The sequence below is a fragment of the Miscanthus floridulus genome, chromosome 11 (genome assembly GCF_019320115.1).
Source record: "Miscanthus floridulus cultivar M001 chromosome 11, ASM1932011v1, whole genome shotgun sequence".
In the NCBI taxonomy this organism is placed as follows: Eukaryota; Viridiplantae; Streptophyta; class Magnoliopsida; order Poales; family Poaceae; genus Miscanthus; species Miscanthus floridulus.
The window spans coordinates 76,615,812-76,687,401 of NC_089590.1; the positions used below are offsets into that span (position 1 = coordinate 76,615,812).

General features: G+C 46.0%; 4 protein-coding genes and 2 pseudogenes across 4 annotated transcripts; all 6 read left to right on the forward strand.

The window, feature by feature from the left end:
- The first annotated feature begins 11,122 nt into the window (after positions 1-11,122).
- LOC136492241 (uncharacterized) lies at positions 11,123-12,111 on the forward strand (annotated as a pseudogene).
- Positions 12,112-14,098: 1,987 nt separating this feature from the next.
- LOC136493464 (T-complex protein 1 subunit alpha-like) lies at positions 14,099-24,056 on the forward strand (annotated as a pseudogene).
- Positions 24,057-27,511: 3,455 nt separating this feature from the next.
- Positions 27,512-28,689, forward strand: LOC136493465 (expansin-B5-like). Its single transcript, XM_066489551.1, has 4 exons — positions 27,512-27,728; positions 27,847-27,959; positions 28,072-28,265; positions 28,359-28,689. Exons 1-4 carry the CDS (start codon positions 27,512-27,514, stop codon positions 28,687-28,689), a joined length of 855 nt encoding a protein of 284 aa, XP_066345648.1.
- Positions 28,690-45,693: 17,004 nt separating this feature from the next.
- LOC136493466 (expansin-B15-like) lies at positions 45,694-47,170 on the forward strand. Its single transcript, XM_066489552.1, has 4 exons — positions 45,694-45,901; positions 46,029-46,141; positions 46,239-46,432; positions 46,580-47,170. The coding sequence occupies exons 1-4, from the start codon at positions 45,745-45,747 to the stop codon at positions 46,902-46,904; spliced, it is 789 nt and encodes a 262-aa protein (XP_066345649.1). The 5' UTR covers positions 45,694-45,744; the 3' UTR covers positions 46,905-47,170.
- A 1,344-nt stretch (positions 47,171-48,514) lies between these two features.
- LOC136493468 (expansin-B5-like) lies at positions 48,515-49,764 on the forward strand. The gene is made up of 4 exons (XM_066489553.1): positions 48,515-48,756; positions 48,868-48,980; positions 49,115-49,308; positions 49,413-49,764. Exons 1-4 carry the CDS (start codon positions 48,522-48,524, stop codon positions 49,744-49,746), a joined length of 876 nt encoding a protein of 291 aa, XP_066345650.1. The 5' UTR covers positions 48,515-48,521; the 3' UTR covers positions 49,747-49,764.
- A 4,898-nt stretch (positions 49,765-54,662) lies between these two features.
- On the forward strand, positions 54,663-55,997 carry LOC136493915 (cyclin-P2-1-like). The gene has a single exon (XM_066490039.1). It carries the CDS (start codon positions 54,965-54,967, stop codon positions 55,667-55,669), a length of 705 nt encoding a protein of 234 aa, XP_066346136.1. The 5' UTR covers positions 54,663-54,964; the 3' UTR covers positions 55,670-55,997.
- The last annotated feature ends 15,593 nt before the right edge of the window (positions 55,998-71,590 follow it).

A 71,590-nucleotide genomic window follows, 5' to 3' on the forward strand; every position in this document is an offset into this window, starting at 1 on the left:
TGATCAATTTTGGCACATCATGCCACATACCGTCATTGGCTCAAAAAATAGCACCATCAATGCAAAGGATCCATAGAGATATAGATCCTTATGTCTATAATCAGAGACTTCAAGCAGCAAGCCAGCAAATGACCCAGCTGATGGAGATTCCACAAGGGTATCACTATGGATCAGACTATAACACCCTTCACATGATTCTGAATCTAGGGTACCAAGGCACATGTGATTTCAATCCACAGATGGGTCAGCAAGTACAGAGAAATTCAAATTCAAATGTTGATGAGTTACTGCTGAGGGTGACCGAGATGATGAAAAATATGTTCGGTCTAAAGACAAAAGTGTTGACCTTCTCATACAAACGCTCATATCCAGAATGATATGATTTGGTCGCTCTTCCCACAAATTACAAGCTCCTAGAGTTCGCTAAGTTCACTGGCCAAGACAGTACAAGCACGATAGAACATATCAGTCGGTATCTTACGCAATTAGGCAAAGCATCAGTTGAGGATGCCCATCGAGTTCATTTTTTCTCTTTATCCCTATCAGGGACAACCTTCACTTGGTTTTTATCACTACCAGTCAATTCCATTACCAATTGGGCTGACCTAAAGAAGAAGTTTCATATAGATTTTTACACTGGGACTAGAGAAAAGAAGATTACCGATCTAACAACTATAAGACAGAAGACTAATTTATCAGGCACTAAATTTCTTTAGAGGTTCCAAGAAACCAGGAACTTGTGTTTCTCCTTAAACTTAGCTAATGATCAACTAGCTGCTCTAGCTATTCAAGGAATGCTGCCAATGTGGAAAGAAAAGCTGCTAGGACAAGAATTCGATAGCTTAGGTCAATTGGCTCAACGAGTGGCAGCGCTCAATAGCTAATTCTAGAGTATGCACAGAGATACCCGATTTTAGAAGAGTACCACAGTGACTGAAGCTTACAATCCATACTCAACCGATGATGGCTATGAAGATGACTAAGAAGAGGTTGTTGCGGCTGAATGGAATTGGGGCAAGAAAACAGTAATGGCGCCAAATCCTTGGGGAAGAGGAGTCGAGGAGAGCTATGATTTTGATGTCACCAAATCAGACAAACTCTTTGATTTCTTGCTTGAGAAGGGATAGATCAAGCTGCCCGATGGTCATGTTATGTTGCCCCCCTGATCAGTTAAAGAATAAGAAGTTCTACAAGGTCTATAATGCTACTTCTCATTCCACTAATGAATGTAGAATTTTTCGGCAGCATATATAGAGGGCTATTCAGTAAGGGAGGCTTAAATTTCATATGCCTCGGAAAATGAAAGTTGATGATAATCCTTTCCTAGGAGATCAAAACATGGTTGATGCTAGGCTAATCAAAGGAAAGACTAAGGTCCTAACATCAACCAAATCAAAAGAAACTGAAACAGTCGATCCCAAGATGCAAATATCGGCCGACGAATACAAGGAAATTAAGAGAAGTCACGATGAGCAAAAGAGCCGATATGAGCAGAGAGGAACATCAAAAGTAGGGATGACAAAGCCACGAGTTACATCTCGGATTCTGTTGAATAAGTGGCAGCGACAGAAGGAAAAGAATTATCAGCGTTGGTTAAAGGATCAAGAATACCAACGTCATCTGGAAAGAGAGAGGTATGAAAGGAAACAAGCCGAATCACAATAGAATTGTCCATTCTTCAGACATTGCTGGAATGAAGGTTTGAAGTTGCCTACCAGACATGACTGTCCAGAATGCAGCAATCAATATTGGTAGTTTAGGCAATCTCAAACCAACCGCCGGTCTATCCATATTTGAGATGCATATCATCATAATAACATAGATCGACGCTTAAAAAATGGAAGTGTTCATAATCGGCTAGGAAAAAGAGTTGTTGACTAGGACTGGGCTAATTATAAAGAAAAAGGCAACGAAAGAAAATATGTTTGGCAGGAAGGCCAATGGTGTCCAGGAGGTTTAACAAGAAACCAGAAGAGAAGGGTACAACGCTTAAGGAATAAAGAGTTGGAACAGGCTCAGGCATCCGGTAAACCTCAAGTATGGCGTACTAAGCAAACAGCCAATAGAAAGCAACCATCAGCTAATATCCAAATGGCTTTTCTGTTGCCATTAGAATTCAGAGCTCCGACATATCAAGAAGTTTATTCGGATTTTGATGAATCAGAGTATGAGGAGATAGTTGCCAAGTTGACAGTTGTACAACAAGCAATATTTGATAAAACCAGTCAAGCATCGGTACTTAAATGCTTTATATATGAAAGGTTTTGTTGATGGGAAGCCGATGAACAAGATGTTGGTGGACGAAGGTGCTTCTGTCAATCTTATGCCTTACACCACTTTTCGTAAACTTGGCAAAGGACCAGGAGATCTGATGGAGGCTAACATGATGCTTAAGGATTTTGGAGGTAATGCATCTAAGACCCGGGGGGCAATAAATGTCGAACTAACAATCGGGAGTAAGACTCTGCTCACCACATTCTTCGTCATCGATGGAAAAGGGTTGTATAGTTTGCTCCTTGGCTGTGATTGGATTCATGCGAACTATTGTGTACCATCGACCATGCATCAGTGTTTTATTCAATGGCATGGGGATGATGTCGAGGTGGTTCGCGCTGATGAATCTATGAGCATCTCAACAGTCGATCTAGTCTTTTGGCAACTAGGAGACTTCGAATGTTTTTCTAGCAAGTTATGGGAAGGAGGCTTCATTAAGATCAGCAATGAAAGCCAACAGCCGATGCAAGCAATTGGCTCTGAGAATTTGTTTTAGTAGAAAAGTCATGGCTTCACATCGGCCATTGGATTAAAGGAAAAATAAACATTGAGTCCTAGAGATGGGTTTAGGTCGACGTATGTGGATGCTGAGTCAAATTGTAAGTGCGGTTCAGAGTTAATGGATTTCTTAAAGAAGTTTTGTTTCGCTTAATAGGATGCTTGACCTAGGTTGACTAATCGTTTGACCTTTGATACGAAAAGTTCTGCGGGATGTTATCCTAACATCTAGTCAACATTTGATAGTCGATTTGTTCTCGGCTCTAATAGCCGATACTAGGAGGGTATCGCCTCTAGTTCAAAAAATGAAAAATCTTCAAAGACAATAAAAGCCGATATGATATGTATCGCCTATAAAGCAAAAACAAAAAGCAAAAACAGTCATACACAAGGGCATTGCACTAAGACAATCATGGAAAAGTAGAAGATTTCATTCATCAGTTCGCCCTAAATACAACCTAATCGAAGACCTTGTTCACCACATCCTAAGCGGATGTGATATCCACTATGGCCTCCGCTGCCATGATGAATTCTTCGAGCAGGTCTTCATGTTTCTCAGGGCCATCACCCATTGGGAAGCCAGTCTCCATGGCATGGAGCTCGTACCCAGTCTGGACCTACATCGCGGTCAGTGCCACTGCCGCACCATGATGAACGCCGTGAAGGGCGATCTCCTGAACGCGGGTCGGAACATCATGGAGGCGAGCGTCAATGAGGGGACCCCGAGCATTGACGGTGTCTGTGGCCGCATTCGCCGCCAGTTGGAGAGACTCCAACTACACTGTCAGGGCTGATGATCATAGAAGATGGAAGGAATGTCAACATGAAAAACAATGGAAGTCGAAGTAAAAGCATTCATGGAGTTTATCTTACCCGCCACCATGGTGTTGGATTCAGCCAGTCATGCCCGAACGGCACTGGCCTCCTCTTCGGCGGCATGAAGCGCCGCTTGAGAGACCCCGAGATGGATCTCAAGCTGGCCATTTTCCTGAGTTGATTTGGAATAGCGGTTCTAGGCCGCACTCCACTCTCAGAGAAAGCGCCGGGCATCGTCGCCGTTGTATGAATCAGAGGAGTCCGATGATGAGGCCGGCGCAGAAGATGCAGCATCACAGGGCACGCTAGCCCTGGGAAGAGGACAGAGACTGTCATTCACAACAAACCTGTAGGTGAGTCAGAACAATTCATCATCATAAACAAGAAATGTTAATCTCACCTCATGCGCCGGAGACGCTAGTTCATTGACATGTTGTCCTCCAGGATTTCCTCCGCCGTGCGCTTGCCTCGGTTGTCTTCGCTGGCCATAAAGGATGATTAGATCTACAAAAGGGAGAAAGAAAACCGCTATAGGGTTTTAGTAGGCGAAGAAGAGCAAAGGAACAGTTGCGAGTGGAGATGTGTTTGAGGCCGAAGCCATTGGCTGGTATTTGAAGACATGAAGCGAAGAGGCAGACGCCTCGGGGCACGCAAAAGGCAACCGCAATTAATAGAAGGTGAAGCGCCACTTCACTAATGCCAATGAGAATACGGCACTAGGCGACTGAGGGTAGAAAAATCGAAGGACTCTCTTGATAAAGTCGGGTTTTTAGACTTAATTGGATTGCGATTGGAAATATGAAGTTGGCTATTTTTAAATCGTCCCTTTAGCCGAAACGAGAAATACAACGAGGCAACAAAAATATGGTTATCATTGATCCTACATGAGACACATGTTAACATACAGATTACAGGTTTAGGACATCTTGGATGACTTTTAGTACTTCTAGCCGGATAGCATCAGCTTCTGCAATCTTTTGCTCGTATTCTTCGGCTGTTCCAGGAGTGCTCTCAAGGCTGCTTTGGATGGCTCTGCCTTCTTTCACCTTGGTCAATAGTGCATGTTTCTTCTGTTTGATGGCATTAGGTATTTGGGCTAGAGTGGCCAGAGTGGACTTGCGATGATCAATGGCAGCCTTCACATTTTCCAGCTCCTTCTCAAGTTCTGCACGCTTGATTTCCAATTAGGACAACTCTGGATCAGTCTTGAGGGAGGAGTTCTTCAAGTCATCAATCAATTGCGCCAGCTCTTTAGCCTCTTGCCTATTGGAGTTCCCCTGGCTAGCAGGGCTTCGTGATTGGACAAATTTCTCTGAGTCTTTTTCACCTTCAAAGCCTGATCTTCAAAGATAGACAAAGATGATAAGACTCTAGAGAGAGCTGGGGATGGATCACCCTTAATAGCCAAGAAGACTCTCTGTGTTGAATCAGTATCTTAGACCAAATCGGTTATATTCCTCTCAAATATTGGCAATATATTTCTTAGCCGATTTCTGGTCTCCTCCGACAGGGCTTCACTAGAAGAAGTGGTTGACGATCTGATATCATCTTCATCAAAATATTCCTCAAGATTGAAAGAGTAGCTCCGGGCTAGAGGATCGAGTGCCTATGTGTAAGGAAAAACTTGATTAGAGGGATCGGATCAGTTTATAATAGAATGAACAAGTAAAATGAGATACAGTACCTTTTTTGTGGTAGCTTCTATCTGAAGGGAAGGAACAGCTGATGATACACCAGTAGTGTCTGGTTGAATCAGCTCGAAAATCTCGACGTCAGCATCTGCAAACATCGGAAGATTTTTAGTTCATGTTTACTGCAGAGAGATAAGTTGAGCAAATAACTCCCTCACCATCAGTTGTCTGTCGGACTGGGGAATCAGCAGACTGAGTGTTGACGACAACAAGACCACCTTCAATGTCGATAGGATTGTTGAGCTGACTATCAGGCTCCCGATCTTGCACAGGTGTTTCGTTAGGAAGTATCTGATGCAGCAAGAAGTCAGATGAAGGACTGAATGAAAGAAGTTAAAGAAAACTACCCTGGTAAGCATCGAAGATAAAACTCACATTTTCTGATGTTGTGGAAGTATCGGTTATTTCAACCGAGATCAGCTCCTTTCGTGGAACAGCCGATGGGAGTTCAGTTGGTGCTGAGTCGAATGCCTGGGGTAGCAGTTCTGCACCCAGAGCAGGTTGGGATGCAATGCTCGATAGCTGTGAAGAGACAAAGTCAGCAAGTGAATATCATTTTGAGAAGGGGATGAATTGTTTACCTGAGCAGTTGATGGTCTCGTTCTACAGAGTCTTTTTCTAGTAGTGGTTTTCTGGGTTGCCCCTTGGACCACCTTGCGCTTTGAAGATTGATATGTCACAATTATGGGGGCAACGGGAATTTTCATCAATCTCTTTAGGGAAGGCGTAGCCGATCCCATTCTCAAATCCAGGCACAGTGGCTAGTAATCTATAAGATGCCCCTTCCTATCCAAGCTCGGAGGATCAAATTCATTATCCTAAAAAGGTCGATTAGGACGGTGGACAGAGGAATTCGTCAAGCAATTTTCTTGAAGAGAAATAGCAAATTATCTCTCTGTCCGAAGCAAATTCTCCATCCAGGGCTATACACAAAGGGTGGACCGATCCACAAAAAAGATAGGAACGCCATTCTTGCCACTAGGAGTCAAAGAGAGTAGAAGAGAGGCTGACCCTAATCCAATCGTGCAAGCAAAGGGAAGGGAGATCTGATCCTAGCTGAAAAACTCTTTCGGCTTCTAGTACTTCACTAATAGCTTCTCGTGGCTTCAGTATGTTCTTGAAGAATAGCTAAGGAGGCAATTGGTCAAAACCAAACTGACGAGCTACAAAAGATGGGTTGTAAAATTCATACATTGGGAGGTTGCCTGGGCTGAAAGAACCTATAGCCATTTTGCCATAGCCATAACGAAACTTGGCCGGAAGAACACAGGGCTTGACGAAAGAATTGAAGATTACAGCCGCCACATCGTCCGAACAACCTGACTCAAAGCAAAACTTGAATGGGAAGGCTAGCTCATCATTCTCATCATCATATGGTAGCCAAGTCAGGAAGTCTACACCAAATCCTCTTTAAAACTTTTTGAAGAGATGATAAATATCGAAATCAATTATTATGATCGATGCAGCCTCACCATAGCTCATGCACTGTCGAGTTCTTCCTTCTTCACTTCTATATTCCTCATCAAAATTGGAAGAAGGGAAACTCAGACTTTTGAGATCAGGCCTCACAAACTTATGCATATATAGGTTAAGCCACAGTTGTATTAGCCACCAGGTGCCACTAACAGTATGCACTGGTTCATTCTTTAATAATTGGGCAGCCACCTGGTACATTAGATGATAAGCAGCTCCTAGCATATATTTTCTAAGAGGGATATCCTTGCCTAATGCTAGGTGCTCCGCCATGAGTTTGTGATTATAGGTTGGACCACAAGATGACCCGTAGAAAATGAATCTTTCCAACCACATGTTCAGAAAGGCCATGTATTCCCTTTCGCTGACAGCAGATCCATCTTCAACGTGGTTCAGAATGTAACCGGCCCATCCTGTGCAGTCTGCTATTTTGGCTAATTTCTTGGAGCCAGCACTCAAGTACTCATAAGGCTGCATTGATCTAGTTATTCTGAGGCCAGTCAACATGTAAACATCGGCCAAGGTGATGGTCATTGGGCCGTGACCAAAGATGAAAGCATTCAGGGCATTGGACAAGAAATAAGAAGCAACAATCAGAAGTGAGTCGTTCCTCTCCATCCCGGACAATGAAAGAGTCAAGCATTGATTCAGATCATAAAGTTCTCAATCTCCACCCTTTTTTCTTGGACACCCTACGGAACCAATTTCTCCATCCCTTAGGCATCTTTGGCCAATTTCTGAAGAGAGTTTTGGTATTCCAAGAGATCAAATCCACTATAGATTGTTTGAAGGGGATTTGGTTGGTTTCTTGGCGAATGAAATCGGATGGATCGGGATCACCCATAGGCCCAAGAAAATAGATATTGGGGGAAACGACTGATGGAATCAAGATTTTGTTCCTCATTTTCTAAAGAAATCGGACGAAATAAGTTTGAGAAGAAAAGAAATACAAGGTAGCGGCTAATAATTAGAGAATGGAAACTTGGAGACATACCTCAGGGACATGGTCGATGGTCGCCATCATGGTCAAAAATTGGTTTGAATCTAGCAAGGATCGCCTGGATGATGGCTTGTCAGAACATATGGTTTGCTAGGGTTTGGGGCCTTGGCGATGACGGCGTCGGCTGTTAAAGTTGGCTTGAGGAAGGAGAAAGCGAACAACTCAGTGGGTTGCAAAAGATACTATTGGGATGATATATAAAACTCGGGCCGAGAAGTTAGGAGTCATGCGTATATCTCGGGATAGTACAGTTGTGGCATGGTAAACCAATGAACTAGAATTTTGGGATAAAATCAATTTATCCTAAAATTGGGGGGGCATGTGTTTGCACCAAAATTTGAAAGAAGAGCACGGGAACTCGTAAGCTTCCAAGATTGTGCCAATCAAGGAGTCGATTGAGTAAAAATTGATATCTGCTAAGTCGAATGCGACACTGCGATCGGTTCTATGCGAATGACGTCAGCAGATAACGATGGCGAGATATGATTGTCATCGAGAAGATACATATCGGACTCTACAAAAGGGAAAAGATTAGAGTCCAAGTTATCTTAAAATAGGAATATTTTCTTCGTACCAAAGATTGTACTGAGTCGTACTCGAGTAGGATTCGTTTTTAGGTCTCGGGTATAAATATCAAACCCTAGCTATTGTAAAGGACACACAATCAATCAAATACCAATTATTTACTTTTTTGGCTTCGGCCACCCCTTAGGAGTAGGAGTAGAGTAGATCTCGGTGGGTTCTTCAGCAAGTACGGCTGCATCGATCCGGTCGACCTCCACTGCTTGTCTGTAAGTACCGTTATATCTTATACCTCTGTTCGTACTGCTGCATCGATCCCATCGACCTCCACTGCGACTCTGGTATAAGGTAGTTATTGACTCTTGTCTAGTTCAAGTATGGCTGCATCGATCCGGTTGACCTCCACTGCTCGAACTAGATTAAGGTCAAGTTATCGGCTCTATCTAAGGGTGGCGTTCCTTTGGATAGATTCATTAAGTTACCGATATTGCCTATTGCTTCCATTATCTATTTAATTATAGCAATATCACTTTACCCGATTGGAATTGATCTAGATCGGCCTTATATCCTTTTTAACCCACCGTTTGTTAATCTAAACTGATCTAATCTGTACTTTAAACGATGAGTTATGTTTTATCGGCTGTTTTATAATAATCTTGATCGTGCATAGCGTGCGGTTAAGGCGCGTCGGATTTTGTGTAGATCTATTGGCTAGCAAAAACCGTTTCATGGCCCGTTATTACGGTATGTGTGATTCTGCCTCACACCCCACTGTTAGCACCGTGGAGTGGGGATCGTTATTTGGTAGATCTGTTCCTAAGAGGGCATGACCTTAACTGTGCGCTATACCTGAATCGGCTGTTTTAGCCGATATCGAGCGCTTTAACGAACAGTTCGCATCACGAGATCGTTGAAGTAGCGATAGGGTGAATGATGTGTTAGCCCCATGATCTTATTATTGTATTATGACCTGTATGATTCTGCCTCATGCCCCACTGATATTAGTAATAAGTTAGGGTCATCGAGTCTATTGTCGTTTCTACGACCTGCATGATTTTGCCTCATGCCCCATTGGTTATAGCGATAGATGAGATCTAATATGTTCATTAGATTTATCTCTATTAAATGATTGAATGATGATGAACTATTTCTTTTATAAAGGAGTTCGGTTACTTACAGTCATTGGCTTAGCATGATCTAATTATTGTTAATATCTTATTGACATTGACCAACATTTGTTTAAAGAATGATATTTATCCTGAACGATAACCGATTCTTCTTACACAACCCCATGAGCTTTAATCGATTTATTCTTATGAATATACCGGAATCGACTATTTAGTCGATCTCCTTTCATATCGGTTCTCAGAGCCGCACATTCGGGACTGTCTGGCAACACCGGCACGTTCCGCCCTTAATTACTGATAAAATTTCTCTCCTTGTCAATTGCAGGGTCAAATTGACTGGCACGTCTCGGGAGGAGTGCACATGATCGACCATCCCTGCGCTAAAGTTAGGCGGATCCTCAGCTCCATCGAGCGGACCCTTCCGGCTTGCTTGTGTGTCCTCGGCATGGGATGAAATTCTGTGTTGACACATATGAACTATTACTCTTTCAGCTCGTGTGCTGTTTCAGATTTGCAACGCACGGTTTCTAACTATTAATTATTCTTTCATCAGCTAATTAGTTTTCTTCCATTCCTGATTGAACTTCCTTTTTTTCTCACAAATTTATCTCTTTTTCTTGCATGCCAGCTTCTTAATCTATCCCTCCTTTTACATAAATGTCCGTAAATATATCTAGTTTGTTCATACTCTTGATTAAATTTCTTGCATGGCTAAGGGTCTGTTTGGAACCTATGGTTTAAAGTTTAGCACTAAACTTTAGCTCTTCAGGCTCCAAATAGAAAGTCTAAAGTGTTGTCTAATGTTTGTCCAACCTCATAAAAATTTTAGACCATAAAAGTGAGCTAAAATGGTCTAAAGTTTTACTCTTAACTTTAAGAGAGAATTCTGTATTTGGCACCAAAACAAATCACTCTTTCGTATTTAGCACTAGAAATTTTGAACTTTCTTATCTAGCATCAACTTGAAAATTCCTTCCGTATATGGCACTTCCGTCCATTTGATGGAGTAACGGTGTCAAGTGCCACCTAAAATGACATATATACCCTTACCAGCAACGTGTTGGTAATGACCAACACTCGTCCGTCCGCCACGGCAGCCTCCGGCCGTCGGCCAGCTCGATGACGAACGGCGTCGTCCGCTGCCTCGGCCACGGGGCCCCATCCGGGCACCACAGCCCACCGCGCCCACGCCTTGTCTACCTCCACAATGCCAAGGTCCACGTCCGTCTTGGTCCGCCTGGGCGCCGACTCCATGGCCGCGACGTCGTCCGTCTCCCTGAGCACCGGCAGCATGAAGACGGTGGTCGCCTCGGCGACCTCGCCGTACTGGAGCCGCACCACCATGACGCCGGGCCATGAGGCGGCAGGGTCCTCCTCCTCCCCCTCCACCTCCCCGGCCACCTTCTTCCTGGCGCGCTCCAGCTCGAGCTCCACGCGCGCCCTGCCGGACTCGGTCTCCACCACCTGCATCGCGGCGTACTGGAGCTGCACCACCGTGACGTCGGGCCGCGAGGCGGCAGGGTCCTCCTCCTCCCCCTCCACCTCCCCGGCTGCCGAGGAGCAGGACGGTGAGAGGCGGCGGCGACGCGACAGTGAGCCCGGTGAGGCCGTCGTTGCACCACTAGAGGCGGAACAGCCTCGGCGTGCTCACCGAGTTCGGCGAGTGCTAGAGTTGGCAGGCACGGGCTGGAGTTGCTCTCTCTCGTTCGCGTGGTGTGGTGATGATGGTGACCCACCATGACACGCTGTGGGCGAAGCTGCACGAGCTGGAGCTGTAGCTCGCGGCGTACAAGCTTCTGCGTGCCGCGCGCGGGGACGGGAATGACGCGGGTTTCGCTTTCGCGGACAGGGCCGAGACGCTGGGGGCGGCAGCACCTGTCGCGGCAGGCAGTACGACGCCTACATGCGCCGGCGCGACGCCAGGCGCGTGGCCGCGTCGGCCGAGCAGCAGCAGCAACCGGCGAATAATAAGGCTCAACAACCTCGGGGCGTGCACGCCGCGGGGGCGGGACGCACCACGCCGATGAGCCCGCGTAGTGCGCTCCGGTGCGCGGCTCGCGACACGCAGGAGGCGGGCGCCACGCCGCGGCTGGTCATCACCCCGGCGAAGAGGACATCGGCCGTGTCGTCCATCCCGAGCACCCCGAGAAAGGAAGTCGCCGGCGCGGCGCTGCCAAGGAGCACGACGGTGAGAGGCGGCGGCGGCGCGATAGGGAGCCCGGCGAGGCCGTCGTCGCACCACCAGAGGCGGAACAGCCTCGGCGTGCTCGCCGAGTGCGCCACGCCGAGGCCGTTCCTAAAACGTGGCACGGGCACCGGCGGCGCGGCCGCGCCGGCCAGGCTGCGGACGACGCGGGTGCACAACCTGCCGACCCTTGACGTGGCCATCACCCCGAGGCCGCTGCCCCAGCAGCAGCAGGAGGAGGAGCTCGGCCACGCCCACACGCACACCCAGGCGCCACGCCACGTCCGGTCCGTGTCGGAGCTGCCGTTCGAGACGGCGGCGCTGGCCTCGCCGCAGGCGCGGGCGAGGAAGCGGTGGGGCAGCCCGAAGAGGCCAACGGCGATGTTCTCCGACTCGCACAGGGACCTGTCCAAGGGGCTCAAGAAGCTGCTGAGCTTTGTGAGGAAAGGCGGCAGGAGCAGTGGCAACGGCGCGGGGCGTGCGCTGCGCGGTGATGGACGCGAGGGGGTGGGGGTGGGAGAGTGACAGCATTTTGGTACTTATCAACAAAAACTGACATGGTCGATGAAGTCAACAAACGGATGGATGGCTAAAATGGACGGAAGTGCCATATACGAAAGAAATTTTCAAGTTGATGCTAGATAAGAAAGTTCAAAATTTCTAGTGCTAAATACGGAAGAGTGATTTGTTTCAGTGCCAAATACAGAATTCTCTCTAACTTTAATCGACTAAACTTTAGACTATAAAATCCAAACATTGTCTAATAAACTTCATTTGCTATCAATCATTTTTAAAGGGTGCAACAAGATGCACACAATCCACACACTTCACACAAAGACCACATGCATACACGACTGTGCGTTCGTGTATACACAAAGAAAAAAATTAGGAGGCTCTAGCCTTCGATGTGCTGTGAATTAGCATGCAAATAAGAATCCCTATAATAAGCTCTATTATCGCTTTTTTAGCAACACCACCATCTTTATTCAACTAGGAGGATTGTACATGTTATAAACACCATCAGATGGACTCAAGAACCACACATGTCGCCTAACCTCGGCATGAATCGAACTACAAGCTATCCTATGATCATCGGTGTTATACTCTCTATGCTCATGTACAAATTCAAACTTCTAAAAGTTTCCGTCCTTGCATTGATCTTCCAGATAATTTGCCCATAGATTCTAAAATTGCCTTATTTTTTTAATAACAAGAGAGACTGCCTTTTGAATGCTCTTCACCGCGTTTAGAATGTCGCTAGAACTAGAAGCTATCAACTCGCAAGTCTTCGAGCGAGAGCCATCCCTTCTCTATGAGCGATGGACTCCTCTCTCCGCGAACTGGGCTTTGCTTTAGCTTTCAACCTTTCGGGCCTGTTTGATAGGGCTCTGGCTCCTTCAGAAACAGCTCCGGCTCTAGCTTCTCTGAAAAAGTGGCTTCTCTGAAGAAGCCGAAATACTTTTAGAAAACATTTGACAAAACAGCTCCTCCTGTTCTTTTAAAATGGATGAGATATATCAAATGACCAAAATACCCCTACCTATTATTTGATTTGGTTGTACACATGAGAAATTAAAATGTAGCTAATTTGGAAAGAACAACAGCAGCCATCTTGATGTACTCAGCCTGGAACATTTGGAAAGAGCGTAACCGGAGAACCTTCGAGGACAACGCGGACGCCGGCTCATGATAAAAAAAAGAGCTGGGCCTCTTCAGTACACCGGGGAAAATACAGTTACCACCATGAATCCTTTCTTTTATGCTACCTGTCTTTTGAGCTTGAGTGGTTTAGCTATGTAATAACCTGCTCCTGCTGATTATTCAAAAAAAATGTAGCTAATTGACAATATTACATCAATTACTCATAATATTGATCATGGTCAAAGTACCGTATTTGAATTATTTTTAAGACAAAAATAAGGCTAACCAGTACCGTTTTGGGCCAAGGCCCATACGGCCTGCAGCTGCAAACCTCCTTCTGCTGCCTTCCCTGAACACCGCACGCCGCCGCAGCGCCGCTCGTAAGAATGTCGCCCTGGCCGCCGCTGCATGCACCTGGATGCTTGCACCATCGCTCGCCCTCGGCCACGCCGCCGCGTGCTCGCACAGCGCAGGCGCCCGCGCCGGTGCTCGCACGCTTCGCCCGACGGTGAAGCACCACGCCGGCGTCGGTTTCGTCTTGTACCCGGGCAAAGCGCATGCAGAGAAGGGCAACAGCGTCCATACGTCTCCGACCATCAAGCGGAGCCGCGAGAAGCCTGAAATCGTGGCTCCTCCTTCCTAGTGCAAAAGGGCTCCGGCTTTCCCAGATGCTCCCCCGGTGATGGTAGACAGTGGTGTTTGGTATGGCTCCTTCAGGAGCCGGAGCCCCTCCGGGAGCCATACCAAACAGGCACTTCATCTATTGGGCTGGGCTACTCATGTGGGTGGAGGACTGCCGTTGGATGAAGATTGGGTGGCAGATCGGTGTCAGAGAATCCGTGAGCCGGCCGCGCGCCCTCCAGACGACGCCGGCCGCCACCCCTGCCCCCCCAACCCTTCCTCTCCCATCGACGGCCGCCCCGGCTCACCCCTTCATCTCCCCACGCCGGCCATACTCTAGGCCGACCTCCCTCCTCGCCGCCGCTAGCCACGGCGATCACAACGCCAACTCCCGACATCCTCGGCGAGCGCCAGTCCGGCCAGGACGTCCGCACGCAGAACGGTAACCGCTCCCACCCCTCTCTTGCCACCAGATTCCACGGCGGCGTGCGGGGGTTTGTGAGATCTAGTGGCCCGAGTAGCCATTTGACTGCGCACTGGTTTAGTTACTGTTTTTGCTTGTTTGATCGCAGTGATGGCGTGCGGGGCGGTAGCCAACATCGTCAAACCATCGCTCGGCCCCGTCGGTCTCGACAAGGTATGTGTACCTTCCACTCTGATCTATATTTAGGTTATGTTTGGCAGTACCGTATTCGTTTTCAGGTGTAAACCATCTCTGCCTGTAATTTGCTTTGCTGCGCACACTGCACAAAGATACTGTCGCTATCTTTTACACTTGGAAAATGTTGTTTGGGTAAAATGCTTCCGCTTGCTGCTTGCATGGTTGCATCTGTGCTGTGCTTGCATCTCAAAAGCACAAAATCATTTTCTAAGCAGGTTGCATTGCAGTTGCGACACGTCTCACCATCAAATTTAGATTAAACATAGATTAAAATACAAAATTCTGTAAGCACAAAACACACATCAGATATAGGAACTTATCATCAGTAACTAGGCATGTCACTGCTCAAGTTCAGAAACAAGTGCCATCACCCATCCGAGAAAGTACAGGGTTGCTTTAGACCAAATGACACCTCAGAATCTCAGATCAGTTTGCAACTGCTGCAAGTCTGAACCACCAAGTTCAAATATAAAAATATAGCCAACAATAAGCACAACTCTTACACAAGGAAACAACATAAGTTAGATGCCGACCAGAGAATAATACTTGAATAGAACTTCTCCAAAGATCACACAAGGTCATAATCTTGCAAGATCGTCACATGTTTTGCAGCCACTAACCTGCAACGCAGAGCTATAAATTTGAGTGTGAAAATTGCAAATAAACAATAAATTTCATAGAGATTGCAGTCCATCCAAATAAGAATAGATGGATGGACAATAGACAAAGTTTTGCTAGGCGCTAGGCGAAATCTAGGCGATGACCCTTAGCCTAGCGACTAGTCCAGCCTAGGCCAGCCTAGGCGATGCTAGGCGTTTTTCTAGGCGTTTTGCCAATTTATATTTATATATCAATATATAATATATACAATTATAGGCTTATAGCACAAATCATGAATAATTTAGATAAAAAATAGGGAAGGACCAGTAGACATACCTTAGGTCCTTTGTCCTTAGTTGCAGTTGATACATAGCTCTTTTAGTTGCAGTTGATACATACCTGTTATAGGCTTATAGCTTCAAAATAGTAGTTGCTGATCACTGAATTCCCTGCAGCACTGCTGCAATAGAAGTGGACAACACTTTTAGATGCAATTGGGCATCAATACAAGTGATACAAAAAATAGGAAATAGCAAGTTAGGTACTTATCTGAGGTCTGAGCCTTCTCCCATCCATTATCAGCATTTCAGCAGCATAGGATAGCCTTTTGAAATCACAAACATGAAGGGACAGCAGGCAGCAACATAGAATATAAAATGGATAGTAGACTAGCAGTACATTACATCACATGATTGATGATTCTCAGTTCTCACAACACAAAACACAAGCACACATCAGGAGTTCTAAGTTCATAAGTTAAAGATACATGGATGCATAATAAAAGCTAAAACATGACATGAAGGCATGAAGCTGTCTCACACTTCTTCAGTAGGGTTCATCCATCACATAGTCATCCTCATCTTCATCAAACTCTTCTTCTTCGGACTCAAACTCTTCTTCATAGAGCTCTCTCACCCTTGCACTTCTACGTAGCTCTAGTTGTTCTTCTGCTCCCACTGCTTCTCCAAGCACAGACCAAGGTATCCCTGTACCTTCCATGAGTTCTTCCTCATCTTCCTCATCTCTAAAGACAACTAATGCACAATCATCTCCATTCTCTTGGAGGAAACCTTGAGCTTCAGTTGTATCACTAGACAAGAGAACATCAGTAATTTTCTTTGACTTGATCTTTGCTCTCTTATTAATCAGCCTGTTGTTGAATTGAATGTAGACCAACTTGTTGAGGCGGTATGTAGTAAATCAGCTAAAAAAATCAGTCACACATCCTACAAATGATTCAGTCAAACAAAGATACATACAATCAGTCACACATCAGCTAAAAAAAAGTGCTAGCTTGAACCAACAGAAAATTCATGGTAAGTTGGTAACTGCTTGGTCAATTTGTTTATCAAATAAGAATCATCACTTCAGAGCACTCCTACCAAGTTCAGACTGCGGCATGTTGTCATTGCAGCATTCACTTGCTTAGTAGTGCGGATCTGATCAATACTCCTACCAAGCAGTTAGGGAACAGAGGAGAGGAGCAGGGAACAGAGGAGAGGAGCAGGGAACAGAGGAGAGGAGCAAGAGAGGACCTTGGGCCTTGGGGCTTCAGCTTAGGGAGGCGACCGACGGGACCACGAGCTCGGCGCGGAAGAGCGCGGCCTGCGGGACCACGAGCTCGGCGGGGAGGAGCGCGACCGACGGTACCACGAGCTTGGCGGGGAGGAGCGCGGCCTGCGGGACCACCTACCCAGCGAGGAGGAGCGCAGCCGGCGGGAGCAGCTTCCCGGCGGGGTCGCAGGGAGGTGAGCGGCCGTCGGAGAGCTTCCCGGAAGCAAGCAGGCGCGTCCTTTTCCCCCTTCTCCCTCTTATCCTTCCCGCGCCCGAGCCTTCTCTTTCCCGCGCCCGAAGCCAGCTGCGTGCGCGCGGTCGCCCGCGGCGTCAATTTTTCGCGCGCTCGGTCGCCGCGACCGCCTCCGCGCCGCCTAGACCGCTTCAGCGCCGCCGAATCGACGCCGAGGCGCCGCCTTGCGCCGCCTAGGCGCTCCGCCCGCCTAGGGGTCCGCCTACCCCCGTAGGCCAGGCGGAACCCCTCGCCTTGCGATTAGTCGCGCCTAGGCGGGGATGAGGCGTCGCCTTTTCGAACATTGACAATAGAATAACCTATTCATTCCTTTGGTCAGCTACAAACCACAAAGTCTTGTTTCATAGCCTAGAAATGTTTTAAAAACCTAGGATGTGAAATGCTGAGCTCCTAAATTGATTGGTACAACTCGCAAAAGATGTGCAATGCAGTAATAAATTAATTAAAATGACCGTACTGCAATTTTCATTGATGCATCATGCATTATCTCATCCCAAATTGCATCTATCCCAACTTTCCAAGCCCAAGCATTACAATTCATAGACCTAATGGAATGGTATGGTCGGCTGAATACGTTTCTGTCTCTGCTAAGAATGTGCAGGAGGCCTTTCACCTGTTATGGGGTAGGAAACGGAACAAAGTGGAAGGTTGCTGCAAGCTAATATTTCAACTGATCAGAAGCTGGTTTTGTCGAAACCTTCAGCTGTGGAGAAAGCTGCAGATGGAAAGAGCTGAAATGATGGAGAAGGTCAAAGATGCACCTGATGTAACGAATCAATAGGACAAAAGGTGTGATCAGCATGTGAAAAAGAAAAAGAAAGAGAGACGGAAACAAGAGAACAAAAGATATTGAAAATGAGTGAAAGGATGTAGCTGCACAACTCTCTTCTGTGAAGCGAGAAGCCATAAATATTGAAAAGGCTGAAAGGCTCCATAAGGATGAGAAGATCAATGGCAAAACAACTGGCTCAGCGATCTTCAGTCAGTCCCATGACTGCTATGAGAATGACACACCTTCTAGGAAGTCACCTCACTCTGACTGCAAGTATCTTAGCCAGATATACAGCATTCCTGAATCACCTCAATTGATGTAATGGCGTAGGCAACAATCAGCACATGCAGTACAGGTTGCTGAAGAAAGGGGCGGAGTTAAAAGTGCAAGCACTCCTATAGACAATGAATGAGTTGGCAATGATCGGTTGCTCCTGCGAGCTCCATAGTGTGCTGTGTGTGCTTCTCTCATCCTATGTGGCCAAATCAAAAGTGTTGCTACATGTAATGGAACCAAGGTACAGATGGATAGGAATCAGATGATCCCCAGTTAGGCTGCAATGAATTTTTCTCTGCGTCAGATCTCTATAAATATGATACATGTAGCAAACAAATCATCTATTTTGTTCTCATCCCATCTATCTTGTCAGGAACTTCTAGTTTTTACAAAATGAATTATATTCTCCCAACAAATCAAAAGTAGCAACTTTGATGCCCAACTCCACTCCTGCCCAACTTACCTACAATGAATAGCAACCTTTCTCCTGCCCAATGATGATTAATTTGAAACATCGATCAACTAGCTAGTGCTATTGTTCTCAAACGAAAGGGCAAACAGAACAACTTTCCATGCTGTAGATGTGGCGCAAGACTAACTTCAAAAGAAGAGAAACACAAAGGAGATGGGTACCTGAATCAATTCGCGCCATGGATTTGTGCGCAGCTTCAGTCGATTTGCCGCTCGGCGGTCATGAATTCACTTCTCGCTGATGGCACCAGGAAACCCTTGGAGCCGTCTCCACCGGCGTGGGCGAGTAGCGAGAAGGGGTGGGTTGAGAGCGGGGGGGGGGGGGGGGGGGGGGGGGTATGTCGCCGATTTGGATCGGAAAAAATGGCAGGCCTGTAACTTAAAGTGTTTCGGCCCGATTACCGGGCTTCCAAACAGGCCCTGAGTGTTTTCTTTACATATCTCACCCGCAGCCTTTGGTGAATCCAAATTTTATGTTTGTATAAATTGCTGCATGGTCTGTATTACTAGAATTTTATTTCCGCTCTTCTAATTTTAGCTTACTGTGCTGAAGATGTTGTGGATTTGAAAACGTAGTTAGCTGGGTTATGCCTTACAACATATTGGCTGATTAGTTCATAGAATGTATTCAGTGTCATCACAATTTTAAAGAAAATTTCTAACAAACGTGGAAAAACACCCATACATAAGAGCATGAGTCTATGATGTATGCTCTGTACTCTAATCAGGAGAAACGAAAACTAATTCAGCACATTCTGCTTACAGATGCTAGTGGATGATATTGGTGATGTTACAATCACTAATGACGGAGCAACGATACTTAAGATGTTGGAAGTTGAGCACCCAGCTGCCAAGGTGATTTCTGTCAGCGAAGTCTGAAAAAAAATGTTTTTATTGCTTCTTTGTGTTTATATTCTTTTTTATATCAATTTCTAGGTTCTTGTTGAGCTGGCTGAGCTCCAAGACCGTGAAGTAGGAGATGGAACAACTTCAGTTGTAATCATTGCAGCGGAGTTGCTCAAGGTAATTAATGTTCCGCTTTTCTCACAATTGTGAATTGCCATACCAGTTTTTGGATGCACATGCACTAACATAGTTTTGTTTCTTATTGTCAGAGAGGCAATGATCTTGTGAAGAATTAAGATCCATCCAACTTCTATAATCAGTGGCTACAGGGTGCGTTTTCAAGTCTCGTTGTAGCTGTAGTAACATTTGCATTTTAGATCATTTCAGTAGCAAGATGACTCTACCTTACCTTTCTGGCATGCTTTTCTTAGCTTGCTATGCGTGAAGCCTGCAAATATGTTGAGGAAAAGTTGGCAGTCAAGGTAAGAGAATGTTGTCTTTTGAGGAAATACTGGAAGAATGCTGCCTCATTCCATGCTTATTGCCATACTGATTTGAATAGTCATCTACACTTTCAGGTTGACAAACTTGGAAAAGACTCCCTTATCAACTCTGCAAAAACTAGCATGTCTTCAAAGTTGATTAATAGTGACAGTGAATTATTTGCAACTCTGGTATGATCTAATGTTCTATTGTCATTTTGTCTTTAGGTTACCTAGAACTAGGTGATCCTTTGGTTGGTTCGTTTAGCCCTGTTGTTTTGTATACACAGGGTATTGCTTTTGGTTTGCATGCGTGAGTGTGGATACTAACTGTAAAGTCCTTTGGAACTTGATTTTAGTTGTAGGTTTGTTTTAATTGTATTTATTTAATGTTTAGTAAATAATGTCTTTACTGGTGCTCTGATTTGTGCTTTTATAGTTCTGTAGAGATCTTTAATTATGTTCTGTTGTGTTTTCTAACTGACAGTTTGTTTATCCCAGGAGCTTACTATTGGGGTTTGAACTATCTTTCTGTTAGCATTGCTTTAAACAATCTGATGTAAACTTGTCCTGACATTGGTTTCTTAGGTTGTTGTGGCAGTTCAAGCTGTGAAGACTACAAATGCCAAGGGAGAAGTGAAATATCCAATCAAGGTCAGTCAAAAACATTTGGTTCTAACACTGCTCCACTAAATCTATTCTACCATGAGGATTTACTTTATGTTCATAAGGCATCTCTATGGTTTCCTTTTTGATCCATTCACTTCCCACTCTTACTACTACTACTTTGTACTGGTCCTTGTTGCCTATATCTCTGTTTGGATAATGTCCTGCAATAATATTCAACTTCATGTTACACACAACCAGGGCAGGTACTGCCTGGGCAGTACACCCCACCCCCAGCGTGTGTACCTCAAGTAAATCTATACGTGCATTATTGCTGAAAGGCAGCTAGTTAGGTAGACTGAAGCACATCAGCGTGTAGCCTACAAAACATAAGAGGTACAAAGCGCACCCATCTTCTTGTCCTGGCTCTGCCCTTGCCTACAACAACAGCCACCTAACACCGTCTTTAATATCTTTGGACCCCTAGGTGGCTGTTGCCACGCTGATGAGTGATGACTATAGATCAATGTCTTTGATGATGGGCTGCTCAGTGCATGGGCAACAACTTCTAAAACATGGATTAATGTTCTCTTTAATCTCCTTGGTTTTGTGTTAACTATTCTTATCATTGGGTTTTTTCTTAAATTTAGCTTGTAACTATGGTATTCTTATCTGATCTGCAGAGCATCAATATTTTGAAAGCTCATGGTAAAAGCACCAAGGATAGTTACCTGCTGAATGGCTATGCACTAAACACAGGCCGTGCAGCTCAAGGAATGCCTATTAGAGTAACTCCTGCTAGAATTGCTTGTCTTGATTTTAACCTTCAGAAGACAAAAATGCAACTTGGTGTCCAAGTTCTCGTAACTGATCCTAGGGAACTCGAGAAGATTCGTCAGAGGTATTTGCAATTCTGTGTTCTGATACTTTACAATTCCTTTGTTTATTTCTGATAGAATCAGCACTGTGAACACACAATCTATATATCTTCTTGAATGTTACTTGTTTCTAATTTGTTAGGCAAGATCTCTACCTGTTTTTTTTTGACTAGCAATTCATTGATTCATTCTATTTTGAGGTCTCAAATGGTGATCCCTATTACTTGCTCTTTTTGTCAGCGAATCTGACATAACAAAGGAGCGAATTGAGAAAATTCTCAAGGCTGGAGCTAATGTTGTGTTGACCACTAAGGGAATTGACGATATGTCCTTGAAGGTATGTTTTTCATTATTTAGGCAGAAGTGATTCTGTTGTATTTCCTATTTATAGTTGTCTGGCACCATATTTTTTTTAATTGCTCTGGTTAGATTTCCAACAGAATGGCACATTTTGCATTCGTAGTAGTAATTTTGGATGTCTGATGCATTATCCTTTTGCATGACAATGTAGTATGTTTCACTTAACTAATTCTTGTAAAACTTACCAGAGTTTCACTTCCATATTTCTGTCTTCTTGCTTTCCTTGGTTCATGTGATTTTTGAGATCTCAAAATGAAGCTTCTCTTCCATGATTTAAATTGATTCTGATGATGCCATTTTAACATCTATTAAGAATTTCTGATCTTTCTATGTTTGTACGTAGACATCTCATTCTGATATGATGTCAAACATATTTCAGTACTTTGTTGAGGCTGGAACAATTGCAGTAAGGCGTGTGCGCAAGGAAGATTTGCGCCATGTTGCCAAAGCCAACTATGGTATGCTTATACATGACAAAAATTGGAAAAAAAAATACTGGCAGAACTTCTATTCTTGAGGTTCTGTAGAAGTAATGCAGAAGATTCTATTTAACTAAAATCTTGATGCTGTTTGGCTGTGCATTATTAGTATTATAGGTGGCTTAATAAGTGAACCTTTCAGGTGACTACTTTTGCGGACATGGAAGGTGAAGAAACATTTGATTCATCATTCCTTGGACATGCTGATGAAGTTGTGGAGGAAAGGATTGCTGACGATGATGTTATTCTGGTGAAAGGCACAAAGAAGTGAAGAACACTAGTGCGGTTTGTACCTTTTCCGGACCAATTTTATGCAAGTTTGCTATAAGAGACAAATTTAATTTGGAGATAATTACATAGTGCTTGGTTTTCTATTGTGCAGGTTTCCATAATACTTAGAGGCGCAAATGACTTCATGCTTGATGAGATTGACCGGTCCTTGCATGATGCTTTGTGCATTGTGAAGAGAACCCTGGAATCAAATATGGTAATTCTTTTTGCTTCCATTCTTTTATGTGTTGGATTGGATACCTGCAACTGAATTAGTGAACGCTTAGTGACAACTTTCACTGTTCTTCTATGGCTTTTGCATTGAGGACTTTACATGCCTGGAGAAAGCTTACAGTTCAAAATACAATTTGCTTTTATTTGAGTGGAAATACTAATTGTTAGTATCATTGATGGTGCTAGTGTCTTCAACATGTTTGTATTGGCTATGTAGGTTGTTGCTGGCGGTGGTGCAGTTGAAGCTGCGTTGTCAGTTTACTTGGAGAACCTTGCAACGACCCTGGGATCTCGGGAACAATTGGCAATTGCTGAATCTTTGTTAACCATACCAAAGGTTTTGATCTGTTCTATTTTACTTACATTTACCTTTTTCACCAATCAACATAGCATATTAATGACCTGACCTTGCACCAACAGGTACTCTCTGTTAATGCTGCAAAAGATGCAACTGAGCTTGTAGCAAAGCTTAGGGCATATCATCATACTGCTCAAACAAAAGCCGATAAGCAACATTATTCAAGGTAATGAACTAATGACATAATATGTCTTCAGTTTATTTGATCAATAGAGTCCTGATTCTTGTGTTTCATTTCTAAAGTTCTGTGGAAGCATGTTTCTTTCTATTTCCTTTGAAAGTTTTCTAGGTATGCTATTATGTACTATTTAGCCTGCCATTAGGAAAAAAAATGTCCTTCCTCGATATTTGTGTGGCTAAACAATATCATCTCACTGTCTTGTGCTGTGCTAAGCTCCCTAAAGATCCTTACATTGAACTTTGTTTTATAATTATCATCAACATGCTAAACTTTTTTCACTTCGACGAATTTTAGAAACCTCGTATAATTCTTTTTTCCGTAAGTGGTTCTAGGTGTGATTTACTTCTGCTACCTGTGCTGTGATTGCCATTAAGTTTACTTCCTTGGTGTGCAGTATGGGTCTTGACCTCTCTAAAGGTATCATTCGCAACAACCTTGAGTATGGAGTGATAGAGCCATCGATGAGCAAAGTAAAGATTATTCAGGTTGGGCCTCTTGTTTCTTTTTCGTCATGGTATTTGTGATGTATGAGTTCTGTTCCATCACCTTTTACGTTCCTGTTGCAGTTTGCCACCGAGGCTGCCATTACTATCCTGAGGATTGACGACATGATCAAGCTTACTAAGGAAGAGGGTAACGAAGAAGAGTAAGCAGCCCAGCTGTAGGAGGTAGACGGGTAGTGGACTCTTGTGTGATGGTTGTCATAGCGTTTAACATTTGATTTTCATTTTTCGTTTAGCCCTTGCTTAGCTGTGGACATTCGTATAGTATAGGGGTGCTGTAGTAAAACCGAGAATGGATGTGTATCAGTCTATCCCTGTAAGCTGACGTTATTTAAAGGACAGCTCACGAATGGATCAAAAAATTTTGAATATTGGGGCCAAAATAGTTCTAAGTTGTAAACTATATGCTGGTTGGCGCGTTAGCGTCAGGCCACACCATGCCTAGGAAGGAAATTGAGGTGCTGTTTCACGCGCTGAGGTTGGCTACTGTAGATTAGCTTCCTGTCTTACTGGCTGGTATCATTGTGACGCGCGATAGGGGCCCGGGTGGCCGGCCGGTCTCGGTGGAGCTGCAGCTGGTTCGCTCGTGCTCGTTGGCTTTTCTGTTGACTGGGAAGTGGGAACTTATGCGGAACACTGAACAAATTCAGTACAACGAAAATCAATGCCTGCTCGGAGTTTTATAGCGCTAGTATATTTGTTGCGAACAAGCCAAAATTCTGTGGTACCGTAGTTTACAAAAGAAGCCGGCGCAGTAGCATATTTAAGTTGCAGAAAAAACAGAGGCTTCAGGTTTCAACCGTGTTATAAAGACAACTGGACGGCGCTATTTTCGCAGCATACTTGCATATGCAGATCCATCAGGACCGTATACGGGGAACAAACGAACAAGCAGTTCATCGAAGGATTCTATAGTTAACTAATGAACCACCTAAAGATGATATGTGAATTTATAGCGACGAGTGTAAGTGCATGTACGCGTATTGTGCATATATAAGAAATATAATATGCACAAAAGTTCACTAAGGACTTTCGTGCCAGCATTGGTGAGGCAATTCTTGTCCTGTTCGCTTGGCTGATAAGTCATGACTAAAAGTACTGTTAGACTGATTTGTTGCGAGAGAAAAATACTGTTCGTTGGTTAAAAAAAATACGGCTTATAAGTAAGCGAACAGGACGTCTAGTTTCTCAGTCTTTCAAATCCACGCGATTTATTGATTGGTCCCTCGTATTAATATTGTATTGCGTTAGAGGTTATACAATATACCCTTAACTTGAATAAGACAATATAATTTGTTGTTGTTCGATTCACCTGGATAAGAAATCATATAATCTTACACAGTGATTTTGGTTGGGCTATAGAGCGGGTGCAGGAGTGAGGGTGCATAACTGGATACGTAGGACGTGTTTGCTGGACAAGGGTGGCTCATGTGGCTGGCCATGCTCATCTGGTGCAACAACTCCTGTTTGATTGCCTGTACGAAACTAAGCCAGACTGAGGGTGGGATGTTGCACAAATGAATTTGGCTCTCTTGCATCAACCCATGGGTAGAGTTACCCCTGCCATTTGCACAAACACCTTGCATACATGGTAGCGCAGCTCTGCTCTTCCCCATGTGAGGACGAGGAGGGAGAGATGTTGCTGCTAGGATTAGCCACGGGCTGCTCCTTCCTCGCCGTCGCCGGACGTGAGGACCACGAGGTGGCCGTCCGGCTTCATAATCTATGCCGCCTCGGTGGCGAGGTCGGCCTGGCGTTTGGAGGAGTCGAGGGCGCGTTCGGCGAAGATGAAGTCGACGGAGGAGTTCGGGAAGGGGAGTTGGTGGTCGCTTCCCGCCTGCCTAGAGGGGAGGGGACCGCTTCTTGGCGACCGCGACGGCGCCGAACACGCCGAGCTCCCGCAGCACCATCGCCTCCTGGGCACCGCCGAGGCAGACGGCGTGGGAGGACGCGGAGAGCATGCCGTCAGCGAGGTGTCTTCGGAGGACGGCGGCATGGTGGTCCACGGCTCGCCTCCACTCGCGACTGCGCCACGCATCCGGTGACCTGACGGCCGCCTGGGCGTGAGTCCTCCTGGCCACGGCGAATTAGGCCTGATTTCAGCGGAAGCTCCTCCGCCTTCAGGGAGCTCTGTCGGGAAGCAGCGTCGGGCACTGCCCATGGAGGTGGGGAGATGGATTCGCCGTCGGGTAGCTGACGCAGGACGGCGGCGCTGCCCATGGCAAGTGGCAAGGTGGGGAGGGGGCGAGGGCTTTGACAGCCTTGTAACTTCGCCCTGTACAGCTTTTCTTTTATTTAATGAAAATACAAAAAAAAAAAGGTTGGGATCTTCCCTGCCGGATTGAGGGGAACCAGAGGTGACAGTAACAGCCCCTCGTAAGCCTGGGCGTTCGGGTTACCCGATTTTTTTGGGTCGGGTAATTCGGATAATGAAAATTGCTACCCGATATTACCTCCGAAAAAACACTACCCGCAAATTCGGGTACCCGATAATTCGGGTTCGGGTTCGGGTATTACTCGATATACCCAAATTTACAGAAAACAACAAACTACACTAAATTTCAGTAGCAATCTATACATAATTTCAGCAGCAATTTGTATAGAATTTCAATAGCAATTTGTAGAGAATAATATATTACAGTCACTCATTCAAATAGAGAGAATTATATTCTAATAAAGTGATAAGTTAAATGGTTCAGCTAACAACACATGATAAATACAAAGACAAAAACAAATCTTTGGGTAGTTCGGGTAGTTTGGGTACCCGGGGATATTACCCGAATTACCCAAACTAATTTCGGGTAATCAAAATCGCTATCCGAATTTGGGATCGGGTACCTCGGGTTTGGGTAATTCGGATCCAGGTTCGGGTAATTCAGGTACGGGTAATGGGTATCGGGTATTTTGCCCAGACTTAGCCCCTCGTGGCTGCAGCGAGGCTGGCTCCGGAGAAACGAGAATAATTTTCCTTCCTCCGGATGGGAGCATCTTCGCTGCTTCGACGACCGTGTGGGGCTGGCTCGTGGGCTCGTCCAGCAATCAAACAGTCCAAGTTGCACCCCTGGGGCACGGTGGTTCGGCAAACAAACGCATCCATAATATTTGGCCGAATAGTGGAATGCAGTTTGTAGCATTCAAATTTCGTACTCAAATATAAAGAATTCTAGGATACATAAATCAGTTTTGCATTAAATACTTTTTATTTATCAATCAGTCACCATTAATCATGTTGATGATAGCATCTGATTAGAAAATAAAAAGTTAGGCATATGCTAATCTATTCTAAAATTTTTAAAATGCATTATATTATAGGACAAATGGAGTAGACTTATACCAGTAACCAAACAGGAACAACCAATAACCAAACAGGAACGGATTGTTCTAGGGCTGGATAAAGGGTTATATAGACAATCATTTAGACCCGATACATGTAGTACACTATAGTACGAACAATGATGAGATCAGTAGCAAGTCACCTTTTGACAAACGCAGCACATATTTAATAAATCAAAACAATAACAATTTGCCCAAATGTCTAAGCGTACCAGTTCAACTTCTTGAATTGTAACACATTACACATGCTCAACCGACGCGAACTACCTTGTGTTATTTGTTTATCCAAGACTCAAGAATTGACCGCAGCATATGAGGTTGTGAGCGCTCACACCCGTAAGGACAAACAATTTGCCACGTTCATTCCCGATACTGCATGTGCACGTAATTTTTAAGTCGTGACCCCTAAACCATCCTACTACTACTACATATAACACCCAAATCGAGCTTAAGAGACCACAAAACAAGCCTAGCTCCACTACGCATCGATACAGTTAGCTAGGACTAGGAATAAGTCTCGCCCTCTCAACAAGGAGGAGATAATCAATGGTTACTCCAGTTACATTCCGAGATGCCGTATTCGCGGTGCTGCCAATCCTGACACTTCTTGTAAGCCCCGTTCCCTGCTATGGGCATCCGAGGTCCATGTCTCTTCGCAACCACACTACCAGCCGGTACACCTCAACGCCAGCCAGAGCCGCCGTCCGATGGTACTCCGGCGGCGCGACGTGGTACGGGAGCCCTTACGGCGCCGGCAGCGACGGTAAGTATCACATTGATCAATATGTAATGCAGTGAATCGTAGCAGTCCTGGACTAGAAGAAATCATATTAAATAAACTTAATCCTGCAACTGAATGTTGATGATCTCGTTGCATCCAGGCGGTGCGTGCGGTTATCAAGGCACCGTCAGCCAACGCCCGTTCTCGTCGATGATCGCCGCCGGCGGTCCTTCCCTTTTCAAGAACGGCAATGGCTGCGGCGCATGCTATCAGGTTAGTACTTGTGACTTGCGAAGTGTTGTGTGGCGTGTAGTGCGTACGTACATTCGTCTTCTTAATTAACCACTGATACAAGTGTTGTCTGTACTGCTGTACGAATACGAAGATCAAGTGCACCGGCAACAAAGTCTGCTCCGGGTGGCCAGTGACTGTTACTATCACCGACTCCTGCCCCGGTGGGGTCTGCCTCGCCAGGACGGCGCACTTTGACATGAGTGGCACGGCCTTTGGCGCCATGGCCAACCGCGGGATGGCGGACCGCCTCCGCGCCACTGGAATCCTCAAGATCCAATACAGGAGGTGCTGTTGAGTTTGAAGTTTTAACTGACCATTCTAGTGAAATTAAGCTGTGCACGCGTGTGACGATCGAAGCTACTACCTTTATTCTCGCAGGGTGTCGTGCAACTACAATGGCATGGGAATTGCCTTCAAAGTGGACCGGGGCTCCAACCCGTTCTACCTCGCCGTGCTGATCCAGTACCAGAACGGCGACGGTGACCTCGCCGCGGTGCACATCATGCAGCAGGGCGCCGCGTGGGCGCCGATGCAGCACTCGTGGGGCGCCATGTGGCGCACCAACTCGAACACCGGCAAGCCGCTGCGCGCCCCATTCTCGGTCCGACTCATCTCCGGCTCCGGCAAGGTGCTCGTCGTCGGGAACGCCATCCCCGCCGGTTGGCGCGCCGGTATGACATACTGGTCAACGGTGAACTACGCCACCTAATAAGCCATTGGTGTAGAGGGATTAGGTTAATGCTGCGGCAATTGTCAAAAGTAATTGGTCACGTGTGTGCCTGAAATTCCAGACTTTGTAAATTTTCTTCCCCTGTAGCCTATAGCCGGTATGGCCATTTGCACTTCTCCGGTCGTTGGTGCAGTGTCAGTCTTATTTGATAACAAGTGCAGCTCGGCGGTAGGGGTCTTGGAAGGCATCAAGCAGCATCTATAAATCTTGTTATAAATCTACAGTAGCAGCTTTCTTGTAATCTTTTTATTTTCGGGATGCTGGCTCTCGGACGTCCCGAGCCCGCGCCTGCTCCCTAAAGCACGCCTCTCCGTTTCCCGCGCCATCTCCATTTCCCTACGCCCGCATCGCCTGGACACCTCGCTCTGCCCGTACCGTCTGCTCGCATACGGGGACCGCCCGCTTCTGCTCTATCGCACAGCGGGCACCGCCTGCAGCTGCACCCGCTTCCTGTGCCTGCTTCATATCGCGCTCGCACCCCCGCCTACGGATGTGCACCGCGTGACTCCGGCCATCTCATCCAACACTTAAACATGAAAACACTTGCAACATGAAACACTTGCTGCAACATATGTCTGAAACAGCTGAAACATTTGGAACATACGTTTGCCACATATGTGTGAAATATATGCAACATTCAAATAAAACACTTGCAACATACATATAAGATAGATGAAACATTTTGAACAAATGCTTGCAACATAAGTGTGTAGCCATTGCAACATGTGCAACATCTGGATCTACTTTTGTAACATCCATATATGAAACACCAGCAACATACCTCTGAAACACTTGAAACGTACTTTTGCAACATGCGCTTCTTCCTGTTGTGGTGTCTTCGTCTGCCCGCGGGAGACGATGTCCCGGTCGGCGACTACCTTCTCCTGGTGGCGCCGGGATGGTGGTGGCGCGGTGCACGCCATGGCTGCGACGGCGAGCGCAGAGTGGGGCGCAGTGGTGGATGGCCGCAACGGGCTAGCGTGTGAGTGCGACATAGTGCAGGATGGGGCATGCAGCGAGGGATGGCCATGGCGGCGAGAATGAGTGGGGCGGCGCGCTACGGCGCAGGTCGAGGGCCCGCAGAGGGGATGGCCACGGCGGCGAGGCGGAGTGGGGCGGCTGCACGGCCCACGACAGACGAGCGCAGAGTTGGGAGATATTTTTGAGAGAGAGATGGAGAAGACGTAAAGAGCAGGTAGACCTATTGGGCCGGTAGTGCGCAGGCCCAGGAAAGTGGTGTCATGACGGATGGACAACCTAACCCAAGCATTACAATTTTTTTTTTCGTCTTCTTTTTCTATAGTGGCTTTTGGTTCTCTCACTGACTATAATTCAGATTAGTATGGCATAACCTGCAACTTATCACTCCAGTCTAGTTCCTTTTCTCCTTAATGCATTGGCAGGGCTCCTGCCTTGGCTTTAAAAAAAATCAAAAGATGTTCTCTCTGCACCACAGAGTTACAAAGTTGGGTGACAATAAAAGTAAGTTAATATTGTTTACATGAATTGTGCAGGCACCAGACGTGTCCGAGGCACCACCGGACCGGTGCACCGAACACAAGTGGACTGGTTGTTCACTGCTATTCTTTGAGCGGGCACACAAGCAAGTCCGGTGTGCCCCGGACTCCACCCCACCAGACTGAACGTCCAAAGAGGATGTCTTTGGGGTTTTCAGGCGTTGAACTCGGCGGACGTGTCCGGTGTGGCACCAGAAGCCACACCGGATTGGGGTTCCAAAGACGGTGTTTTTGGGACTTCTCGAGCTGACACACACAGAACATGTTCGGGATGTCTGACAAAGGGTAACGACTATGTTTTCGCCCGTTTGAAATTAGTCGTTGGTGAGTCCGATGCACAGGTCCACTGTGCCACCGGACAAGTCCGGTGCACCCGCAGACTGTGTGTGTAAAAGGGGTAACGGTTGGTTTTGTTGGTGGACTTATAAATAGCCCTTGTGGCAGACCTTGGCCTCCCTCTTGCAACCCCAACACTCGTGCACATACTCTAGAGCTGAGAAACACGTACTCTCCCAACTCCTCTCTTGACTTGGTGTTCATCTTTGTGAGAGGATTGGAGTGACCTAGTGCATTGCATATGAGATTTTGCACTTGGTGGCACTAAGTGGTCTTTCTGACTCAGGATTTCTTGTTACTCTTGGTGATTGCCGTCACTTAGCTGATTTAGTGCTTGTGGTGGACCATGGAAGGTGCTCTCTCGGTGATTGTTGCCGCCTCCGGTCATTGGCTATTGTGAGGGGCTTTGTACTCATGCCCGTGGGAGATTCGCAAAGTGTAACTCTAGGTGAACCTTGGATCTACCTCAACGAGGATGTCGGTTGCCGGCAAGCAATCGAACCTCGGGAAAAAATCCATTGTGTCACTTGCGTTCCTTGGTTCGTTCTCTTAGCACATGCAATTACAATTCATATCTTGTGCTTGTGTTGTGCTAGTGTAGCCTAGTTCTCTTGTTAGTAACTTTGTTACCTTGCTCCTAGCTTGTTTAGTTGATAGTCTAGCACTAGTGAGTAGTGGAGTTGTTGCTCTCTTTTAGTTCTCTAGTTGCTAGGTGGTAGTTCTAGTTGCTCGCTTGTTCAAAATTTAATTAGTCTATTCACCCTCCTCTAGCCATGCATAGATCTTTCACTCGCCTCCACCCTTGAGCTTCACTCGGCGACTCGCTCGGCGAAGAGACGTCTGCAGCAATGCTCGGGGGCAGATCAGTGGGACGCAGTGGGAACTTTGGCGGCTCACGAGTACATGCTCCGAGCGAATCTGAACATGTTGATTAGGAGCTATGCAAAAACTGCAGGAAGGAGTTTGGAGCTTTTTCTTCAACATGGGAAACACAACTTGCAGGACGAGGGAGAAGAAGATGAGGTGCATGGGTTGGGCTCACGGCGTTCATCATCTGCTCCCTTGACATCGATGGCGAGGAGGATCCGCCAGTTGTAGCTGCATGGTCAAAAGGAAACAGATCATGCTCTTTGTGGAGAATCCTTACAAGGTGGTGTCGCCGGAGCAATGCACATTAGGAGAGGAGGAGGACCATGCAAATTGTCTTGTCATGCTCTCGTCGTCTAAGTCTAACAACGAATAGGCAACTGTTACTACAACAGATCATCGAGAGCCATGTGCCTCTGACAAGGAAGGTGATAGAGTGCCACCATTGTAACTGCAACCAATCTCTTTTTTCACACAGGCACAAGAGTCTATTAAGTTTCTACATCACTTTGAAAGTTCTATTAAGCTTTATTTATTCTGTATGCTAATTTGATTATTATTCCTCTATGTCCTTTCTAATTTAATGTTGTAGTGACTAGTCTAATGATATATGTTTAAGTTAGCTTAGAATTTATTCGTTTTTCTGAAATAATTAACTTGATCAATGGACTAAACTCTACCATTATTTTTTTGTTTATCCAACTTTATTACAATATTTTACCCAACAAATCTTTTTTTTTTTGTCTTTTGTTGTTTAATTAATTTGTGTCCAAAAATTTTCACCTACACTCCTACAGTGGCATTATTATTTGTTTCTTGTTGTTGTTTAGTTTTTCTTAGGTTAACTATTTTTAAATGAAAAGAACAAACCCCTTCTAATGCTTTGGATCTTGTTGGTCCTAGACCAAATAGGAGAGAGGAGATAGAGAGACAGAGAGGGATTGAGCAAATGGGTGATGGGCCAAAGTTCGTCTCCACCTTATCCTTCACCCCTTTTGTAGGAGAGGTGGGAGGTGGAGGTTCTCATCCCTTCCCCCAAGTGGGTTTATAAGTACAAATGGGTTTCTACAAATTACAACCATGTCCTAAACACTACAAATACACCCCCAAAAGTATCTCCTTAGCTATTTGGTTTTGGTCCGAGGTATAAGACCCAATAGCTTAATACAACTAAATGTGGCCCAATTACAATTCGGACACGATTGCGAGGATCGCCCTTTGCAACCTACACGTGTGTGCCTCGCAAAAAAAACCATCCCAAAAACCTTGTGGGAAAAAGGGCCTAGGGAAAAGAGCTCGCACATGACTCTAATATATACAATCGTCATGGGACACTTTCTCCATCGGCTTGCCCTCAGCAGAAAATTTCGCTCAAGCCTTTGTGACTTCGCGTTTGCTAATTGTTCTTTCGCATGGCCTTGAGATCTTGATAGCTTCTGTTCTTAACAGAGCCTCCACCAAAGTAGTTGAAGTAGGCGGAGTAGTCAATGTGGGCGATGTAGTTGTAGGTGATCATGACACATCTTTGAAGTCGGCGGAGAAGTCCCTCGCTGTTGGCATGGGCAGTATTCACGACATCAAAGTCGACGGCGAAGCCCCTCGTTAAAATGTTGGAGTCAATGCTGTCATTTTTTTGTTGCATTGATAAGACAAAGTGGAGATACTATTGGATGATGGACAATTAAGTCAAGTGCAGATTGGGTCTCCTTGAAGCTGTTTAATGCCACATTTTGCAAGCCGATGTGTATTTTTTACGATTATAAATATGCTTTTAGCTTTGATTTTCCTATGAAAATTTGGAATCTTTTGAATAGACTATATCTATGCCCGTGCGTTGCAACGGGAACAAAAATATTGTCAATGGGTAACATCTTATGGACCAACACCAAGTCGCCCAAGGAGTAGTATGGATGTTGCCTTAAGGAAAGTCAGTTTTTTATGAAAGTTGTAGAATTAGTGAACTCACAGGGCCAAAGCAACCAACAAAAGTATGTACCGAAGTTTAAATTGGATAAACATGATCATCCAACGCAGTGGCAGAGCCAAGAGTTTAAACTTGGGTATTACCACATCCGAAACAAAACCAATCCATACCATAGGTCCAAAATATAGTTCACAATAGTATAGTACCGATAACTAAAATCACAAAAATGTCCAAACAACTAATTGTTCAGCTATAAAATATGTATGAAAAGCGCTCCTAGCCGCTTGCCTGCTGTTGATTTGGATGATTGGTGCACAATGATTAAAAAACAAATGATTTCATAACATGTTCTCAAATATTGAAAAGATGCTTATTATTCATACAGCTAAACATTGCAGCATAACAACATAACCATCCCTGACCATGATATAAATGTGGCGTATTCTTTTTTTAAACATACCACGGTTCATTTTGGGAATTAGTTGATAAATAACTAAAGAAAAAATAGAGAAGGCCTGAATGAATTTGCAAATAGTTTAGGATTTCTAATGCAAAATCATTTATTAGCTTTTTATTATATTTTAAAAATAATAAATCTGCTTAAACTATATGATATAGGTGATAAAGATCATGAAGGGTTTTGTATTTTCTATGTAATTAGATTTGTAGATTTCTGAATATGTTGATCTAAGCTGTGTAAGCCATGTGCTGTCGTTGTAGACGTGGACAAAAGGTCGTGACGCTAGTGAAACGCACAAGCATATATCTTAAAACAAAGAACTTCCGTAGTGGAACGACAAGACAATACTACCGCACTAATTGAAGATCTTTAAAAACCTCATTGTACCAATCTACCCTGGGCCGTTTTCAGCCTTAACAAAAGTCTTGTTAACTATAAGGTGGACCTAGATAGTTTTTCGATAATAGAGAAAAAAATCCAGTTTCATCCCTCTTGAGTCTTGAGTCTACCGAACAAAGTTCCAACTCAAAACCTAATCCTAAGTTCCTAACACTAACGACCATTCAATGGAAGAAATGAAACACATTGTGGCCATTTACCAATGCTCGGCAGACTTAAAATTCTCCTTCATATCATCAAATCATTGTAGCTGCATTCAAAACAGTAACAATTTTAGCCATTGTGCTCATCCGAATAGAACCTGCAAAAAAATGTTGGTACACGCAAGAAACGATATCATGCATGTAAGCCATATTGTCTAGTAAATACCTACAACACTTGTCAACATATGTTCTGCTCTCCAAAGAAATTTAATCCCCGTTCGGATTCATGAACTAAATTTTAGTTCCCGTCATATCAGATATTTGATACTAATTAGGAGTATTAAACATAAACTGATTACAAAACTAATTGTACAAATGAAGACTAATTCGCAAGACGAATCTATTAAGTCTAATTAGTCCATAATTTGTCCATGTGATGCATGTGCTAATTATGGATTAATTAGGCTTAATACATTTGTCTCGCGAATTATGCTTTATTTATGCATTTAGTTTTGTAATCAGTCTATGTTTAATAATTTTGACTAGCATCCAAACATTCGATGTGATAGGGACTAATTTTAAGTCTCTGGATCCAAACACCTATTTAGCATAGTCACACAACTTGTTATTTGAAACTTTTTAGTTTTGTTAGAGTGTGCAGCGGATCCATCCCAACTCGCTACACCAATGAGCTAGCACCTCTAACTCAGTCCACTAAAACCCACAACAAACCAAGACATTGGGCCTAACTCAACCCAAAAGATGATAGGTGAGGATTGTCATGTCTTATATGTTGTGCTTTTCCAACATCAATTAGTGATGTAGGACTAAACCTCAGACCTAATTGCCGAGTGCAACTCTCTATGTCACACACAACCCATATGAGTTGACCCTCCAGAGATGTTTATGGGCTCCTCCGTCATTGTGGTACCCTGAGAATTTTTTTAGTTTTTTTCTAATCATGGGCTCTGATATTACTTGCTAGAGTGCCCTGTAAATTTGGAAAAGCTTGTTATACCCACGTGTTGATGCTCCTCAGGCCCAGATCAATGGGAGCCCACATCACTTATTGATGTATGACTAAACCTAACAAGATAGGTAAGGTTGAAACCATAGTTGATATGTAAGTGGCGTGAGATAAATTTGAGACTGCAGAAAAATATGAGGATGGAAAGCAAGACACAAAGTTTTCTTTTCGATTTGGGTTTTGCCCATTCCATTACAAAAATGGGAATATATGGTTTGAGACCCATTATTCATTTTAGGTTGCACTAATTCCCTGCAGATAAAATCTAAAATCAAGATGTTGCTTAAATTCCTAAACGTTGAATGAAAATCATCTGGTCCGAACGGTCGGACCAGAGACTCGTGTCGAACAGTACGTGGGAGGCCACGTGCGGGAAAAGTGGGCGGGCGGCCACACGAGAAAGTGGGCGGGAGGCCACGTGCTGGAGTAGGTATGTTTCCTTTTCCTTTTCTTTTTCTTTTCTTATTTATTTTTCCTTTCCTTTGTTTTTTCTTTTGTTTTCTTTTTATTGTTTTATTTCCTTGCATCTGTTTATTCTTCCTTTTCTTTTTCTTTTTTTGTTTTCTATTTTTTCATTCTTATTTTGTTTCCTTTCCTTTTCTCATTTTTATTTTATTTGTTTCTTTTCTAATTATGTTTTCTATGATTCATGTTTTTTATTTTTATCTTTCTTTATCTTTCTTTTCTTTTTTTTCTTTTTATTTTATTTTTTCTTTTCATCCATCATTCTTTTTAATTTTATTTTTCTGTTTTATGTGTTTATTATTTTTTCATTTTTTATATTTTTATATTTTTACTTTTCTTTTATTTCTTTTTTCTTTTCTTTTATTTTCTTTTTCCTTATTATTTTTATGATGTTATATGTTGTTTTTTGTGATGTTCATGTTTTTTATGTTTACGTGCTATACATGTGATGTTCTGCGATATGTTTTATGTTCACATGGTATACATGTAATGTTCTATGATGTTTTTTGCAATATTCACGTAATATACAAGTGATGTTGTTTTTGTAATGTTCACACGATATACATATGATGTTCTATGATGTATTTAGTGATGTTCACGTAATATATATGTGATGTTGTATAATGTATTTAGTGATGTTCTATGGTGTATTTAGTGATGTTCGCTTAGTATACAAGTGATGTTCTATGATGTATTTAGTGATGTTCACGTAATATATTAGCGATATTCTATAATATATTTAGTGATGTTATATGATGTTTTTTTTGTGAAGTCCACTTAGTACACATGTGGTGTTCTATGATATATTTAGTGATGTTCACGTAATATATATGATGTTCTATGATGTATTTAGTGATGTTCTATGATGTATTTATTGATGTTCACTTAGTATACATGCGCTGTTCTTCAGTGTTTTTAGGATGTTTGAAAAGTATCCATGTGATGTTCTTTGAATTTTTTCTTTATTATGTGTTTTATTTTTTTCCTTATGCTTTGATCTAGATTTTATTAGTCTTTATTATGTTATGTATTTATTTATTTACTTTTATGTATATTATGATACTAATTTTGTGAATCTAAAACTAGAATACTCTTCTTCTAAACTGAGAATATTTTTCTTATGAAGATGAAATTGTTGAGAATTATTATTTAGTGCTCAATTAGGGATTAATCCATGGGGTGTCTTTTTTACCCCCTCTCTCTTTCACACTTGTAACCGCCCACATGAGCTCTGTATATATGTACACATTGTTCATTGGAATACAACAGAGATCATTTGCACTCGTTCTTTTACTTCTAACACGTTATCAGACACATTGTTCTTCCCTGAGAAGAAGGCCCGAGAAGCTGTTCATTGGAGAAGGATGCCCTGCGTTGCTCTCCATGGGTTTTGCTACTTCTTGGAGTTTGTCGAGAACATAAGGCTATGAATAATGAAGATGAACGACATCTTCAGAGGACATTTGCATCGATGGTGTTAAGGGCCAGGCGGCATTGGTTGCCAGCTTGCCCCAAGGACATGGCCAGTGATATCCGTGACGACCTCGCCCAAATTGGCTAAGGCGACTTCACCATGCTCATGGGACGCAGCGATGTCCGGACCAATCCGGGCCCCTTCCCTAGCGGCACCGATGGTTGGCTTTTGGCGGCCTGTGGCCCGTGGCCCATGGCATGCGGTGACGGCCGACCCAGTCCAAGGCCCCTTAACCGGCGACAGCGGTGGCTGGCTTGTGGCGGCTAGTGGGCAGCGGTGGTGGCCTCTTGCATGGATGGTTGCTGCGCCTAGCGGCTCCATTGAAACCGCCCATCCATGTGTCCGTGTGAACAGGGATAAGGTAGTGCCCTTTTGCACATAAATCCTTATGCTCCAGTGAATTGCGTAATAATCTCAATAGATTATTAACATATCCCTGATTCTATGTTTTAGCCCTCGGATTTTAATGTAAATCATCACTGCAATATATACCGCATTTATACAGGATATAAATGCTATATTTAGATCTTGGATCTACATAAATTATGATGCAATTATTTGCCTAGTGTAAATAGATAATTTTTGAGACGTATCAATTCTCATAAATTGCATCATGATATTATATTGCAGTTGAATTTACTATGATAATATTTAGACATGTTTTTTTTCTGCGTCTACAATTTTCTATTTTTGTCACAAACTCTAATGGAAGCTGTATGGTAGAGTATTACTCATATACATTATTTTGTTTTTAGACTAGAAAATTGTTTATGTCTAAACTACTTAGTTTGTCGATTTTTGGTCTTCGGCAATTAATTCTAATTATAACAAAATTGATCGTCTTAATTAAATGATAGTTAATTAAGGTTGGATGATTTTAGGCTCCTATGAACCTAATTTGGAAAAGCAAAATGGCATCCAAACCATTTTTGCTAATAAGGCTTACATAGAAAGTAGATTTTGCTTTGATCCTATGGGATTTTACATTAATTATGCCACTACCCAACTATAACACTATATGCTTAGTTAATTTAGTACAGTAGCATGTTTATTCCTGTACTTTGTTACCCTTGTTAATTTGATAAATTTTCTATAAATTATATTTTAACAATGGTAGATCTCATCTTAATTAAGCATTTCTTAATTAATGATGGATTATGAAAAAATATTATATTCATATCTTGCATACGTTTGGGATCATAACACAAGCGATGGAGTCCTAGGCATTGGTTGTGTTTAATTCATCTTGAATTATTCAGCCTAGAGACCATGCCTATGGTAGCGATTATTCACTCATTATTGAGAGGTCTACAACATGTTTATTTTAAACTTGATGATTACCTACATTGTGTTGTCTCAAATAAGTGTTTTAGAAATATAAGAATGGTACACTTTTATGGTGACTACCGTCGTTCATTATTAAAGGCTATACACAGGTGGTAGAGTCTTAGGCACTGGCTGCGGTATATTCCTACGAATATATCAGCCCAGAGACCGTGCATATAGCATCAATTTATTTGTCTACTACTGAGAGATCTACTCTATGTTTCGAACATAGAGATTATCTACAATGTGTGTGCCAATATTAATAATGATTGTTCATGAGGTCGACACATCTTGTGATTACCTCTAATTGTTGAAAAGTTTACAGTTTTGTTGACTATCTCCAACAATCCAAAACAAAGTGATAAAATATGGAACCCCCTAAATTTTGCATTAGAGATCACAACATCACCATAGTGATTTTTAATCACATTAGGTGTAAATTAATTAAATCAATGGTTTGTCATATGTTGTGGATACTGATTTTAGAGGAGTTTGATGAACTCGCTCTAGATGACATCACTATCCCACATGGACGATGGACATTAACATTGGTTTTATCCCATGGACTAATAGAGCAATTTAATGAACGTCAATTAGGGGTTGTTTGTTATAGATCAAAGAAAATTGTGCCTTAGTGTAGTTAAGGTACTACATCGATAAAGGTTTTCGATAAGATTATCTTATGGAAAGAAATGCACATTCTTCATGGCTCATTCTTTAGGAGTTTTATGAATAATAAATAAACTCATATAGCTTGAGGCTAATCATGAGTGGATCATGTCTCTAGCTTTTCAAACTATTGAAGACTATGATCATATTGTTAATACAATTTGCTTCCACTAGTAAAAGCAAAAGGCCTAATATGCAATATGAGTGATGGCAATGTGAACCCAAGAATGACAAAGAGTAATGTCATATATGTGGTTGTGTTTAGCATAGCGCTAAACAATGTCATACTCTTAAATTTATAGTTGATCTATATCAACATTCTATAAGGGATGAAATAGGAGCTATAGAAATAAGATATGAAGGGTGCTTCAATCTTAAAATCTAAAGCTACATAGGAGGTTGGTTGTTTATACTAGATCTTATGGGATCACATAACAACACTTCTTCTTTCTTGTAAAGAGAACATCACATAGATGGACAACATGATCATCGAATATAATTTGAATGACTTTGAAAGGGACCGTGACGCCTAAGAGAGAGGTGAATTAGGCAACTTAAAACTCTAACTCAAAGCTATGGTCTCTTTTTCTATCCTTAGCAAAACCTATGCAAAACGATAAACTATCTAAATGTGTAACTACGATTTTGCTAGTGTGTTGCTATCTCTACCGCAAAAGGAGTTATGCAAACAATGTAAATGCGGAAGCTAAAGAGTAAGGTAGAGATATGCACATTTCCATCGACGACTTCGGTATTTTTACCGAGGTATCGAGAAGCACACAAGCTTCCCCCTAGTCTTCATTGGAGACCCTCGCAAGGAATCCCTCACAAGGGCTAAGCTCCCGATCGGGTAACTCTATGGATAGCTCTAGGTCTTACCCACGCGCAAGTGGGTCTCCGGTGTGCCTTCCAGCAAGCCTCTCCGCGATCTTCACTATCAAGCTTCCGGTCGAACCACCGCGGGCCATGTTCCCTTCTGTACACGGTGGCGGCCACACCACAAGCACAGTTGGTGTGATCTCGTAAGACTACAAGCCCCTCTAATATACAACAATAATGTGTGCAAGCACCGAGTGATAAGAGGTGTAAAAACATCACTAAACACTGTGTCTAAACCTAGAGCAAGCGCATAAGCGGTGGTCTAATCAACCTAAGCACTTCGCAAAACACCTACGTTAATCACCTAATGAATCACTAAGCACTATGTAAGTGGTGATCACTAAAATAGTCTATTAACACCCTTGATATGTTTCATCAGCTTCACTATACTCAAATGGCCGGTTGGGGGTCTATTTATAAGCCCCACTGAGAAAGTAGCCATTAAGAATGAAATCTAGCTTTCTGCTACTGACCGGACGCTGCTTTCATCCTAACCGGACGTGTCCAGTTGTCCGAACCGTTAGAGCACGCGTGTTGATCGGACTCCAGGCCGAGTCCGGTCACTGTCGATCGGACGTGTCTGGTCACGCTGGCGCTGCTCTGGAACCTCTCTAGACACGATCGGACGCTGCAGTTCCTGCGTCCGATCGTCCAGTGCCGCTATGTTCGGTCAGTGCTGAGTTATTGTCACGATAGTGAACAGTGTCATCGTCACGTTCGGTCACTTGAATCCTTAGCGTCCGATCACAGCTGCTGACGCCTGCTGTTGCCGAGCAACTGATCAGACGCGTCTAGTCCTCCTAGGGCCGTGTCTGGTCACCTCTGCCGAGCTTGTTTCTTCGCGATGTTGCTTCTGGCTTGGTTCCCATCTTCATGCTTGAACTTTGCTTGATATCTTAGGTTTTATCTTGCGCTTCTAGGGTCTTGCTTAAGGTGTTGATCATCGAATCATCATGTCGCCTTTGTCTAAGTCACGTCTTGCACCCTATTGAACTATAAAACAATTACTTATAAATTTATTAGTCTAATTTGGTTGTGTTGGTCATCAAACACTAAAACCAAAGTAAATGAGCCTATGGTCTATTTTCCTTACAATCTCCCTCTTTTTGGTGAATGATGACAACACAACCAAAGCAAGCAAATAATAAAAATTTTGGAATTTAAAAATTATTTACTTGCTAGGATGCAATGCAAAGGGCAAGGTTATAAGATGCTAAAAGATACCACATGTAAACATCTTTGGAAACTTATCTTGCCTTTGCAAATATCCCCATGTGGCATTATGGATTTAAGCCCCCCCTAACTCTATAATCCACTATTCTTCATTTCTCGGACCATTACCACTTGTAAATTATTATGATCGGGCTTGCTTTTGGTCCTACAAATTCTCCCCCTTTGAAATCAAACACCGAAAAGGAAGACATTAGTAGCACAAGGGAGGGTCAAACTTTATGATCCTTTGTATGTAGAGTGGAATAGGTCATAAAATTTGACTCTCACATTACATAGACTAAGCTCCCCCTAAATATATGCAGAGTGCTTTACTCACATTCCAAGTTATCCAGTCAATAAGATCATGGCAGAGTGCTTTCCTCACTCTTACTGGAACTTGTTGAGTGATGTAATACATGCAGAGATAGTCTTGCTCACCAGAAAAGAGGTGTTTTGGGCTATGATGCCAACACCTCATAGTACCTTTACTGTGGGTACAAAAGTGTTTTTGTCCTAGAATGGATTGAGAACAATATGGTGGTGAGATCAAAGCAAGACTAGTAGCACAAGGGGTTTACTCAAAGCCCAGGCATTGATATTCAATGTAAATTATTCTCCATAGTAAGTGTTATAAATTTTCGACACTATCTTTGATTGGCAGTACAAAAACATCTATCTTTGCAGTTGATAATTGATAGCTATAGTGATCACATATATATGATCAGTTGATTTGGTATATTTGTGAAGCTTTCAAGAAGGAGTTCACATACCCAACTCTTATGCATAAAATCGCAAGACATATTGTCTATTGCTTAAGTCAATATATGGCTTAAAGTAGTTAAGTCGAATTTGGTATAATCGACTTTGTGTATTCCCTAAACTGAAGGGTTACAAGATTGATTACACGTGGTGTTCATTTTGGAGTCCTTGATTGAATTCCATAGTGTTATATGATGGTCAATAATCTTGACATCATTGGTGATGAACACATGTTAATAACAAGTTGTAATCTAAAGACAGAGTTTGAGATGGAAGATACGGACTAAACCAAAATTTCATTTTGTGTTTATGATCCAAGCATCTTCTCTTAGGATTTGTACAAAAGCTATCTATATCCAGATCATATTAATTGATTCAATATGAAGGTATCCTATGGTTGTTCTACCTCATGATAGAGGAAGATTGTTTTATGCCATAGTGACTGAGATGAGATATGGGATATGTAGTCCATTATCTCTGTGCTATTTATGCGCTAATATATCTTGCAAAAGTTCTCGGTCGGATATTATTTTTGCAATGATTTGCTATCTAGTAGCAGCGCTGCTCCTACCAAATGTTGGTGGATTAAAGTTAAGAATATCTTTTGATATCTCAAATAGCACATGTGGTCTTGGTGTAATCATGATCTGATTATGTGGATATAATGATTCTGGTTATCTATAAGATCCCCAAATTCTAAATCATTGAAATAGGCTTTACATAAATATAAAAATACCATTTTGTAACAGTCTTTAAATAGACATTTAATGGTCAATTTCATTAATCATTCTGACATTGTATTTTATAAGGCTTCACATGAATGTGTATATTTTTACAGAATGATATATCACATACTGAAGTTATGTGGTGTTGATTTTATGAATCAATGGTCATTATCTATAAAGGTAATGCAATTTGTGTTGTGTAGATGAAGACAAGTTATACTTAATGCAATATTTTTGCACTAAGATGGTTCTGTTCCATATGTAATATGGGCATATGAACATTTGCAAACTAAGTATTGTGATTATCTCGCAGAGATATTCACAAAGTCTACCATACTCCACATTTTGTATGTATTGAGTGCATTGGTATGAATTTACTTAAGATTTGCAAGTATCAGGGGGAGTGTCTTTCTGATTAATAACTTGTTACAAATATTATATTGCACCCTTTTCTTTGTATGAGTTTTTCCTTTTGGATTTTCTTATATAAAGTTTTTAATGAGGCAATATCAACACAAGGTTATGTCATATCATCTATTTTTTCCACAAGGATTTTTTGGTGGACGATATTGGGACATAAGATGTATTGTACTATTTTCTTTGTGTGAGTTTTCCATTTATGGCTTCTCATATAAAGTATTTGACAAGGCAATGTCAACACAAAGGTATATGCTATATCATCTATTTTTTCTCACCAGGATTTTTGGAAGATGATATTTGAAGCATATTGATCCTATGGTCAAGGTGTTTTTAGACTAAGACTTTGGGTTTATCTCCAAGGGTTTAATAACATTGGTGCTTGTATATCATGGTGTTTCTTCTTATTTTTTCCCACTAGGTTTTAAGGAGTTTTGCCTGGTATACCGATATTACTTTAGTTTTTTCCCATACGGTTTTCCAAAGATTCATAAAGATGCATAATATATGAACAGTAAAGACTACAAGAAGCTAATTAATAAAGGGGGAGTGTTAAGAATTATTATTTAGTGCTCAATTAGGTATTAATCCAATGGGTGTCTTTTCACTCCTCTCTCTTTCACACTTGTAACCACCCATATGGGCACGGTATATATGTACACACTGTTCATTGGAATACAACAGAGATCATTTGCACTCGTTCTTTTACTTCTAAAAGGAACATTTGTTCCCTGAACCTAGAACATTGTCTGTGCTGAATAAAAGAAAAAATATTTTATCTTTATAAGATAAATGTTTGTTAATAAAATTTTATTTAAATATATCCATGTGGGATCTTATTTTTAAAGATTTATTGCGAGGAAATCGATGGTGTAATCGAAATTTAATTTGGATGTTTGATTTAGGAGTTATAACTTTTTTTTTGGGGTTAAAAGTCACTGCATGCGACGTGGGTGAGGTGGTCCCTACGCGATGGCCAACCTGCGCACGCTATCTGTGCGTTTTTGCGCGCTCTTTGGGCGGAAACCCACCGGACGGAGAATAGTGTCCGCCCATGAGACGCTAGCAGCCCCCAACGTTGAACTGCTCTTCTCTCTGTTTGCAGTCTTAAACAAACAAAACAAATTGAGCAGGATAAGAGCCCATGTCCTCCACCTCGAACCCAGGGTGGGCCTCGAATTAGAATGGCCCGTCTGGAGTGTCCCGGGCTCCCCCGGCGGTGCAGGTGGACCCGCCGGGCTGGATCCATGCGTTTATTTACTTGAGCACAGTACTGCATCACGATCCGTGCAAGCCACCTCCACACATGGTGTCTAGACGTACGCGACGGCGACCCACCGTGCCGTGCGCCCGGGGCCGGCCGAGACGCACGTTCGCGCTCGCGGAATTATCGTGGTGTGGATGAGGTCGCGCCTCGCGCGGCTGGGGGACACAGAGCAGGCAATCCTGGCAGGATCGCGGCAACCTGCCGCTCGCAGTCGCCGCATCGTGACGGGCTCCTCCACGGCCGCTGCCGCGCGACTGAATCGGAGGAGCGGTCGTGACTTCGTGAGCAGTTGATTGGGGGACGGCGAGCGAGAATTCTGGCGGTCCCTGACGATGGATACGCTCCATCGCGCGCGGATAATCTGGGAGGCGGCCACCGGGAAGGCGAACCGTCTCGGGATTCGTCACAGGCGTGCCAGGCCGCCAACTGAAATAACGGCCATTTTGACCTGCCAACAGTGAAGCTAGCTAGCTAGTGTACGTGCTCAGATACGGAATTACGGATCACCTCATGCCCAGCTGCTGATGGCCTCTGTCCGGCCTGGTCGCTTTAACTTGCTAGCGTACTCCAACACAGATAGACACGAAAGCCCTTTGATCGATTCAGCATATATTTGAGCTTGCCTAAGTTGAGAATCCTCTGGGATGAATGCGACACTGAAAGTAGTACTCTACAGGTAACATTCAAATGCACAATGCCCTGCGACATTCTCACCACGTACGCAGCTCCCTATCTAGATGGCTAGATCTACCTGGGAAGGCAGAATGCGAATTGCCATGTCGTCTCCAATCAGAGATCAAGGATTGGACAAGTGAACTGCACACAAAAGGATCGGATCGGACCGGCCTAATACTTGTACTAGCTCTCTAGCTAGCTAGAGCAGTTAAGTGGTTTGTTAATTACACTTATCTGCCATCAACATGTTGACCCTAGCCATGTGCAGGCGATGCGAACAATCCAACAGAGGAACATGCATGGAACCAGATCTCGCTGGTTGCATGCATGTACATCATTTGGCTGCCTATAAATAGGGCAGTAGAGAAACCAAAGCTCACCCACACAGCTCACAGTCTCACACACCACTTCTCATCTACTTGCGCCCTCTCCCAATCCCTTGCAAAACCACGACATCCTAGCAGCAAGCCACAGGACTCCAACAACGGCGGCTATGGCTTCCAAGTCCCAGCTCCTGTTTTTCATTGCGATTGCGGCTCTAGCCTCGATCATCCATCCTTGTGCATCCGTCGAGTTTCACCGCAAGCTCTCCAGCTGGTCCAGCGGCGGCGCGACGTGGTACGGCGCCGCTACTGGGGCTGGAAGTGATGGTATGTGTCTAGTGAGAACTGACAACATATATATAACATAAATTTGGCTAAACTCATCAGTCAGCATGCTGTGTCAAAGAATACTTGCCTCATTATTTCTCAACGATCGACCTGATGATACACGTAGGTGGCGCATGCGGGTACCAAGGTGCCGTCGACCAGGCGCCGTTCTCGTCCATGATCGCCGCGGGGAGCCCTTCCATCTACAACTCCGGCAAGGGCTGCGGCTCTTGCTTCCAGGTGCGTGTGCACACTTGTGTGTATGTATCTGCTGGCTGATGACGCATATATGATGATTCGATCTAACATGGTTTGGAATAAATCAACGTTGGCACAGGTCAAATGCACCGGTAATGACGCGTGCTCCGGCAACCCCGTGACCGTCGTCATCACCGATGAATGCCCTGGCGGTGCGTGCCTTAACGAGCCGGCCCACTTCGACATGAGCGGAACGGCATTCGGCGCCATGGCGAACCCCGGCCAGGCCGACAAGCTGCGCAACGCCGGTGTCCTCCAAATCCAGTACACCCGGTAGGAACGAATTCGATCGCTCACTAACTATAGCTCGTTGGCTAGCTGATCGGAATTAATTATTTGTCCTCTCATGGACAATACACGGCTTTTGTGTATTCTTTCTATTGGCTGACGAATTGAAGCTCGTGATGTATGTACGTACAGCGTGCAGTGCAACTGGCCTGGCGTAAAGCTAACCTTCGTGGTCGACGCCGGTTCGAACCCGGAGTACTTCGCCGTGCTCATTAAGTACGTGAACGGCGACGGCGACCTCTCCGCCGTCGACCTCATGCAGACCGGGGCCGGGGCGTCGTGGGCGTCCATGCAGCCGTCGTGGGGCGCCGTCTGGAAGTTCAACGCCGGGTCGGCATTGCAGGCGCCCTTGTCGATCCGCCTGACGTCCAGCTCCGGCATGCAGCTCGTCGCCAGCAACGTCATCCCCGCCGGGTGGACGCCCGGCGCCACCTACCAGTCCTCTGTCAACTACTAATAAAACCAGAATTATTTTCTGCAAGTATGCATGCATGCATATCTGATCAATACGCAGCATGCACATATATAAGTTGATATAAGTCGTCGCGTGTGTAATAGCTGTGTACTGTTTGTGTGTTTGGACTCTCGCTTGTCACAACAGTGGTTGCATGCTTAAGCTTGGCGAAGGTGCATGCAACAAGCAATAATGGCAGAGGCAGAGCAGGAGGAGGAGGCGCAGATATACGAGTATAGTTCTCCCCTCTTCGGCGCTAGTCAATGCCTACATATATGTATACTATACTGAGATGTGAGATGTGTGTTAATATTAATGTTGTGTATTAGTGATCGCAGCTTAATTATTGGCGTCACTGTATAATGGAGTACTGATGATTGTTGGATGATGATTTGCTTAATATGCATACTGCGATTCATGGTGTACCTCTTTCATTATGGTATATGAAGGAAAAACTTATGGTATATGAAGGAAAAAAAGTGGGTACGTTGATTCGTAGATATATTCACAATAGAATGCATGCAACCAACCAAGTTGTTGAACTCTGAACATTGTGGTGAGACTTATAATGTGGAAATGATAGCAATGTAGTGTCCACTAAAATTATTCAATACTTTTGAAGAAAAGTAGATATAATTACTTAATCATAGTTTTATTTTGTTATTTCAACACACATAACTTCGGAAAGAACAATGGTGCCCAAAGCCATGCTGCATTAGAAATCATATGGATCGGATGACAAGTACTAGATCGTACAAGGAGAGGTAGTATACATTTTTCGCAAATTCTACACTGTCAAAAGTAGAACAAGGACACGGGCATTGGAAAGGGCCGTTTCTAAGTGAAGATAAGCGATGGCAGCATAGTTGCCCTTCAAGCTTCTTCTGTAGAAAAGGAAAGGAACAAGTAACCTTAGTTTGGGCCTGAATACTTGGTGGAGCGTATGGCCCACGTATTAGGGTGGCCTGCCTGAATTCATAACTGGGCCACCGGGATGAAGGCAGCTCAAGTCGCTTCCGTACTAGTAGTACAAAACAAAAAGACAATTGACCCTACATGGGCTGAACCTCCAGGAGTAGGTTCCAAGCAGAGCAAATATTCAGAGAACTGAACACTGGTGCCGCTAATCTGCAACGTGCGTGCACAACACAACACAACACAATAGTCGCCGGGCGCAAAGTCAAATGTACGCGAAAACTTCTCGCTCCAATCGCGGCGACGCTCTCGAACCGACGGAACGGACACGGACGCCCTGGGGGGTTCAGTTTCAGTCAGAATATTATAAATCACCAAATCGGCAAATCTCTGGGCCGGGGTTGCACTTGCAGTCAGAGCGTGATCGCCTCCGTTACCTAAGGGGTCGGCCGATTCGGCTCAGTGGGCAACCATATGTGCTCGCTCGTCTTTCAATCATGCCCGCACGTTTGCCTCAATAATGCAATGCAATAACAATAAGTAGTGTTTTGACATATTTGCTGCCACGTTTGGAACTTCTAAGACATCCTATATATTTGGCAAACGAACTTGTCATCACCCCCAAGCACCAGTTAGACCTCTATATTTACATAGTCCATTGGCCCTAGTCTCCTATAGCGTATCATCACAAACAGGAGACGATCAATGGCTAGTCCGAGCACATTCCGATTGGCCGTAGTGGCCGTGCTGTCGACCCTATCGCTTCTTGCAAGCCGGCCTACCTCCGGCTACGAGAACCATCCCGAGCCCATGGTCAGGGACTCGCGGCAAAACGACACCAACAGGAGGTACCTGTGGGCGTCGTCGTCGGCGCGAGGCTACGGCTGGTCCTCCGGCGGCGCGACGTGGTACGGGAGCCCTAACGGCGCCGGCAGCGACGGTACGTAACAGCAAATTAGTGGAAAACAAATTGACCTTTTCCATTCCGTAATCTCTTTTTTTTCCTGCAAATTAGTAGTAATCTCTTGGATCTCCATTGTGTATAATGCAGGTGGTGCTTGTGGTTACCAAGGTGACGTCAGCCAGCGCCCATTCAAGTCGATGATCGCGGCCGGCGGCCCTTCCCTCTTCAAGAACGGCAAAGGATGCGGCGCATGCTACCAAGTCAGTATATATACACGTATACGTTGACCGTTACAGCTAGTAGTTTCGATATTCCCGTGAGAGGTGCCACGCACGTTGTAACTAACTCGAGCTGTCCATCTACTAACTCCGGTGTACGTACGAGGACTCTGCAGATTAGGTGCACGGGCAACAGAGCCTGCTCCGGCCGGCCGGTGACCGTCACCATCACCGACTCATGCCCCGGAGGTGCCTGCCTCGCCGAGTCGGCGCACTTTGACATGAGCGGCACGGCCTTCGGCGCCATGGCCAACAGCGGCATGGCTGACCGCCTCCGCTCCGCCGGAATCCTCAAGATCCAATACAAGAGGTGGTTGCTGATAATAATTCTTAGCCCAGTTAACCATGTCGTGCATGAAAACGGTAGACACTGTACTGATGCTGTGGCGTGATACATTGTCTTGTCTTCTGTAGGGTGCCCTGCAACTACAACGGCAGGACCGTCAACTTCAAGGTGGACGCGGGGTCCAACCCGTACTACCTCGCCGTGCTGATCGAGTACGTGGCCGGCGACGGCAACCTCTCCGCGGTGGACATCATGCAAGCCGGCTGCAACTCGTGGACGCCGATGCAGCAGTCGTGGGGCGCCGTGTGGCGGGTCAACTCGAACACCGGCCAGCCGCTCAGCGCTCCCTTCTCGGTCCGCATCACCTCGGGCTCCGGCAAGGTCCTCGTCGCCAGGAACGCCATCCCCGCCGGGTGGACCGCCGGGAGGACCTACCGGTCCGCGGTGAACTTCGGCTACTGAGGCAGTGCGTGTAGGAGGTGTATTTCTTTGGTCTTGGAGCTCTATCCCCTCGTCAGTTTTATAACGAATTTGGTATGTGCGTCCGGGAAACGCGAGAGGCCGCGATGGAAGAGGAGGTTAGGTATATTCGTTCGTGTTCGACGTAACGATGTCTTGGTGCCTCCCTCCACGGTGTGTCCGGGAAACCGTGGAAGGTGTACTCCCTCCACAGACCACAGTGTGTTTTCCTTGTGATGTACTTCGTAATGATGATGTTTTTGGTGTCTCCAATGCAGAACTATTGGAGTCACGGTACTTGTTAAAAGTGTGCTCATGCATCAAGATCTATTTTTGGTGACTCTTGCGGTTTTTTCACCAACGGTTCATAATATATAGGCGTTAGTAGAAATGAAATTGCGGGTCCATGGCTATGAACCGCCACTCCGCCAATGTAAATTCATTTTTACTGGTTATTTTTTAAATGTATCGTCAGTTTTCTTAACCTAGCGCCACTATAAATAATATGATTTTTTTTTGAATTCATAAAATCATCTCGGATGGAGAAAAAGTGGTAGTATTAAAAAATATACATAACTTTGTAGTTGACAACTTTTTTCACTTGAAATCATTTAGGGCTCGGAAATTATGTTTTAAGACTAATGATTTTAAAATTCATACTTTTTTTTTGAATATCTCACATGACCTCGGATGGGAAAAAGATCAAAAGCAAAGTTATAGATCTCAACTAGATCTAAAACTTTGTAATTTTTTATTTGAATTCGTTTAGAACTTCAAATCTCTATTTTAAAATCTGCTAGAGTCAATACTAAGGAAATATTTCTGTCATTAATTTACAAGTAACTTTGGGGTGTAGTGGTATGGGGTTTAACATGCGGGGCCTAAGCTACTGAGTTTGGTTCCTCAGAGTGTGAGCCTCCTTGGATAAAATATTTTTTTGCTATTTTTTTAGACCAATTTGTAATTTCTGAAAAATCATCTATCGTGGCGGTTTTTAAGTGATGCTAGTAAAGTTTGTTGATTTTTACTAGGCTTTCACACTGAGGATTGGTAAAAGCACTAGTAGAAATATAAAAAGTACAGTCATTAAAGATGTTCTGTGTACTAGTGTACATCATCTTCTCTTATCCTTATAAACAAAGTTGCGATTGTGTTAAGCGATTATACTATATGATACTACTCTAATCCCACACGATAGATCAGAGTAGAGCATTCACTAAAGAACAAGAAAACCTGTTGTGCTACGAAGGATCCAACTATACTACACAAGACTAAGATTGTATAACTATAGTCTAACTAGATATCAAAACAATTATAACCAGTATATTGCATATAGATAAAGTAAAATAGAAAATATAATATATTGATAACTCAAATGTCTTACAAGAGAAATGATACGAGAGCTACACCAGACTCCTAAAGACTACTTCCAAAACCCGAACTATGGAGCCGACATGGGGAGTTTCATAATGCTCCATGATGGCGGTTGACAAGTATCCTAGGTGGTTACCTACCGTTTGTGCTTCTTTGCAGGCAATAGTGAGGCCTTCAATCTTTGTGATGCTTCATGACAGCACTCGGTTTAAACCGTCGTTGGATGAATGCATGGGAATACTTCTAGATGTGTTTCTTGGCCACACACCGGGATCGTCGGGTCTAGTTGGGCTACCTCCTAGGTTTGGAGTGACCAAGGGCGGCTTGGTCGGCCAACCGCCTAGATGCCCTCCCCCCCAACCCCCGTTCCACATTTCTTCAAGCGCCCCAACAATAACCAGTGGCGGAGGACGAAAAAAGTTAAAGGTAAGGCGAAATTAATAATATTTGTGGTGCCACCACCAGACTAAAATTTCCTCAAATCTGAATTCGACCAACACCAATTGACGAGGCAGGCCAGGAGGAAGAACGAAGAAGGGACTGAAGGGAGATTTTCGATCAGCAAGACTGAAGACGAGATGTCACTAGCACCTGACGCCTCCCTGGTGACCGGTGCCCTCACCACATCGCCAGTCGCCAGACGCTAGATCAGCCACAAATTATGAATTTACGATTGATGAGAACAAAGAAAAGGCAAAGATCACGAATTCAGATCGGCTGCATCGGACCGCAAGTCTGCAAACATAGGGCCGGCAGCAGGCTAATAAGGTCCTAAACTTTTTAATGAAAGCCCATATGGCCAGCCCAAAGCCTCAGCCCAAGTAACGTTTCGTTGTGCTCAACTGCTCGTCTTCTACCTTGGGTCGCGACGATGCATTCGTATTCAGACTTTGGAACTGCCAAACTCCATCCATGGCTAATGACTAGCAGCAGGAAGCGCTCAGGGGTGGGGATCCACAATAGAGTCAAGGTAGGGCGAGCGCCCTACCTCGCCCTACCGGGTCCTCCACCCCTGACAATAACATACTCTCCCAATACACAAGTTGAATCAAATTATTTGAAAACAAAATATTACTATGACGATGATTTGATTTTCACTTTATTGGTATGTTGATGGTCATTTATGACTTAGTGACCATCAACAAGCTCTCCAACGCTTAAACCTTTGCTCATCCCGAGCAGACTAAGACTTAAGATCGATGGAGTATGTGTGTACAACCCAATACTCTACCTTTTAAATTGAATAAGTTGGTATTTTTCAAGAGTCATCATTTAACCTTAGTCCTCGTGGAGCATATAGCTATTCCTTGACCTTCGGTGGTTGATAGAACAAGTTAATAGAGTGACTAGTTCTTACAAGTCCCCACAAACGCCCCGGTCTTTTTTAGCAAATCTATCTTAAACCAGAGTGTCCACCGACCAATTAGACTTTTTTTTATATCTATTGCCAACATGACATCACTATCTCGTAGTAAATTTTTCCTAATATATATTAACGATGATGAACCAATATATACATAGAGCACTGTTGGTTAACATTACCAAGCTTCTCCTTGCCATCACAATGTTGGTTGCTCCGCCTCTTCCTTGAGCCAAAGTAGCTTATACAATTTGCAAGTAATGAACTTCATGTTTTATTCTAGAACACAGGTATCAGTGAATACACTACTCACCAACATATTTCTATATTGAAGAAAAGACATTATCATCAAGACCCGTTTTATCATTTATACACACTCTGCAATGATCACTGTGTCAACTACTCGGTGCTCTTGTCCTTTGGCCCCGGACACAATGTATAACGCGTCTCTAAACCGTCCTAACAGAGCAAACAAAACTGTCGGCAGGAGGGGCCTCTCCTGAAGTGCCATCCTAACAGAAGAAACATGTCCTGCGGATCTGTCTTAACCAAAAGATCCCAATACCCAATAATTAACTATTCATCAGAACGAAACTAGTTCATAAACAGGAAAGGATCGGATTGAGACGCAGGAGTAGCTCGGCAGGAGAGTGAATGAGTGACGCACGAGCACGACCCTGTTGATTTCTGCAAAACAAGCCTGCGCCGATCTCTGACGACGCTGTGTCCATTTTGGGCGTAAAAACAGGTCGTGACCATACACTGCACCAAAAACTCCATAAATTTTCCACACATTTGGCTCACTTCAGTGTTCAGTGTGTTCAACGGAGAAGAAAACACTTTTGTATACACACCAAATTGACAGCTTGCATCATTATTCTTTCGGCCGCTTCAAATTTTGTTTGACAACTTGCACTTTTCTTTCGGTCTTGCTCGCTTCGAAAGAATTGTCAACTTGCTTGGTACGTAGCACATTATAATAGTTATCTCCAGGCGGATCCATCCAACTGGCCAGACGTGGCACATTTAGGAGCAATTATAAAATAGCTTTGTAGTCCCATGTTGACAGAGATTTAGCTAATTATATCGTGTACGGCAAATATAATAAAAAAGCAACTCGAGAAAGTGACAGGCAATAAAGCTCAATTTGGCCAATCAACATGTAGGGGCGTAGGGCATGGCAGGCGGCGGCTTTGATGTATTGTTATCAGAAGAAGAAATCAGTTATCTGCTTTATATTTCTGTAGGGAATGCAGACAGTTTTCATCATCAGAAATAAAAGGGGAGAATGGTATTCTTTTTACCAAGCGTACTTACGGATGATCGGTTTAACATGGCGTTCTGCTGCCCCATGGTCTATGCATGTCATGCCAGAACTAACATTTTCGTATGGTCAGATTTGAGTTGCCATTTCTTAATGCTGGGAGGGCGACTGAAGAGCAAGACAATTAAAAAAGCAGAAGTCAAAACTGTCAGATACATTTCTTTTATAACTACTGTCAGATACTTTTGTCTTTGCGTTTGTACACGTTGAAAGTGGAAGCTCAACAACAAGGGAGCTGGACTTGCAACTGTACGAATGCATATGCATCGTTTTCTGGAGGAAGTATAATCAGTGAATGCTGGTACGCGTCATCCTCAACAGATCCATTTTCGTATCCTCCCTGCAATCACCATATCAAGTGATCGATGCGCTTGTCCTCTGCTCCCAAGACACAGCATACACGTCATCCAAAACGTCCTATATAGAACAAACGTGTCTGCCGTACGAGCCTTTGCTCCGAGCATCGGTTGTTAGAACGCCAACGCCATTGCTTTCGCCTGCAGAGCTTCGACGTCTGAACAAACAAACATCCTGCTAACTGCCTTCATAAACTACTCCATGTCAAGCCGGCAAGGAAGCGATTAAATAGAGCCGGTTCTTCACCAGCCAGACAGGCCACGCGTCATAACGACGGCAAGAAAGATGCTCGTGTACCAGACTACCAGACCAGCAGGTAGCACGTACGCTCGATATTGGAGCCGGGACGGGGAATAGGTAATGGCAGTACGTACGGCCAACGCCGACAGGATGATCTGCAGGCAGCACTTGCTTTGTCTTTCGCGATTTGTCATAAATCCAGCCTCGCCGATCACGGATCCCCCAACCACGCTACCAGCCGAGCCAATTGATCAAGTCTGTCAGTCGTCGCTGCATCCATCTGAATTTCTTTTAGTTTACTGCTAGCGTCCTTGCTTCCGGGCTCCTTCCTCGTGTCAACTTCACTCCGCACGTCCAGCCCCACGACATTGTTTATAGCTTCTCCGCCCCCACAACTCGCCGACGCCCCCGCGTGTATAAGTAGCCACGGTTCACGAGCTTGCAGTTCAGTGTAGGCGTGTGTGGTCGAGAGGCGGGCCGGGAGCGAAGCTTGCCAGTTGATAGAAGCACAGGTCCCCGTGAGTCGATCGTGTGGGTTCGTGACCACCGATCCAGAAGTCAAGAAAATGGCAACGAGCGAGCTGCCGTCGGAGCCGGACGCGTTCGCCTTCCCGTGCCGGGACGACGACGGAACGTCGACGGCGCTGTCGCCGCCGGTCGTGATCTCGGTGCTCGCGTCCATCCTGGAGCGGCACATCGCCCGCAACGAGCGGGCCCTGGCGGCCGCGGCACCGGGAGACGACGCCGACGGCTCTGAATCGGCGGCAGCAGCGACGAGGAAGAGGGTGCGGGCGTTCGACGGCGGCACGGTGCTGGACATGAGCCTGCACGCGTTCCTGGAGCGCTTCGCCCGGTACGCGCACGTCCCGCCGCAGGTGTACGTGGTGGCGTACGCGTACCTGGACCGGCTCCGGCGCCTAGGCGGCGCCGGCGTGCGCGTCGTGCGCGCCAACGCGCAGCGCCTGCTGACCACGGCCATCCTCGTGGCGTCCAAGTTCGTCGAGGACCGCAACTACAGCAACTCCCACTTCGCGGCGGTGGGCGGGCTGGCCGCGGCGGAGCTGGGCGCCCTGGAGCTGGACTTCCTGTTCCTGTTGCAGTTCAGGCTCAACGTGTGCACGACCGTGTTCCGGAGCTACTGCCGCCACCTGGAGCGGGAGGTGAGCCACGGCGGCTGGTACTACCGCGTCCAGAGGCCGCCGCTCGACAGGGCGCTCGTCGTCTGCGCCGGAGAAGCGCGGGCGCAGCACCGCCAGGCAGCGGCAGCGTAGTAAAACCAGCTCTGAGACGAGTTTGCAGAGCTGGGCGGCCATGGGCCATCTCTGCGTGATCCGCCAGTGCCGACTGGGGATTGAGAGCTGCCGCGTCGCCGCCACAGGCACGCTGGTAGAGAAGGTGTCGGAGCCCAAAGGGCACACGGTAGGTACATAGAATAGCATAATGAGTAATCATGGTTTGCACTACGAGTTACTCCGTAGTAGCCTTGAGTTAGACTTGCAAGCATTGTACTCCAACATGGCAATTGGCAAGTGTTCGTCCTTTTTACCTCGATCGAAAAATATATATATATATTCGAAGAGGAAAAGTAAAAAAAAAAGGGACTACTTCTCTAGTCTTCTCGAAAGAAGAAGAACGCTTTTAACAAGATCATAAACAATTGATTCGAGCAGCTAACAGAACCGATTGGGACTGGGTGTTTGATAGCGAAATAAGTAAGATTACCCCATCAACAGGGACCAGCGCCAACTTTGCCATCACTTTACCTCAACTCACGGCTCTCGATGGATGGCCAAATTGCCAACCAACGAGACCAAATGATTCCATATCAGACGCGGAAAAGAGCTGGAAAAACGTATATATATTTGCATGATGCGATCGTGTTGTCGGTGCGACATCACCGTCAGCTAACTTTTTTTTTTGAGGTAACCGTCAGCTAACTTTGCACATCATAAAAGGCGGTGGGCACGGCACCGGCACAGGCACAGCAGAGGACATCCCGCGCGCTGCAGCAACACATCTGCCTCGCCCCCTCCGGGCACCGGCGGCCACCGCGATACGACCCATACGGTACGGTCATACGGAAAAGGACGCGCCTCCGTTTGCTCGAAGGACCAGAAATTGACGAAGCAGATGAAGTGAAGATGCCGATGCCCCTGGACCCTGTCCATGCTGCGGGTCTGTGCAACTCACCAAAGTCCAAACACATTAGCTGGAGGGACGAAATCACTCAAAGCACGTCGCCGTTAAATCTTGTACTCAATCCGTCTCAAATTACAAGACGTTTGCTACACATCTAGATATATATTATGTCTAGATACATAATAAGAGCTATGGATCTATAAATGTCAAAACGTCTTATAATTTAGAAGAGAGTGAGTAATATTCATCCCTAAAGAAAGTCGAACCTAGGACCGTGCTACTACGGCTCTTGCAATCATTAGGCTATAGACCCTTTTGCTAATTGTAGTAAACCTATCGACTATTTATCTATATATTTTTCATCTATACCAATATTTTTTAGACTTGCAAGGCAATTTTGAATAAGCATTAGTTGAAACCTCAGCTTATACTATGGTGGTTTTGTTACAACCTGAATCTTATGAAACCATGAATCTAGATTTTTATTTTCAAGTTTTAACCTTTTTAGTTGCTACGGATTTTTATCCTCAAGTTTAGCTGAAGCCTTTGTGCTTATTGTATCTTTTATTAACTCTTCTTTTATACTTTATTGTAAGTAAAGGATTTTAGGTCATAGACCATACTCTTAAGTACTATACAATGATATGGTGACCATTTAAAATCTACACCACATTGCTTAAAATCGGTGTTAGAGTTTGAAGTAAGATTTAAGATGGAGTAGTGGTTGTAAGTTGTGTCGGGTATCGATATTAGGGATACCCAAAGCAAGGAAGTTAGCACCCACGCTAACTTCCCCGGATGCAGCAAGACATATTAAAAGGTCTCGCCCGACCCCAAGGCCACGGGCTCCGTCTCGCTCGACCTCGAAGCCGCAGGCTCCATCTCGTCCGACCCCTTGGTTGCGGGCTCCTTCTCGCCTGACCCGAAGGCCGCGGGCTATGTCTCGCCCGACCTCGAGGCCGCGGGCTCCGTCTCGCACGACCTCTTGGGTGCGGGCTCCGTCTCACCCGACCCCAAGGCCGCGGGCTCCATCTCGCCCGACCCCTTGGGTGTGGGCTCCGTCTCGCCTGACCCCAAGGCCACGGTTTTCGTCTCGCCCAAGGCCGCGGGCTCCGTCTTGCCCGACCCCTTGGGTGCGGGCTCCTTCTCGCTTGGCCCCAAGGCCGCGGGCTCCGTCTCGCCCGACCTCGAGGTCGCGGGCTCCATCTCGCCCGACCCCAAGGCCGCGGGCTCCGTCTCGCCAGTGCCGCGAGGTCCGTATCGTCTGACCCCTTGGGTGCGGGCTCCGTCTCGCCCGACCCTAAGGCCACGGGCTCCATCTCGCCTGACCCCTTGGGTGCGGGCACCGTCTTGCCCAACCCCAAGGACGCGGTTTTCATCTCACCCAAGGCCATGGGCTCCGTTTCGCCCGACCCCTTGGGTGCGGGCTCTGTCTCGCCCGACGGGGACCCATACCGCCGCCAACCACTCCAGATCCAAGCTTATGGGCCTGGGTTAAAACTCTAACACCAAGAAAGAGACTAGCACACCTCGATGTAACCCATGGCCATGATGGGCCATACCTGGGTATTCACATCAAGAACAGTGTCGGGCGTGCCGGTGTGTTCTGCCTAACCCTCGTACGTAGAGCCGTCCCTGTTAACATCTATAGGATCAGTGGGACCCGCATGAAGGAGAAGAAGGACCCGGCGACCCTAGAAGCCTCCTTCCCCCTCTCTCTCTTGTTCTTCTCCTCTTTCTCCGCTGTAACCCGTACTTTCCCTTCTCCTATAAAAGGGGAAGCAGGGCGCCCCATGAAGGGGGATCGAGATCCAGACAAAATCAAAACACAAGCGCACGACACGAGCACATGGCTGAGCGGCAAGCGAGCTCTCAGCACCCGTTCATCCCCTCCACCAGAGACTTGGGATCCTCTCCCTCTCTCGCCTATTTGTAACCCCTACTACAAACCAAGTGTCGGTAACACGAGCAGTAACGAACTGGACATAAGGACGTTCTGCTCAAACCAGTATAAACCCTTGTATCCTCTGAGCACACCATCCGAGCCAGACGCACAAATACAAATTTACTCGTCGGTGGTCTGAAAACACAGATAGTTGGCGCGCCAGGTAGGGGCCTTTTGCGCGTCTCGACGTCCACATCAGGCCTCGAATGGCTAGTCACGGTGTCAGCTAGGTCCCGTGCGCGCACGTGCGCTTCATGAACCTAGACTTCATCATTTTGACGGAGGGAGAGTTGGCGCAAGTTCCCACCACCGTCCAACCTCTCCACTCCGCTGGCCTCGACGTAATCACCAAGGCACTTGAGAAGCTGTAGTTGCATGCACCAAAGGCCTGTGCCCCTAGAAGCGACTAGCTCCTTGGTTTTGATTACAGGAGGCTAGAGCGCTAGCTAGATGCCTTCATGGGACCCCGATCGACCTGGGAGGACCTACGCCGTCTCACCTTCTCATTCGCCAATGTCATGACATAGCTTGCCGGAGGAGAGCCGCTCTCCCTAGAATGCCTCATCCGGAGTGCCTTGACAGCGCTCCCGTTTAGTCTGCTCAATGCCACAGAGACCGTTGGCCACCTTGTGGCGCAACGCACGCCCCCATCCCTTACGAACGATGAGTTCGTGGGGATGACCGAATATGTCATGGAATCTTTTCATGACCTCCCGTAGGAGAATCAAAATCACCCTCCAACTCTAACTCCAGCAGGGGGAGCCATCACCCCTCGCGTGAATGTTTTATGGTAGGTACCCCCAAGGGATACATCAAAAGCATCCACGAGGGAGAGGCTAACCCAATAGACGACCTCGATGACGAGGTTGAGGGGGATGCAAGGGGCACACCTCGCCTATGGGTAGAGCAGCTGAGGGCCTAGCACCAAGAGCATGAAGAAGCACGACTCTAGCTCGAGCAGAAACACATGGAGCTCGAGTGAGAGATCGAGCGCCATGGAGATGGTGAGCGTGCGTGCGCCGTGGCCCACGACGTGAACCAGAGGATCATCGAGGACGACGAAGCCCTCCCACACTTCACCTAGGCAAGTCAGAACATTGCTATCGTGGCAGCCTTGCTCTGGGGCTTCTAGAGCCCACGACACCCGAGGATCATCGGGCATGTCGTGAGATTCGCATGCTACTCAAGCGTGCGGCGGCATAGCAGGCCAAGAGCTCGCTGTCCTGACGATGCAAGCTCGATGCTAGCCAGTGCGTGTCCTCAGAGTGACCCAACAGGGATGTGTCAATCCACTAGGCGCAGCAGGGCGGTAGGCCGCGCGCTGTGGTCCCAGTGCATGAGAGTCTCAACCTCCACTGTGACGCGTGCGACACCCTCGACGCGAGGGAGGAGGCTAGCTGTGGCTACCACCCTTGTCATGGCAGACGCTATGACAGCAACGAGGATCGAAGCCTGAGCCCCGACTTGTCAGGACCTCAGGCTTTTGGCCGACACATCCTCAACGTTGACTTTCCACCGCGGCACCGACCGCCGACCAACATCCTGAAATACTCTAGGGAAACAAACCTCGGACTATGGTTCGAGAATTATCGGCTTGCTTGCCAAGCCAGTGGAGCAGATAGTGATGATTTCATTATCTGCAACCTTCCATTGTTCCTGGCTGATTCGACGCGAATGTGGTTGGAACACCTTCCGCCCAACCGAATTCAATGTTGGGCGGACCTAAAAGAGATCTTCATCGACTAGGAAAGCGCGCTCGTCGACTTCCTCCACGCCAACGGAGACAACTTTGCGTGGAGACCCTTGGACATGCTAGGCATTCCAAGAGGAGTCGTTGAGCATGCCTTGAAGATTAGGCCAGGCTCCAAGCCAGTGAAGCAGCGCCTGCGTCGCTTCGACGAGGAGAAACGCAGGGCCATCGGCGAGGAGATTGCAAAGCTTTTGGCAGCCGGGTTCATCAAGGAAGTATACCACCTCGAGTGGTTGGCCAATCCTATTCTTGTATGAAAAAGAGTGGGAAATGGAGAATGTGTGTTGACTACACGGATCTCAACAAAGCATGTCCAAAGGATCCATTTCCTTTGCCATGCATAGACCAAGTAGTCAACTCAATCTCAGGGTGTGAAACCCTTTGCTTCCTTGATGCGTAATCTGGGTACCATCAAATCACGATGAAAGATTCCGACCATCTCGCAACATCTTTCATCATCCCATTCGGATTGTTCTGCTACGTCATAATGTCGTTCGGCCTAAAGAACGCAGGGGCTATGTATCAACGCTGCATTCAAGTGTTTCGGGGACCTCATCGGGCAGACCATTGAGGCCTACGTGGATGACATCATGGTCAAGTCCAAATAGGCTGACCAGGTCATAGCCGACCTAGAGCAGACCTTCGCAAAACTCCAAGCAAACGGCATTAAGCTCAACCCTGAGAAGTGCGTTTTTGGGGGCCCAAGGGGTATGCTGTTGGGTTTTATCATCTCCGAGCGTGGCATCGAAGCCAACCCAGAGAAGATCTCGGCCATCATGAGGATGGGCCCAATTCAGAACATAAAGGGGGTACAACGAGTTACAGGTTGCCTCACCACACTCAGCCACTTTATCTCGTGCCTCACCGAATGAGATCTCCCACTCTATTGGCTTCTGAAGAAGGTCGACCATTTCGAATGGACGCCCGAGGCCTAGGAGGCACTTGATTAGGTCAAGCAGCTCCTAATGAAGGCCATGATCGTGGTCACTCTGACCAATAGGGAACCGTTTCTGCTCTACATTGCGGCCACCACACAAGTGGTCAGCGCTGCCCTGGTGGTAGAGCATGAAGAAGAGGGACATGCCCTCAAAGTGCAGCGTCCCATGTACTTCATTAGCGAGGTCTTGTCGAATTCTAAGACTCACTACCCCCAAATCTAGAAACTCATGTACACCATGCTTATCGCTAAGAGGAAGTTGCGTCACTACTTCGAGTCACATCTAGTGACGGTCGTGACGTCCTTCCCTCTCGGCGAGGTCGTCCAAAACTGGGATGCCATAGGAAGAATTACAAAGTGGGCACTCGAGCTGATGGGTCAAGGCATTTCATATGCCCCTTGGACGGCCATCAAGTCCCAAGTGCTGGCTGATTTTATTGTAGACTGGACCAAGGTCCAAATGCCACCAGTAGTCATCGACCAGGAGTACTGGATGATATACTTCGATGGATCGCTGATGAAGAAAGGCACTGGTGTGGGGCTAGTCTTTGTTTTGCCCCTTGGGTACCATGAGGTACATGGTTCGCATCCATTTCCCCTCCTCCAACAATGTGGCCGAGTATTAGGCACTCATCAATGGCCTATGCATCGCCATCGAGTTGGGTATCCAACGGCTTGACGTCCAGGGTGACTCCTAGCTGGCCATCAACCAAGTCATGAAGAAATCAAGCTGCCACAATGCTAAGATGGTTGCGTATTGCTGAGAAGTCCGCCAGCTAGAGGACAAGTTTGACGGTCTTGAGCTCAATCACATCTCGAGGTGTCTCAATGAGGCGTCCAACGCGCTGGCGAAAATGGCATCTGGCCAAGAGAAGGTGCTGATGGGCGTCTTTGTCAGCGATCAGTACAAGCCCTCGGTCCGCTATGAGGAGCAGAACAGACCGGTGATGGGCCATCTACCCTAGGCTCAGGGGCTAACCAGCCGATGGCTCCATCCAACCCCAAAGTCATAGAGCTTGACGAGGATCCAGTGACAGAGCCTGACCCTCTAGCTGACTAGAGGATGCCTTACCTCAACAACCTCCTCTGTGAGGTGCTGCTGACGGACAAAACGGCGGCTCACGCGTCGTGCCAAGTCCTTTGTCCTTATTGAGGGCGAGCTCTATAGGCAAAGCCACACTGGGATCCTGCAGCGCTGCATCCCCATCGAACAAGGGAAGCAGTTGTTGAGTGATGTCCATGGTGGGGTCTATGGGCACCATGTCGCACCTAGGATCCTAGTCGGAAACACGTTCAGACAAGGCTTCTACTGGCCGACTATAGTAGCCGATGCTAAATAGATTATGCTCACCTATGAACGTTGCTAATACTATGCTCGGTAGACCCACCTGCTGGCCTAAGCACTCCAAACGATCCCCATCACATGGACATTCATGGTCTGGGGGCTCAATCTGGTCAAACCTCTCAAGAGGGCTCCCGGGGGCTATACGCACTTGCTTATCGTCATAGACAAGTTTACAAAGTGGATAGAGGCTCGACCGATCTCCGCGATCAAGTCCGAGCAAGCCGTGTTATTCTTCCTTGACATCATCCATGGCTTTGGAGTCCCAAACTCTATTATCATGAACAACGGCACGTAGATCACCAGGAAGAAGTTCCTCTAATTCTACGATGAATACCACATCCACATCGATTGGGCCACCGTGGCGCACCCCCGCACGAACGGGCAAGTCGAGCGCGCGAACGACATGGTCCTACAAGGCCTCAAGTCTAGGATCTTCAACTGGTTGAAAAAGTTTGGCAGACAATAGGTCATGGAGCTTCCTGCAGTGCTCTAGAGCCTGAGGACAACCCCCTACCGGGCCACCGGCTACACACCATTCTTCATGGTCTATGGTTCTGAGGCTATCCTCCCGACCGACTTCGATTATGGAGCGCCAAGGGTTAAGGCATACGACAACCAGGGAGCCAAGGCATCCCTCGAGGATGCATGGACCAGCTAGATAAAGCACGTGATGTTGCCCTCCTCTACTCGACCAAGTACCAGCAAGCGTTGCGCCGGTACCACGGTCATTGAGTGCGGGGTTGGGCCTTCAACATCGAGGACCTAGTGCTCCGCCTCATCTAGAGCAACAAGAATCGCCATGTACAAGCTCTCTCCGCCATGGGAGGGACCATACATCATCGCGGAGGTGCTCTGACTAGGCACCTATAAGCTCAGGAACATAGACGGTGAAGTCTTTGTCAATGCCTAGAACATCGAACATCTTTGTCGCTTTTACCCTTAATTAACGCACGCTTTCTCTTATCAGTTTCACTATTGACTCCTCGATCTTTAGTGACCCCCGACCCCAACAACGGCAAGGGGCTTAGGACCATTGCCGACAAAGTCTTCGTCAATGCCTGGAACATCGAACAGCTATGTCGTTTTTACACTTAATTTACGCACACTTTCTCTTATCAGTTTTTGCTATCAACTCCTCGATCTTTTGTGACACCCGACCCCAGCAACGGCAAGAGGTTGGGCCTCACTCGGTGGTTGATAAGAGCATATCTATTCGGTAGAAATTCTCTATGCCCGACCCTTTCTCATGTTAAGACCTAGAAGCAAGGGTTGCGGAAACAAACACTGAGTAAAACTAGTCGGACCGCAAGAAACCTACGCCCCAGCAGCTATGGCGTTTTTTATCACCAGCGTGATCAGAGTTTTTTTCCCGCACCCTGAGCTTTTTATCCTTAACTACGGAAAGAGTTAGAATGCATTAAAGAGTATATCTACCCGACAAACATTCTCGGTACCCGACCCTTTCTTACGTTAAGATTCTAGAAGCAAGGGTTGTGGAAACAAATGCTGAGTAAAACTGGTTGGACCGCAAGAAACCTACACCCCCGTGGCTATGGCGTTTTTGCTCACTAGCGTGATCAAAGTTTTTTTTCCCATACCCCGAGCATTTTAGCCTTAACTACGGAAAGAGTTAGAATGCATTACCCTTTTTATACAAAAAGGTGAGAAGAGCTAAAAATCTGTTTGGCCATAACGAAATTTAAGAGCTTGCCCACTTATTACAAGTTTGCCGCCTGGCTTATCTACCTAACTAATTTCTCAGGGGGGGATGATCTCATCCTCTATCTCCGTAGGTAAGTCCTGTGCCAGAGGGGCCACCTCCTTCTCGATGTTGTCCAGCTCAGTGCGAGAACCGTCATAGGTACGGTGGGATACAGAGCTGAAAATGCTCCTACGGCCCATTTAGGCCTAGGAGTTCGAAGGCTAGCCCTCTGATGGGTTTACAGACACTCTAGGGCTCCCTTAGAGTGAGGAGTGGAAAGGGATAGGCCCGCTAGAGGCCAGTACCTAGGCACACGAGCACTGCGGGCATCTCGGCCCACGTTTGAGTCTTGGTCGGTTCCCAGTCCATGGTTTTTCCTCGAAGAAAGGCAACGAGGCCTCGGGACTGGTCGAACGGACCCAAGAACTATATGGATTGGCCACTGAGAATCTGGAGTCGGTCACCAGCTGACCCATACCAGACCCTCATGAATGGGAAGTCAGGGCCCCACTTGGACTAGCCCATTAACAGCTCACCGAGCACCTTGTTTTGTCCATCAAGGAAAAATGTGGCATGGCTCAGCCCCTCCGTTTTATCGAAAAAACACTTGAGGGATGGCGATCTCAAAGAGGAGCCGACCCTTGACCGGACCCCTACAACGTGCGAGGGGTCGAGGGAAGTCGGACTCATAAGGAGACCAAACGCATGGTCACAGGATGAGGGCTTGGATCCTAGGGAGGGGTACGTATAAAAACTAAGAATAACATTTCTGAAACAAAAAACACTTCCTCTTACCAGTTTTGCTATCGTCTCCTCGATCTTTAGTGAAACCTGACCCCGACAATGGTAAGGGGTCGGGCCTCACTCGGTGGCTGATAAGCGTATATATATATATCCTTTCTGAAATAGTCATCGTGCCCGACCTTTTCTCACGTTAAAAACGTAGAGGCAAGGTTTGCGGAAATGAACGCTGAGTAAAACTGGTCGGACTACAAGAAACCAATGCCCCAACAGCTATGGCACTGTTGTTTACCAGCATAATCAGAGTTTCTCGCCCACACCTTGAGCTCTACAGTCTCAACAACAGGTAGGGTCGGAACACATGAACCCTTTATGAAACAGTCGCCGTGCCTAACCCTTTCTCACGTAAAAAACCTAGAGGCAAGGTTTGCGAAAACAAACACTGAATAAAACTGGTCAGACTGTAAGAAACCTACACCCCAGTGGCTATGGCACTCTTGCTTACCAGCGTGATCAGAGTTTTTTGCCCACAATTCGAGCTCTACAATCTTAACAATAGGAAGGGTCAGAGCGCTTTAACCCATTTTACACATAAAAGGGGAAAAAGAAAAAATTTGTTCAACCGAAACGAAAAAACAAGCTTGTTTAGATGAAATAGAAGGGTTGGAACTTGTTCGCTTATTACAAATACGCCGCCTGACCTATCTGACTGGTGCGGGGTGTCTGCTTGGTGCAGGCCATCTATAAGAATGAAAAGGTTGATTATTAGAATAAAATAATTTTTGCAACAGATAAAGAACATAATATAAGCAAAAAATTTATAGCAAAATAAAGGTAGTAAAATAAAGATAATGTGATCCTAAAACGTCTATTTCTAACTAGGTTAATCGTCCTACAGTCAGTTATAGCTCTGATACTAATTTGTTGCACCCAATTTTACATAGCAAAACCAAGTACTCATATATGTGCGTCCAGGATGTCCAAACACACACATATATCACAAATTGCAATAACATCAAAGTAAAGTACTTATTACATCGCATATCTCATCACAATGTTTATACAAAGTTTGCTCAATGACAATATTATTACATACACAGCAGAATAACTAGCCCAATCTACCATAGGGACTCCAACTGGTGAACATCTCCCTAGTAGTCCTGGACATCCTCTGGAAACTCTTCATATCCATTATCTGTTACCCATCTAGGATCTTCATTGGATGTAAAGCAAGTGTAAGCTCACCATGCTTAGCAAGTATATCAAAGGGATCTATGAGGCTCAAAAGGCTAGACACGGTTTGACTGCGGTTCGCAATTTTTGCTGATCAAGTTTTAACATCCTGAATCACTACTTTAGTGAACAATCTCAAATCCCAAGTGATATTAAAGTATAATCAATTTTATATCAATTCCCAACCATCCACAGTAACCACTAATCATGAAGAATCCAGACCGCTCGTATCCATGAGCACGACTGTTATAACAGGTCAAATATTTCTATAGAAATTATACAACTTTACCCACCGAGCCATGATTCCTAATGCCAGGGTTTGCAAAGGCCACTACACCTCTACCAAGGAAGTGTGGCAGGGTTTCACTATGTAACCCTTAGCTAGTTGCACTAACAAGTCATAGCTGCTAAGGTTTCAGCCATCTAGCCGTATGTGGCCCTCCTCTAGGAGTAGCACGTGTGGGCACGCGACACGGTACACACACCCTAGCAGGTAAGGACACATACCAACTAGTGCCCCCCTCTTGCCCTTATGGAAAGCTATAGATGAGCTAGTACAACCTAGTTAATAGGTTAAAGTCAGAGCGATATGACACTCTGGGTTGTACGAAACCTCCTGGGTGGCCGCTTCAGGATTAAGTCCTTATGGAGAGGCACTAGAGTACTCAACCCCATACTCTAGCCCCCTAACTGTTGCTAAAAAGTTTCATGTTATCACATTTCATAATGTCTTTAGTCATGTTTAACTATTATTCTATGTTAAGCGCTGCAGCATCTATCCAAAATGTATACCCAAAACCTAGGTAACAAGGATATGTGGTACAAGTAATCTTCTAGGTAAAGTCCTTAAAGGTATATCAAATTAGATACATGCATGAATATGAAGTGTAATAATTCATAGGTACAAGGGGCCTTTGGTACACTTGCCTTCTTCAAAGTTATCCTAGAGGTACTGCTGATCTTGTTGTGGGTCCTCGGTCACCTCAAATGGCTCACCCTCTAATCGTGTTCCAAATCATCAATCAAGCATCAACCCAATCATTACATGCATACAATAGACTTCTATTAGAACAGTACACTAAATAGTAGAAACATAAGTTGAAAAGCTTATAAAACTATTCTACGCACTGCTACAAACACATGAGCGAAAGAATCACTCAAATCGGACTTAAAACGCAAAAGTTATGCATGAAATAAGGTGTAATGACATTTCTATAAATAAACTGAACTTATTTTTGAATTAAAATAATAAAAATATGAATTTACACGACTGTGCGTACTATTTCTGGAAAATATAGGGACCTAAACGAATAAAAATAGGACCAAATTGTATTTATTTTGAACTGGACTGGACTGCGGGTTAATTCACCGAAAATAGAGGGGCTTTCTGAAACATGTGTGTGGCTTGACTGCGGGTTGACCACACTGCTGACTGGGCAGCCACGTGGCATGCGAGGACTGGTGCGGTGCATGTGCTGACGTGGCACCGGGGCCCGGGTCTATGGGTCCACGGTGGACCAGTTATGATCCGAAGGAGTACGTTCAGATCGTGGCCATTCATAAGAGATCTAACAGTGCCGGTTGCACAGGAGGACCTCCGTCGGTCGCATAGTACCGCTGGCGAGCCCACCATGGCTGATGGTGAGGCAGACATGGCGGTGGACTCCAGGATGGTGTTCTGGACCTTCCCGATCAAAGCCGAACCCACTAGGATGATCTACAGGCACGCGCGAACATGATGGACGCGCTACCGAGGTCGGGGAACTCACTGGAGCACCGGTTCCATGGTGGCGCCATGTCTGGTGGCATCTGGAGGTCGCTGGTACACGTTACAGAGCACAAAATGACGAATGGAGGGCAGAGGAAGGACGAGGAGCTCACCGCGAGTCAGGAAGAAGGATGCACGGCATCCGAGAAGGGCTCCAAAGGTAGGTCATCAATGGTGGCGGTGGCTGGAGAGAGAACTAGAAGCGGGTGAGGGTGAATCCGAGCAAATCAAGACCAAAATGGCAAATTGAAGGTACCTACAGTTGTGGGGGAACACGGCGGAGCTTCAGGTCACGTCGGTGACGGCGATTGAGGTGCGGAAGCAGGTGAATCATGGCGGTCGTGAGAGCTTGAACGCGAGCAGAGGAAAGGGGATAAGGAAGGGGTCAGCGCGGTGCTTTATAGGCCAGATGGGGTGCAGTGGATGGAAGGGGAGCGGGGTGCTCAGGCAGGATTGGCCGCCTACCTTGCATGCACGACAGCGGCTGCTTGCCATGCTTGGTAGCGCCATCGGCAAGCGGTGAAGGAAGGAAAGGAGCGCCAGGGAAGAAAAGGAAAGGAAGGGGAAGGGGAAGGGCGCTGACATGCAGGGCCAGTGGTGCAGCGAGAGAGAAGGGAGCGCTTGCGGGCATGGGCTCACGAGGTAGGCCAAGCAAGCCAGGGTGCTGAGCTGGGCCATGCGCATGTGCGGTGCGACACAAAGCAGAGGAACGGCGCGTGCCGGTGTGGGGGAGAAAGGAAGGAAGCAGGAGGCAGGAAAGAGGGAAGGCAGGGGTGAGCTAGGCCACCAAGCAGGCCAAGCTAGGAAAGGGAGATGGGAAAAGGGCCAGGCCAGTTCCTAGGGCTGGGCTAAAAAGGAAGAAAAGAAGATTTTCCAAAAATTAATTTCTTTTCCAATTCTAGCTTTCAAATCAAAGCGAAATTCAAATGGAATTTGAATTCAACTTCAAACCAACTACCCCTACACTCAACCAAAAACAATATGCTTCGGCATGAGTGTAACAAACATGTTTCTATACCTTATAGTTTATTTTATTTAACCAAAATTTATTATTTGGCCTAAGTTAAAAATACATAGAAATTTAAATAAATGCTCAAAATTAATTGCTAATTTATAGTTGAAATTTTTGGGTGTTACACCTCACCGCGCTGTCGGGTCACCTCAACCTCTAGGCGCTCGACCTCTTCTTGGTACTGACCGACCTCCATGGCGAGCCCTACGGACATGCCCTCAGTTGTAACCTTCAGGTCCCTCTCCCTCTGAAGCTCACCCTCGAGGTGGTCGATCCGCTGCTGAGCAGCGGCGCGCTCCTGGTGAGCCAACTCAGTCCCCATGCGGACCTCCTCTATGGCCCGAAGCAAATCATCCCACTCCTTCTATAGCCGCTCGGCCTCCATGGCGTCCATGCGCACCCTCTCGATCAGGGCTATGAGCTTCTCCTTGGGTTCGTGGGTGTCAACGTGAGCGTCCTTCTTCCGGACTCAGAGGTTAGCCACCTCCCGAGCAGCAAGGGCAAGCTCAGCCACCTCCTGATGGGTGGCAGCGAGCTGTGCAGCCAGTCCCTCACTCCGCCACATCCCCTCAGCAGGGAACTAGGACTTCTCCTAGCTACGGACCATAAGGATCTATGAAGAAGACAAGACTTAGAGGTGCGGAAAGAGAACATGGGGGTCGGAAGCATGGTCATATCATACCTGGCCAACCGAGGCAATAATGTCACACATCGAGCTCAGCATAGTGGTCAGGGCATGAACCATGTCCCCAACCTCCGTGTGGACGCTCCCCCATTCCCTCTCCTCTGCTACCTCATCGAGGCAGCCACCCAGACCAGACACCAGGACTCCCCGCACCGACCTCAAGCAGCATCAACCTCTCTTGCTGAGGTAGCTCCTCTAGAGCGGCTCCTTTAGCGATAGAGGGGGCAGGTGATGCGGACACAGAGGCCTGCCCTGTCGCCACATCCATGAAGGATGCCTTGGGTGTACCCTTTTCTGTCCGCCCCACCATGGACACGGCCACCTGCATAGATGACGGCTCTGCCCACGACATCAAGGACACAACCAAACGCGTCGCGCCCACCACAGGCGCCTCGAATGCGCCCACCTCTGCCTTCTCTCCCATGGACGTAGCCATCGATTGCGCCTCCCCGGTCGACACCGTGGCCGCCCCAATGCCACTAGCGCTCACCACCGGCGTGGCGCCAGCCGACTCCTGGTGCGTTTGCTGAAGGAGGATCTTTTTCGGAGCAAGCCGTAGGAGAGTCTCACGTCCTTTGACACTGTAAGGGACATGGCGGTCAGTTCATGGCAAAAGTCCGTTAAGACAAAAGGACAAAAAAACTCTTGACTCACCTTGATGCCATCATATGAGGACGTGTTGGGGCCAGCTTGACCGACCCCGGTTGTTCCTCGTCAGCACTTTGCCGCTTTGAGCCCTCCCTCGGCTTGGAGAGCTTGGACGATTTAGAATGACCGCCTCCTGTCGACTCCACAGGCGCCGCCGAGGGCTCGGACAGAGCAGGGCGACCTATTTCTGCCAGCTCTAGGGCCACCGTCGAAGGCCTAGATTAGGTGAGGAGGCCTGACTCCGCTGGTTCCGAGGCCATCGTCGAAGGTTCGGATGGGGCAGGGTTGTTTGATTGCGCTAGCTTCAGGGGCGCTTCCTCCCCCTCCTGCCTCATGACATGCCACGGGAAGGGCCCCGCCTGTGGTGAAGGTGGGTCCTCATCCCTGGTAGCCAGATCATCCCACGAGATGGGCGACATGGAGTCGTCATCCTCCTCCTCTTTTCATCCTCCTCTTCTTTCGATGAGCCTTGATGCCGCTTCCCTCATTGCAGCTTCACTTGCTGCTTCGATCGCCATTTCTTCTCCTTGCCGTCCTTTTTCTTCTTCCTTTTGTTCATCCGCTGCATGATTTGCTGGCCTCATCGCCGTGTGCTCTAGCAACAGCACGATAGAGTCCTAGAAGGCTAACCACATCGGTAGCTTGATTTAGCCCACGTGCGGCCGCATCACGGGATGCCCCAGGATCAGAAACACGACATTGGCCTCCACTGTGGCCACCTTGACGTGTTGTGTAACCTCACTATCATGGAGCAGCCCTTGGGCGAGCATCGTCCCAACAAGGTGCGCATCGGATGTCATCCCATACAGCGAGAGAACACGCCATCAGGGGCGCCACCCTCCTCGCGTGATACCCCCCGATGATGTCGGCCCCACAGAGGCCGTGGGTCTTTAGGAATGCAATGGCATCGAGGAGGTCATGCATCCTCTTCTTCTCCTTGATGTGTGGCCCCCACGACCATGACAGCAGTACCTCTTCGACCAGGCGCCCAGAGAAGATCGGTAAGGGAGCGTTAGGGTCATTCTTCAGGTAGAACCAATGCAAGTGCCACCCATTGTTGGATCTAGAGAGCTGGCAGGGTATGTACTCGGCCGCCCGCTGCCCTCAGAGGTGGATGCCCATGAATCCCATAGGCACCAGGGTCTCTTGGCCTCTCTCCTTCTTCTTGATCAAGGAGAGGGAGAAGAAATATCTCCACAGCTCAAAGTGGGTTTGATCCCTAGGTACCCCTCGCACATCGCAATGAAGGCCGCGATGTGTTGGATCCCATGGGGGTTCAAGTGCTGC

Coding starts and splice junctions, on each gene's coding strand:
- LOC136493915 (XM_066490039.1), top strand. CDS start 54,965: ATGGCAACGAGCGAGCTGCCGTCGGAGCCGGACGCGTTCGCCTTCCCG.
- LOC136493465 (XM_066489551.1), top strand. CDS start 27,512: ATGGTTACTCCAGTTACATTCCGAGATGCCGTATTCGCGGTGCTGCCA. Junction 27,729..27,846: donor TTACGGCGCCGGCAGCGACG/GTAAGTATCACA, acceptor CGTTGCATCCAG/GCGGTGCGTGCGGTTATCAA. Junction 28,266..28,358: donor CTCAAGATCCAATACAGGAG/GTGCTGTTGAGT, acceptor TTATTCTCGCAG/GGTGTCGTGCAACTACAATG.
- LOC136493466 (XM_066489552.1), top strand. CDS start 45,745: ATGGCTTCCAAGTCCCAGCTCCTGTTTTTCATTGCGATTGCGGCTCTA. Junction 45,902..46,028: donor TACTGGGGCTGGAAGTGATG/GTATGTGTCTAG, acceptor TGATACACGTAG/GTGGCGCATGCGGGTACCAA. Junction 46,433..46,579: donor CTCCAAATCCAGTACACCCG/GTAGGAACGAAT, acceptor ATGTACGTACAG/CGTGCAGTGCAACTGGCCTG.
- LOC136493468 (XM_066489553.1), top strand. CDS start 48,522: ATGGCTAGTCCGAGCACATTCCGATTGGCCGTAGTGGCCGTGCTGTCG. Junction 48,981..49,114: donor GATGCGGCGCATGCTACCAA/GTCAGTATATAT, acceptor AGGACTCTGCAG/ATTAGGTGCACGGGCAACAG. Junction 49,309..49,412: donor CTCAAGATCCAATACAAGAG/GTGGTTGCTGAT, acceptor TGTCTTCTGTAG/GGTGCCCTGCAACTACAACG.